Raw genomic sequence first — 57,645 nt, 5'->3', positions numbered from 1 at the left:
AAAAAAAAATACTTCTAAATAATCCAGCTTCAAAGAGGTATTCATAGGGAAATGAGAAAATAGGTCTGAACAGTAACTGCTTATCAAAACTTGTGGGTGAAGTGGGGAAGAGCCTGTCTGTATTATGCATTTTTGTGTAAATCCAGTATTTGGGGGTCTCAGTTTCCTGACCAAGGATAGAACCCACACCCCCTGCAGTGGAAGCGCAGAGTCTTAACCACTGGACTGCCAGGGAAGTCCCCGTATCTGAGACACTTTGGTCTGGGACTTCCAGCCTCTGGGACTATGAGAAAATAAATTTCTTAAAAATAATTTTTTAAGCCACCTAGTTTGTGATATTTCTTTACGGCAGCCCTAGCAAACTAGGACATATGCTTTTCTCTCTTTGCTTTTAATATATTTTTTTTATCGTGAAGTTCTGCAGTTACACTGTGGTATAATTAGGTATGTAATTGATTTTTAAATTCTGCCTGGAACTTATGAGTCACGGACCTGAGACTCTACCTTTTATTAGTTCTGGAAACTTCTCAGCCCCTGTCTGTGCAGAAGAGGGCTCGCAGAGGGGGGCTGAGACTGTTGTCCTTAAAAGTTCTGCTTGCAAGGGTGACCTGTGGCTGACCTCTGGGGACGTGGGTTTCCGGAGAGTTCCCGCCACCTCTGGAACTTGCTGTGACTAAAGTGTTTGTGCAAACAATATGGTTTATGCTGAACCTCTGATAGATAGAGGCTGCTGGCATGAGCAGCTCCCGATAAAAACCCCAGGCCCTGGGGTCTGTGTGCTGAACCACTGCAACTAAAAAGGCTGCTTTTATTCTGTGTTTCTTCTGGTCCAGTTCTCTCCCCGCTGACAACCAAACAGGAACCATACTTTGAGGCAGAAAGTCACTTTAACACTCTAAAATATTGGGTCTGATTTTTAAATGTTGAAACTCACTACTGATGATTCTGCACTAGGCAAATCTATGCAAACACACAGTCTCTGCGTGTCACACACACGCTACGCCCCTGCCCTAAATCCTTCGATCATCCACATCCTCCAACAATAGAGCACAGAATGGATTTAATTAAGTATGCAAATGTAAGCTAGAATTTTGAGGGTGGGGGAGAGAGGAAAGGATGTGGGTATTTAGGTTGCTTCTGACATTTTGCAACTACGGAGGAGGCTGCAGCGAACAACCTTTGCCGTGGTATCTTCAGGGTGCATCCTCGGCCGTCTGGGTTTCAAGGCAAGAAGGTGTGTGGTTTCTAAGACGCTGCCCGGTTCCCAGGTGTTTGTTCGTCTGCATCCTCCCGGCAAGTGTCAGGGCGCCGCCTTCCCCACAGCCTCACCGCCAGGATGAGTTGCCACTCCTTCTGGTTTCATCAGTATGAAACTGTATCTGAGTGTAGGGTTTTTTGTGGGTTTTTTTTGGTGTGGGTGTGGTCGGATAACACCTGCAATTGTAACCTTTGAAAAAAAGGAAACTTTGGGCGTTTTTGTTTCCGGGTGTTTGGCGGCGCTGGGTCTTGGGTGCTGCAGGGGCCCTTCCCTGGTTGCACGGCGGGCCTCTAACTGCAGCGGCTCCTCTGTCTGGGAGCCCGGGCTCTGCGCGCCGGTTCAGCGGTCGTGGCACACGGGCTTCGTTGCCCCTCAGCATGTGGGATCTTCCCGGACCAGGGATGGAACCTGTGTCCCCTGCACTGGCAGGCGGATTCCTTACCACTGGGCTGCCAGGGAAGCCCCTTGCCCACTTTTCTGTGGGCAGCTCTGCGGCGCTGAGTATGCTGGCACTGTTGTGCACCCAGCCCCGCCGTCGCCTCCAGGACTCTCCGTCTCCCCGAATAGAAGCCCTGTCCCCGTCCAACACTGACCTCTCACCCCTCCTCCCCGGCCCCTGACTGACGCTCCAGGGCCCTCCTGTGAGTGCAATCACCCAGATCTCTCCTCTGGTGACTGGCTTAGTTCGCTGAGTATGGTACCCTCAGGGTTCGGGCGAGCTGAAGCCTGTGTTAGGATTTTATTCATTTTTGAGGCTGAATACCTTACTGTGCCTTTAATTTGCATTCTTCAGTTGTGTGTGAGGTTGAACACTATTTCATATGTTTAAGGGCCACTTCTACATTTTCTGCGGGCATTTTCTGTTCATGTTTTTTCTCCATTTGTTTCTAGTGGGTTTTTGTTCTTCCTTCTGCCGTCAGTATTTAAGAACTTTTAATGTTGTCGTTTAGTCACTAAGTCGTGTCTGACTGTTTTGCGACCCTATGGACTGTAGCCCACCAATCTCCTCCATCCATTGGATTCTCCAGGCAGGAACACTGCGTGAGTTGCCATTTCCTCCTCCAGTGGATCTTCCCAACCCAGGGATCAAACCCATGTCTCCTGCATTGGCAGGTGGAGTCTCTAACACTGAACCACCAGGGAAGCCAGAATTTTACCCTTTTATCTGGACTTCCTCGGTGGCTCAGCTGGTAAAGAATCCGCCTGCAATGCGGGAGACCTGGGTTCTGATCCCTGGGTTGGGAAAAACCCCTGGAGAAGGGAAAGGCTACCCACTCCAGTATTCTGGCCTAGAGAAATCTATGGACTGTATAGTCTATGGGATGGTATTATAAATACTTTTTCTTACTTTGTCAGTTAGTTATCTTTTGACTCTGCTTGCGGTGTCTTTTTCTGTGCAGAATTTTAGCTTTTGTTTAGTCAGGTTTGTAATCCTTTTCTCTTACTGCCTCTGGCTATTGAGCCACAGTTAGAGATTCCTTCCCTGTGTCAGAGTTAAAGGCGTTCACTCCTGGTTGCTTCGGCACTGGGCTGGTTGGAGTCTACTGTTGGGTGTGGTGTGAGGCGTGGCTCTAACTCATCTTTTTCCAAATGGCTTCTGAGTTGTCCCAGCACTGTCTGTAAAAAGTGCGTCTTTTAAAAGAAGCCACTGGACTTCCAGCATGGCTGTGCTGTTTACATTCCCATCAGCAGTCCAGTTTTGCTGTAGCATCGGCAGCATTTGGTGTTATGACTTTATTTTTAGCCATTTTGATATGTGTGGTTTTAGTTTTTATTTTCCTCTTTATTCATTATATTGAACATCTTTTCCTGTGCTCATTTGCCATCTGTGTATCTTCTTTGGTGAGATGTCCACTTACGCCTTTTTCTGTTTTCCTTTTTTCTCAAATTTATTCATTTGGTCTCGGTTACTGTGTGCAGGTTTTCTCTAGTTGCGGCGAGCAGGGCCTACTCTCTAACCTGTGATGTGGCTTCTCTTGTTGCAGAGCACAGGCTCGAGGCGCGTGGGCTCAGTAGCTGTGGCCTGGGGGCCACGGTGACCCAAGGCATGTGGAATCTGCAACATGTGGAATTTCCCTGGGCCAGGGGTGGAACCCATGTCCCCTGTATTGGCAGTCAGAGTCTTATCCACTTGGGACCTCCCTGGACATTTCTTTGCAACTTCTTGTGAGTCTATAATTATTTCAAAATAAAATATTAAAAAAACACATATGTGCATACAGATAACATATACACAGAGTCCATCTTTGCTCCTATGAGTTGAGATGCTGTCTTTACCACATACTAAATTTTCGTATATGCATATGCTTACTTCCGGACTTTCTATTCCATTCCCCAAGTCTGTTCATCTACTGTTGCTCCAGTTCCCAGTTACAGCAGCTTTACAGCAGGTGTTAAGATCTGGTAGAGAGTGCTGCCTTATAGCTTTCTTTATCCCTCTCAAATGTTTTCCTGGCTCTATTTGTATATGTTTTTTTTTTTTTTCCTATACAAACTTCAACTTGTCTAGCTCTGTAAACAGCCTTGTTGGCATTTTATTGAGATACCATTAAATTTATATTATAACTTCACTGAGAGGGCTTAAATCTTTATGTTGACTCATTTTATTCAAGAACAGGGGATGTCTGGGACTTCCGTGGTGGGGCAGTGGTTATGACTCTGGTACTTATATTGGAGGGAGTGTGGATTAGATCCCTGGTTGGGGAACTAAGATCATGCATGCTGTATGATACGGCCAAAAATTTAAAAAAAAACCCCAAAACCAAAAATTCTTTCCATTAGCTTAAGTCCTTCAGTTTTAAAGAAAACATTTTAACATTTTCTTTATAAAGGTTTTGCACGTTTTGTTGATTTTTTCCCCAAGAATAAATCGTTAATCTTTGTTGCTACTGTAATTAGTGTTTTCTGTACCATTATGTCCTCTAACTAGGCTTCCCTGGTGGTTCAGAGGATAAAGAATTTGCCTGCAACATGGGAGACGGGGGTTCCATCTGGTTAGTATTTTAGCTATCAGTTCAGTTCAGTTGCTCATTCGCATCTGACTCTTTGTGACCCCATGGACTACAGCACACCAGGCTTCCCTGTCCATCACCAATTCCTGGATCCTGCTCAAACTCCTGTGCATCGATTTGGTGATGCCATCCAACCATCTCATCCTCTGTCATCTCCTTCTCCTCCTGCCTTCAATCTTTCCCAGCATCAGGGCCTTTTAAAATGAGTCAGTTTTAGCATCAGGTGGTCAAAGTATTGTAGCGTCAGCTTCAGCATCAGTCCTTCCAATGAATATTCAGGACTGATTTCCTCTAGGATTGACTGGTTTGATCTCCTTGCAGTCTAAGGGACTCTCAAGAGTCTTCTCCAACACCACTGTTCAAAAGCATCAATTCTTCAGCACTCAGCTTTCTTCACAGTCCGACTCTCACATCCATACATGACCACTGGAAAAACCATAGCTTTGACTAAACGTACCTTTGTCGGCAAAGTAATGTCTCTGCCTTTTAGTATGCTGTCTAGGTTGGTCATAGCGTCTTTTAAATTCATGGTTGCAGTCACCATCTGCAGTGATTTTGGAGCCCAAGAAAAGAAAATCTGTTACTGTTTTCATTGTTTCCTCATCTATTTGCCATGAAGTGATGGGACCAGATGCCATGATCTTAGTTTTTTGAATGTTGAGTTTTAAGCCAGCCTTTTCACTTTCCTCTTTCACTTCATCAGGAGGCTCTTTAGTTCCTCTTTGCTTTCTGCCATAAGGGTGGTGTCATCTGCATGTCTGAGGTTGTTGGTATTTTTCCTGGCAATCTTGATTCTAGTTTGTGATTCATCCAGCCCAGCATTTTGCAAGATGTACTCTGCATAGAAGTTAAATAAGCAGGGTGCCGATATACAGTCTTGACGTACTCCTTTCACAGTTTGGAACCAGTCTGTTGTTCCATGTTTGGTTCTAACTGTTGCTTCTTGACCTGCATATAGATTTCTCAGGAGGCAGGTAAGGTGATCTTGTATTCCACTCTCTTTAGAATTTTCTGCAGTTTGTTGTGATCCACACCATTAAAGGCCATGAAGGCTATTGGTTTCCATATGTTAATTCTACATTCTGCTACCTTGCTGAAATATTTTATTATTTGAGTTAGTTTTATCATTGGTTCTTTATGAGTGTTCTAGAAATATGAGCCTATCATTCATAAATATAGTTTAAATTCTTTTCTCTCAGATGCTAAAGAATCTGCCTGCAGTGCGGGAGACCTGGGTTCAATCCCTGGATCAGGAAGATTCCGCTGGAGAAGGGAATGCTACTGGTCCCAGTATTCTTGCCTGGAGAATCCCATGGACAGAGGAGCCTGGCGAGTTGCAGTCCATGGGGTTGCAAAGGGTCAGACATGACTGAGTGACACTTTCACTTTCACATGCTTCTATTTAATTTCTCTTGTCTAATTGCATTGGCTAATACCTCTAGAACAACATTGAATAGTAGCAGAGATACTGGACACACTTGCTTCATTCCTAATCTTAGAGGAAAATCTTTTTAATGTTGACCCGACTCTGCATCCCTGGAATGAATCTCACTCAGTTATGGTGCATTTTCTTTCTTTATGTGGCATCGAATCCTGTTTGCTGCTGCTTTACCTAGTGCTTCTGCATCACTGTTTGTGAGTGATACTGGCTTATCATTTTCTTTTTTATACTGTATTTATAAGATTTAAATGTATCACTCCTGCTGCTGCTAAGTCACATCAGTCATGTCTGACTCTCTGCGACCCCATAGACGGCAGCCCACCAGGCTCCCCCGTCCCTGGGATTCTCCAGGCAAGAACACTGGAGTGGGCTGTCATTTCCTTCTCCAATGCATGAAAGTGAAAAGTGAAAGTGAAGTCGCTCAGTCGTGTCTGACTCTCAGTGACCCCATGGACTGCAGCCTACCAGGCTCCTCCATCCATGGGATTCTCCAGGCAAGAGTACTGGAGTGGGGTGCCACTGCCCTCTCCGAATGAATCACTAAAGGGATTTATATGTCTGCCTTCTTTTTCAATGATCTGAAAAATTTATGAAACATTGGAATTATTTGGTCTTTGGAAATTTGGTAGAAATTTCCTGTGAAACTGTCTGGGCCTGATGGCTTTCTTTATGGGGAAGTTCCTTGACAGCTTTCGTAGTTTCTTCTCTGGAAATTACTCTGTTATGTTTTTTATCTCTGGTTAGGTCAGTTTTGGTAACGGGCAATTCTTTAGGGGAATGCACTCATGCTGTTGTGCTAAGTCATGTCTGACTCTTTGCAACCCCATGGACTGCAGCCCACCAGGCTCCTCTGTCCATGGAATTTTCCAGGCAAGATTACTGGAGTGGGTTTCCATTTCCTACTCCAGGGCATCTTCCTGACCTGGGGACCAAACATTTCTTTAGGAATTTATCCTTTTTATCAAGTGTATTAGTTTCCAAGGACTTCTGTAACAAAGTACCACAAACTGGGTGGCTTAGAATAACAGAATCTTATTGTCTGGGTTCTGGAGGGTAGAAGTGTGAAGCAGGGATGGCATCAGGGCCAGGCTCCTGCTGAGACCTGCAGGGGACTTCCTTGCCTCTTCCTGATTTCTGCTGGTTGCTGACTATCCTTGGCTTGTGGGTACCTCACTCCGGTCTCTGCCTCCATCCTCACGTGGTGTCTTCCCTCTCTGTGGGATGGTATCCAAATCCCTTCCTGTTATTTTTTTAAAAAATTTATTTATTTACTTGTCTTGCAGCACATCTTAGTTGTGGCACGCGGGGTCCTTTTTTTGCGGCATGAAGGCTCTCTAGTTGTGGTGTGCAGGCTTAGTTGCCCCTTGGCATGTGGGATTTTAGTTTCCCAGCCATGGATCAAACCTGTATCCCCTGCATTAGAAGGCAGATTCTTAGCCACTGGACCACCAGGGAAGTCCCAGATTCCCCATCTGGGGATATTAGGAGGACAGCAGTCACATTGGACAAGGGGCTCACTCTACTTCAATGAGTTAAGGTGAGTAAAGGTGACCTCACCTTAACTAATTACCTTGGCAACAACTCCACTTCCAAATCAGGTCACATTCTGAGGCACTGAGGATGGTATCTCATACCAAAAATAGTAACTGTGGTTTTTTTGGGGGGACGGGGACACAGTTTAACCTGAAACATCGGGGTTTTAAATTTTATTTGCATGGATGTCTACAAAGTGGTCCCATGATTTTAAACATTTCTTCTGCTCCAATGGTTAGTTTCTTTTGCTCCAATGGTTAATTTCTTCTTGTCATTTCTTATTTTGTATTTGATCTTTTCCCTTTTTTGTGTTCAAGTTAGTTAGTAGTTTGCCTATTTTGTTAATTTAAAAAAATCAGGGCTTTGATTTATTAATCTGCCAGTGTTTTTCTGTTCTCTGACTCATTAATTTGAAATTTTATCTTCATTGTTTCATTCCTTGAGCTTTCTTTTGGTTTAGTCTATGGCTTTTTTTTCTAGATATCTGAGCTGGGAATTCTGTTCCTTCTATCTTTCACGTTTATTGATAAAAGTGTTTGGAGTTATGAATTTCCCCCTTGATCACCACTTCAAATATATCCCCTGGAACCATAGATGTAGCATTTTCCCTATTGTTGTTTTTAAAATAAAGTATGCAATTTCAATGTGTATTTCTACTTTCATTTAAGAATTATTTGGTTCCAAAGAGAAAATGTCCAAGAGGAAGGGCCTTTTCCCCCCTCATGTTGTTGTTAAATTCCAGTTTTATATTATGAGCTGATTTTTTATTGTAATACCTCTACTTTATGGAGCTTACTGATGTTTTATGACCCCATCTAGGACCAATTTCTGTGACTGTTCCATGAGTGCCTGAGAAGGTTCTCCCTAGGCCTATGGTGTGTGTGTGTGTGTGTGTGTGTGTGTACGCATGTGCATTTATGTGTATTTGTGTATGTATGTGTTTATGCGTGTATGTATGTGTGTCTGTGAGTGTCTGTGTGTATGCATGTGTGTGCAGGTATGTGCATGTGTGTATGCATGTGCATGTGTGCATGTATCTGTGTGTCTGTGTGCATGTGCATATGTGTATGTATGTGTAGATGTGTGTATGTGTGTGTTTGCGCGTGTATGTATGTGCGTGTGTGCCTGCGCATGTGTGTATGCATGTGTGTATGTGCACACATGTATGTATGTGCACATGTGCATGTGTGTCTGCATGTATGTGAATGTGTATGTGTGTGTCTCTCTGTGTGTGTGCGTATGTGTGTGTGTATGTATGTGTGCATGTGCATGTGTGTGTGTGTGTGGATGTAAGATCTGTCCATAGCCCTGCCCTGTTGGCCAGATGTGAAGCCGTCTGTCTCCTGTGACTGTGTGTGTCTCTGTGTGTATGTGTGTGTGTGCATGTGTATGTGCGTGTGTGTGTGCATGTTTGTGTGTGTGTGCATGTGAGGCCTGTCCATAGCCTTTCCCTGTTGGCCGGATGTGACACCTCTGTCTCCTGTGCAGGTGTGGCCCTCAGGCATCCCGCCCGGAGCACCTGTGAGGAGGGCAGTTTCCGGGTCCCCAGTGCAGAGCCGGGGGCGGCTGTGTCTGAGCCACGGCCATCCCCCCGCCCGCCCACCGGGTGTCGTCAGAGCTCCCCACGTGGCCCCTGATGCCCAGCTTCACCCCCAGGCGCCAGGGGTGGGTGGAGTCGCCTGGGTGTGTCTCCTGGTTAGAGTCACGCCTTCTTTCCTTGTCCCCGTGTCTGTCTGGCCCTGCGAGGATGCGGTGAAGTCGAGTTCTCCTTGTGTCTCTACGACTCCTTGAATTCCTGAGATTTTCCCTCAGGCAGCTGGCTGCTGTGTCCTTTTCTGCCTGACTGTTCCGTTTTGTCTGGAATTGCGTCTTCTTGCATTAAAGGCCTTCTCTGTCCTGTTTGATGCTTTCTGTCTGACGTTCGCTATGTCCACCTCTTTCCTTACAGCTTCTGTGTCTGTTACACATTTTTAGGTGGGTCCCTCCTGTGGTGTGGTGAGCAGGCTGTTGCTTGTGAGCCAAATTGAATATTTTTCTTTTAACGGACGCACCGAACCTGTTAACGCTTATTAATGTGGCCTGCGTGTTTGGTGTTAGCTGTCGCATTTTATGATTATGTGCATGTCATAATGTTTGCTCTCTGGCGTGCGTTCTTTGCTCTTTTTGTTGCTGTTTTGTGTGGCTTTGTATTTGTATTGTCACGGTGACCGCTGGGCTCCTACTTTCTAAGTGCCATAGTGTCCTGTTTTCTTATTTACATCCTCACTGTTGGTTTGTCAGTTTCTGGTGATGACTCCCGCCCCCCTGCTGTCTGTGCAACACAGACGGACACATTCTCTTTTTCTTTCTCTCCTCCTGCGAAGGCCTGCTTCCAAGCGTGGCCTTATCCTTATCATGACACACACATAATATTACTGAATTAGTCTTCCTCCCTCCTCCCCTCCACCACATTGGTCCAGTTGAAGTCTTCTGAGTCATCCTTTGGGTTGGATCAAGTTAATCATCTGGAAGTTTCCTCAAGAAGGGCTCCTGGTTCAGAATTTCTTAAGTTCTAATATGTTTGAAACCGTTTGCTATGGCCTTGATACTTGAAGGATGCCTTGACTGGATATGGATACACTTTTGTATCTAAACTTATCTATCTCATCCTGAGCTTAAGTAAGCATGGGATCCTGGATGGCTAAGCATGAGATCTCTGGGTTTGAGGAAGGCCTTGGTCTCACTTGCAGAATATCTCCACATCTGTTCCCTGTGACGAGTCCCCACCCAGGGCAGCAGGCGAGGGTAGGATGGACCCTGTCATGCAGGAGGAGCTTTGCCCATTGGAGAGGGACCCAAAATTATGATTCTTGTGGCTCATATATGAGCCACTATACAGATTACTCCCTCCCCAGCCCGGCGTTCACCTCCCCAGGAGCCCAGGAGAAGAAGCTTCTCTTTCTAATGCAGAGAACAGAAGGGACGGTCCCTCATTTGTCACCTTGGGGATGTAATGGGATAGCTCTCAGTTTTATCCCATTTTGAAATCTAAAGACGTGGCAAAGGGAGATAGACCTGGGATCCTCTCTCCTAGGTATGTCACTGTCTGAAACTTCAAGGCTGGTCTGCCCCCCAGGCAACCTGTAACCCAAGTCACCAGCACTTCCGGCTCAGAAATCCACAGCATTGCAGAAACAGGAAGTGTTTTCTCTGCATGTGCAGACTCTTTGGTTCAGACTTTCACTGGTGTTTTGGGAATATTGCCTCACTGCTGCTTTGCTGTTATTTTTGATGCCAGCAGAGTTCTTTTGCTCTTGTGAGTTGTCTTGGGTTCTTCTTGGAACTGTAGGTGTTTCTCCAGGAAGTGTCTCAGAGTCAATCATTGCAGGCCAATCCTCCGTGATATCCACGGGAATGGACTCTCACTCTACGGACTCTGGTCTCTACTTCTGGACCATTTTCTTGGGCTGTGGTTGTGAATATTGTTCCTGCCGGTCTCCCTCCTTAGAGGCTGCACTTACACCTTGGAATTCCTTCTTTGCTGGTGTTTCTCACTCGCCTCTTTCTCGCCGGCCTCCTTTTCTCGTCTGACCTCCACCAACCTTTTCACTTCTCCCCACTTTTGTCCATGTGTTTTTAGACTTTAAATTTCTGACTCAAGATGGTTTCCATATCCCCAAATGCTTTTTTGAGCATATTGGTGGCTCTCGTAGTAAAGAACCTGCCTGCCAATACAGGAGAAGTAAGGACTGGGGTTTGGTCTCTGGGTCGGAAAGATCCCCTGGAGGAGGAAACGGCAACCTACTCCAGTATTCTGGCCTGGAGAATCCCACGGACAGAGGAGCCTGGCAGGCTACAGTCCGTGGGGTTGCAAAGAGTTGGACACAACTGAGCGACTAGACATGCACGTGATTCAGTTTGGAGCGTTGCCTCACAGTATTTTAATGCTTCTTGTTTTTTCCTAAGAAGTTTTTCTTTTTTTTTTTTTTAATTAGCCAAATTGTGTCAGTGTTTATGGTCTGATTTTTGTAGTAAGGTGGCTCAGATGGTAAAGAATCTGCCTACAATGCAGGAGACCTGTGTTCGATCCCTGGGTCTGGAAGATCTGCTGGAGAAGGAAATGGCTACCCACTTCAGTATCCTTGACCAGAGAATCCCATGGACAGAGGAGCCTGGCGGGCTACAGTCCATGGGGTCACAAAGAGTCGGACATGACTGAGCAACTTCATTTGCACTTCCACGTCAGAATAGAGGTAATTTTGACCTGTTCATTTTGTGGATTTGGAGGAAGACTGCTGACAGGATTGCTGGTTCTAGCCCCTCTTCCATCTGTGCAGCAAAGAGCAAAGTCCGGGTTCCTTAATAGATTTATTTCTGGTGGTGGTGGGAGTGGGACAGGCGGGGTGTCCTCTGGACTTTGGTTCAGCCTTTCTAGGGGGACCTGGAAGCTCCGTGTTGTACTCCTTTCTGCCTTTGCCACGTGACTCCTACAGGGCAGGTCTTCCTTCTGTTTTGCTTCTCCTGACGTGTTGCTTCTCAAAGATCCCACTTTACACGGTGTCTCTGCGGTCGGCGCCCTGACGTGTAGGATGTGTGTCGCTGTGCACGCACGTGGGGCCGCCCGGCTGCCCTGTTTCTTGTGGTTCTGGTTCTGCGCTGACTGCTTGGCCAGCCGCCATCTGCAGCCCCCTCCCCAGTCATCCTGGACGGCTCTCACTCACTGCAGAGCAGGGGAAGACTGCTTGCTGGCGTCTCTTGCTTTTTCTCCTTTTCTTTCTGCACTTGCAGTTGTTTTGAAGTCGGGGCTGTCTGGTCTTCTAGTCGTGCTGAGGGCGCGGCTTCCGAGCGGTTGTGTTTCTTCTCGTTCTTCGTTGTTTCTGGCAGCTCTTCAGGGGATGTAGACCCAGGCTGCTTCCATCCTCTTTGGTTCCCCAAATCCTGTTAGGGGAGCTTCAGAGCACATTTCTTATGCGAGTGATTTAAAGATCCCGTTCATGTGTTTAAGACTCAGTGGGTTTTATTTTCTAATGATTCATCTTGTTTGAAAATTTCTTTCTGCTGACTTGTGGGCCTTCTCTTATTGGTTTTCAGAAGGTCTTTACGTACTGGGAGTAGTGTGACGTGTCTGCATGACTTACCCAGTTTCCTAGATTTCCTGTTGATTTTGCTGATGGAGAGATGTTGGCAGTGCTGAGTGCAGGGTGAGAGGCGAGCGAAAGTTTGGTTCGGCCTTTCTAAGGGGACCTGGAGTCTCCGTGTTGCACTCCTTTCTGCCTTTGCCACGTAACTTCCTTCCATACGTGCAGGGCGAAAGTCTCCTCGACTTTCACTTGGGGATAGGAGGTGTGAGAGCAGGACCTGCATGTATGGAAGGAAGGAGTCAGGATTCAGAGAAGAGGATATTGGAGCAGAGGTGCTGAGGAGGAAGGAGGAAGAAGGCGGCAGAGAGGGTCCCAGGACTGCGGAGGAAGAAGATAGAGTGTGCGGTGGGGGTCCGGCTGGGCTGGTGACAAATGGGGATGTGAGGGCATTATCTGCACAGCCTTGCAGAGTGGGAGACCATTTGCATAAATATTGTTTGCAAAAAGCAATTAACGGTTCATTTACATGCAGCGAACTAGCAATTTGCACTTTTTTTTTCAGGAACAATTTCTTTGCCTCTGTGCACAAATTTGATGCACTGCAATTGGCCTTTGATCGTAGGGCATGGCAGTTTTTTATGTTTGGCTCTTCTCTTGGTTTCCTGGGCTATAAACATTTTCTTTTAAAAAAGGAAGTGCCAAATAAAGGGCGGAAGTTCTCCAAACATGTGCTCCCTGCACTGGTCTCTTTACCCTCTCCTGCGCCGCCGCCGTCTCATCCCCCCAACCCCCAGATGTTCTGCAACTGGAGACTGTTTCCATGTTCTGTCTGTGGCCGCAGCCTTTTCACAATGGTGAGCGGGGACATCTGCTCTGTGGGTGGCAGACAAAGCCAGCCCTGGGTGTGGGACAACCTAGACATCAAACAAGCTTTGCTCAGGGCACGGACGGGGCCCTCGGTTCCATAAAGGCTCCCCCCCCCCGCCACCCCCCGGTGCAAGCCGTTTCCTCGATCTCTTGTAGCACGGATGCTTGTGTGTAACGAGGCTTTCTCACCGGGCAGTGATTGGCTTCTCTTGTACCCTGCCCACCGCCCCCCGACCTGGGGTCAAGCTCAGTGATCAAGGGTCTGCCTAAACTAGGATCAGTGACAGTGGGATCTTGGTTCAAAGGGACAGGGCATGTCCTGGTATCTGGTGGTTCTGGGAGGGGTATGCAGCACTCACGCCCGGTCTGGAGCCAATCACCTCAGCTGGGCATGATCTGCCCTTCCACTCTTACCAGAGACTGAAGGTAAGTCTCAGCCTTTAGCCTTCCTTTTGTAAAAGAGAAAAAAATTACCCCGAACACGTTTAGATATGGCAAGGAAGACTTTATTCAAGACTATTGCAATAGGAGAGAGAGACTGGGCTCAACTCTGAAAACACAGGGTCTGGTGGGCAGGGTGAGGGGACGGATGGAAAGTGACCCAGAGGGACGTGGGGCGTATCCCAGGTGGGAGAGGCGGGGCTCGGCTGGGGGTCAGGAGTTGGGGATTCTGTTTATTTGTTTACTTGGCTGTTGTTTAGTCGCTATGCGTGTCCAACTCTTTCAATGCCGTGGACTGCAGCCTGCCAGGCTTCCCTGTCCCTCACCATCTCCCAGAGTGTGCTCAGATTCATGCCCATTGAGTCTGGCTGTGCCGGGTCCTAGTTCCCTGACCAGGCGTGGGACCTGGGCCCCCTGCATTGGGAGTGCGAAGTCTTAGCCACCGGGGAAGTCCCAGGGGTGGGGGATTCTTGATCAACTGGACTCAGCAGGCCAAGGACAAGGCCTGTCTCTAAAGAGTGTTCAGAAGAGACTGAGGTTTCGTCATAAGAGGGCCTTGTCACCCCCAAGGATGTGGCAGGCAAAACATCAGGGGCCTCATGGGGAGAAGCCACAGCTAAGGTGAGCTCACGGTCACATATCACCCAGTTTCCAAGGGATGTGCGCCTTTGTGAGAACAAAAGGCAGCAGAGTCAGTGGAGCCGGCAGAGAGGATCTGAAACGCAGGACTGGAGTCCTGAGAAGGGAGACAGAGGGTGTGTCGGAGAAACTGAGAGGCCTGGGATTTAAATAGTCATTAGGAACAAGCCAACATGTGTCTGTGGCTGGGTTGCATGAAGCCCGGAGATGCTTCGGGGAGGCAGTGGGCTGGGATGGGGACCTGAAGGTTCTACCACGATGGAGGTGAAGGGACAGTCGGGACACAAGACGAGCTGAGATGGGCCTGCAGGTTTGAACGCCCCGGCACCCACCTTCTGGGGTTCTAGACAACTGGGGGGTAAACTGAGCTCGCCGGAAGAGACCACGAGGTGCTGAGCAGGATCAGTGCAAACAGCTCCCCCCACCCCCCACACACCAAACTTGCTTCTGGACGCATTCAAGTGCAAAGTGATGATACACAGAAAATCCTAAAGGCTTCCAAGTTGGGTGAGGAGGAGGAGGCAGGGGATGTTACTGACAAAGAGCAGGGATGACACTGACACCTGTCTTCTCCACGTTGGAAGTGACAAGACAGAAAAGTCTTCCCTGTTCTCGGAGGAAATGCCTGGATAGTCCATTGTTTATGTGGAAGAAAGACATTTGGCTCCCATCACCCATCGTTCTGAAAGAGCTGCTGGAGAAGTGTTTCAGCAGGAAGAAAGGGAAGGCAGGTGCTGCCGGCGATGGTTGTTGTTTTACTGTTAGAATCCTGCTCAGAGCTGCACCCAGATGACCTAATTTGATCCTCACGGTGAGGCTGTGGGTCAGGGGGCTGCTGTTCACGTTTCACAGGGGAGGATGAAGATGCAAAAAAAAAAAAAAGAAAAAAGGTAGCACATTGTGAAGTTCAAATCAATAGGTATCACCTGTAAAAATGTTAACACTCTGAAGCTAAAATTCCCTGTGGGGTCAACAGGGGAGGCTTGGGGGAGACGTGAGACATGGAGAGAAATAAACTTACACTGCAAGCCTTGCCTTGTTCTGAGGGTATCTAAGCCCAGATCACTGCCAGAAAATGGTAAGTTTAAGTCTACAGGCAGTCAAGAGAAGATTGAAAATAGAATGTAAATATTTCAAAGCCAGCTAAGGAAAAAATGGAATAAGAAAAACTTTTTTCTGTAAAATAAGGTAAGAAAGGGGAAAACAAATAAAATAGAAAATATAAAGTAAGGCTTTATTCTATCACAAATCACAATAAATGTCAATGGGTTAAGTAAATGTGTTAAAAGATTAGGACTTTCAAATGGAATTAAAACAAATAACAAAAAAGGCTGAAAAAAAAAAACCCTATCAAAAATACCAAAAAATTTAAGTAATGCAGTATTTATATCATGGAAAATAAAATTCAGGGCAAAATATTTAAGAGGGACAAAGGAGGGTATTTCTAATTGGCAAATAGAAAAGCTCACAAAGAATACAGGAAAGCCATAAGCTGCAATACAATGAGACATACACAAAGCAAAAAGGAATCTGTAAATCCAGAATCCTGGTGGGAGGCCTTCCCCTCCAGCTGTGTGTCCAGCTTCCCGCCACCAGCCCCCCCCAACCCTGTTCCCCCAGGCCAGAGGAGGTGGTGAGGCCTGACGGGGGCGTTCCTTCCAGAGTCTTCCATCGGTGACTCTCCGACTCTGAAGAGCTGGCAGTGCGCCTTGACCCCTGTGTGTCCCCGGCTCTCTCCCTCAGGCCCCTCCCAGGTCCGGATCCTTCTGGGCCCTCCTCGGGTCAGCCTCTTCCTCTGGTCAGCGAGGTGATGCCCTGGGGAGCTGCGGTATCTGCATTACAGAGTCAGAAGTTGGTCCCCATCCTCCAGGTCTGGGGCCCGGGACGGGGAGCCGGTGCTTGACTCGGGGCCAGTATGGAGCAGGTGCCCAGGCACGGTCCATGGAGAAGAGCTCATGGATGTCCTCCTGAGAACAGCCCTGGGTCGTGGCCCTGTCCCCGCACACGCCTGGCCTGCGGTGGGGAGATATTAGCCCAACCTGTAGATGAAGAAGCAAAGGTTCAGAGAGGCAAGGTTTGCAGCCGATTGGCCACAGGCCTGGGAGGAGGCCAGGAGGAGGCCTAGCGCTGCTCCTCCACTCCGCTCTGCGGACACAGCCCTGCCTCGAGGACGCTGGGGGAGCTGCCAGCCGCCCTCAGGCCCCGAAAGCAGCCTCCGCATCTGACTCTGGGGTGACTGCCGTGAAGTCACACAGTGCTCCTTCAGACCCCAGCGGCATCAGGTACCCGTGGGCCAGAGGGGACGGACGGATGTGGGCCTGGGCCGCCAGCAGGCTCCGCGCCCCCCGAGGCGACGGCGGGCTGGCCTGCCGCCTCCTGCTCCGGGCGCACCCGTCTCACCTGTGCGTCAGATAAACAGCCAGACTCCGCACGTGCAGAACGCACAGCACCGCACACGTTACTTTGCAATTTGCTTTTCGGATTTCGCTCTGTGCTGGTTCATCCTTCCCGCCGAAGCCCGGAGCCCTGGCTCCTTCCGTCTCGTGTGTGTATTTTTCCATCGAGGAGGCACAGGCGTGTATTCAGCCTGGCCCTCGTTAGTAAACATTCTGCTTGTTTCTGCGTTTGGGAGGCACAGAGCGTTGTGATAAACATTCATGGACATATGTCCTTACAGGAGGAAGATCCGGCGGCGGCGGGGTGGGGGGTGCGGAGGACGGAGCAGACAGAGCTTCTCAGATGTGCCCCAGCCCCAGACCCAGCCGGTCTCCCTCCGCAGCCGGAACCCCGCTTCCCAGCCTGGACACACCCGCCCCCCGCCCCCACTACGGACCTTTTGCTTCGGAGTGATTTCCGTTTTAATTTGCGTCTCATCGCTGCCCGAGAGTGCAGGCAGCTTTCCATATCCAGGCTTGTGTTTCCACTTGCATGAACCCTCTGTTTATCCTTTATCTCCTCAGTCTGCGGGAGCTCTTTGCACAGGCGGGGAATTAAACCTTCGGATTACATGGGCTGTGCGTGTTTTCTGTTGCAAATGGAGAGACAGCTGTGCAAGCTACAGGCCCCGGTGTTTGTCTTCAGACTCAGTTCTCGTGTATTTTAAACACACAAATGTAACATTTCTCTATGTAATATGTAGTATACTCATGTAATAGGCTTCCTTGCGGCTCAGATGGTAAAGAATGCTTGCGATGCAGGAGACCTGGGTTCGATCCCTGGATCGGAAAGATCCCCTGGAGAAGGAAATAGCAACCCACTCCAGTATTGTGGCCTGGAGAATCCCATGGACAGAGGAGCCTGGTGGGCTACAGTCCACGGGGTCACAAAGAGTCAGACACGACTGGGGCGACTAACACACACACATTCACACAGACACACACAGACACAGACACACACAGACACACACACACAGACACACACACACAGACACAGACACACACAGACACACATCCACACACACACAGACACGCAGACACACAGATACACACAGACACACACACAGACACACACACAGACACACACAGACACACACACAGACACACACACATACACAGACACACACACACAGATACACACAGACACACACAGACACACACAGACACACACACACACACAGACACACACACAGACACACACAGACACACACACACAGATACACACACACACAGACACACACATACAGAAACACACACAGACACACACACACAGACACACACAGAGATACACACAGACACACACACACACACACACATACACACAGACACACACACACACAGACACACACACAGATACACACAGATACACAGACACAGACACACACAGACACAGACACACACACAGATACACAGACACAGACACACACAGACACACACAGACACACACAGACACACAGACACACACACATACACACAGATACACACACACAGACACACACACATACACACACAGACACACATACACACACACACATACACACACAGACACACACAGACACAGACACACAGACACACACACAGATATACACACACATACACACAGATACACACACATACAGAGACACACATACACACAGACACACACACACAGACACAGACACAGGTACACAGACACACACATACACACAGATACACAGACACACACAGACACACAGACACACATACACACAGACACACATACACACACATACACACATACACATACACACAGACACACACAGACACACAGATACACACACAGACACACACATACACACAGACACACACAGACACACATACACAGACAGACAGACACACACACATACACACAGACACACACATACACACAGATACACACACAGACACACACACAGACACACACAGACACACACACATACACACAGACACACACAGACACACACATACACACACACACACATACACACAATGTAGTATTTTTAAATTGCTATGTGTTTTACTTTGCCATAGAGGATTTAACGTTTGTATAATGGTTGAATGTTCTCTTTTTTTTGTTACTGGACTTCTGTCTTGGCTGAAAGTGTCACCCTTTCCTGGAATTATGCAAACAGTCTTACATTTTTTTCTTATTGGATGTTTCTTGTTTTGCTTTGCATTCTGGTCCTTTAAAACATACTGAGCTTATTTTTGTGTTGGGATGAGGCTAGGGTTACGCGTACTTTCCTTCACACGTCTGATCGGCTGTGCCAACATCTCTGTGCAGTGAGCGCCGCCCCCTCCAGACGGATGGGCCACTTTTTCCTCTGCCAGCTTCCCGTGCACTTGAACTGTGTCTGGCCCCTCTGGCCCGTTGCCCTGTGTTGTTCTATACCTGCTTCATGGCAATACTTAACACTTTGCATACGTTCTGACAATCACGGAAAATCCGTTCTTTATAACTAAACTTTAAAGTAAAAAACTAGGAATTGGGTTGGAGTGGCAACACCCCTGCAGGTTTCTCTGGGAAGGACTGGCCTTCAGTGGCGGGGAGATGGTCACCCAGAAGCGTGGTATTTCCCTCTGGGCCACCAGCCTCGCTTTCTGTCCTTCAGCGGCGTGGATGTCCCTTCGTCTCGGCCACGTGCCCCCTCCAGTCTCCTCGTGGTCAGGGACTTTGTGGCCGGGGTTCCATTCCCAGTGGTCGGCTGGTTCCCGGGGTCCTGGGATGGGCCACACGGAGGCCCCGCAGGACCGAGGTGTCCGCTCCCTCACCTGCTTGTGACCACCAGCCACCTCCCTGCAGGCCACTCTGGGGGCAGCTGAAGTTGGGGGGCAAGCTCCTGCAGTGCCTCCTGGGGGGGTGTCCATGTCCAGTGACCGGCCAGTCTGGGGGTGAAAGGTCCAGTCCCAGCTCCAGTTTGGGACCCTTCTGGGGGGCTGCTATGGTGGGGTCAGCTGGCTCTCGTTGCCTCTGAGTTGCTGAGCGACTTCAGGTCTCGTCCTGCTGCCCCTGGTCCCTCACAGCTCTTTTCCAGGAGGCCCCTCCCCTGCTCCACAAAGCACAAAGCCCCGAGTCTGTTTCCCGTGTGGTCCCTGGAGTCAGTTGCAGACACAGCATGGAGGTGGGACCGGCGACCTTGGCGCTGATGCTGGTGGCGAAGTCATGCTGGGGACGCTGCGGCCCCGGCGCCCGGGGTGTGACCCCGGGGTGGGGGGTGCCGTGGTTGTTGCGCCCCACGCTGGCACCTGGTGGCAGCAACACAATCACAACGCCGCGGGATCAGACAGCTGGTGCCGCTGCTGGAGAAGGCTGCCTGGCAGCTGAGCCACCTGCGGTCCGGTTGAAGGCCAGTGTGAGAGTCCATGATGAGGGCGGAAACAGTGGGGGACCAGACCCAGGGCTTGGCTTCAAGGAGGCGGGGTTCTCGACCTCGGCAGGCCTGCCCCGCGGCGGCGCCCGAGCCCCCTGGGGGAGCTGCTTCAGAAGCTGGGCTCAGTCCACCGGCTTCCCTGAGCACTACCCTCTCCCTGCGCCTGGCGAGGGGTCACCTCCGCCCGGGACAGCAGCTCCCCAGGACTGGTCAGTACTGGTGGACAGGGGAGGCCCTGGGCCCCAGGGGCAGCTGAGGCCAGCCTGGGAGCTCAGCCCCATCCTGGTCTGTCCTGACCTTCCCCCCGTGGGTCCCCGAGCCCTTCCCCGACCCCCAGAGTCTGCTTCCCAGGGAGCCTCCTGGGACAAACACTCAGGAGTCCCGGCTCCCACCGTTCTCTTGAGCCCCCGGGCCCACGGAGGATGACAGTGGACTTGTGCAAACGCAACCACATAGAAATCTGAACCACGGCCCCGCCTGGATGTGGCGTCTCTGCTGGAGCAGAGTAATGGGCCCACAGCACCGGGCACCCGGCCACTCGTGTGGCCGATACGCTCCTTTCTACCTGAGGCGACAGCTTGCATTTGTGTGGGAGGAAACACAGGGCTCACTACAGTCTTGCCCCAGGGCTGCATTAACTCTCCTGTCTTCTGTCATTGCATCGCCGAAGGGCCTGAACCATCTGGACAGACTTCACACTCTCCCGAGGTCCCCCGTGACCGTGATCATCCGATGGAAGGAGCTGGCAGGGGCGGGCGTGCGAGGCCTTGGGGAGACGCCGGAGCCATGCAGGACTTAGGGCCCGCCGCTCTGGCGTGCGTGTAGGGTCCCGTGGTCTACGGCATGCCAGGGCGCCCTCTGTGATGCCAGAGCAGACCGCCCGGCCCAGCGCCTGCCGCCGCTGAGGAGGAGGAAGGACCAGGCTCAGAGGCCTCTTTGGGCGTGAAGCTCACATGTGGGGGCCCTGCTCCAACTCATTTACTGAGTCCTGTGGAAGGAAGGCTGAGGCTTTGGCTGTTCCCGGAGCAGGAGAGATCCTACAGAAATTCGAAGCTGGGATGTGGGCAGCCCAGTGCTCGGGCCATACTAACGGGCCGGTCTTGTGCCTATGGAGTTAGAGGTATTTATGTGGGAACGGATGCTATGCGGAGTTTATAAGCCCAGCAGGATCACCAGTGCAGACCCTCAGGTTTTGCAGCAAGGCAGAAGGGACCACCATTTATGCAATAGCTCCAGACCAGCCACTGGCCCTGGTGGAGACAGAAGGCCTGACACGGGGCCTCAGCTGACCACACGGCCAGGCCTGCCCCGCACGGGCTGCCTCACAAGGTCGTGCCCTCCAGCGGCAGTCCGCCTGAACACGGAAGTAGCTCACTTCAATCGAGGGGTCGTGGTGAAAGTCACAGGTGAGCTGCAGGGGCGGGGTTCCATTGGCATCTACCTGGAAAAACTCAGGAGAGGAGGGTGTGTGGGCCAGACGCGCTCTGCCTGTGAGTCTGGGCCTGGCGGAGAGAGAAGGGAAAGCTCCGCAGCAGGTAGAGCTTTCAAGAAGCCCAGGGTCGCTGTGCTGTCTGTGGGTCGGGGCTGCTCAGGGTGTGGACTACGGCGCATGCCATGGTCTGGGGCGCACACCTGCTTCAGGACAGGCGGACCTGCTCAGGGGCCACAAGCGTGACTCTCTCTAGAAATTGCCGTCTGCCTCAGGAAGCTGCCTCAGCAGAGAGAATTCGTGCCCGCCACGGCCACATCCCGTGGCCTCGGCTTGGGACATGTCCGCCGGCGCTCAGAGCCTCCCGTGGGACTGGCTAAGGCCTCCTTGCAGCTGCATCCCAGCCCCTCTGCCGGGTTCTGCCGCCTCACCTCTTCACGGGTGCTGCCGCGTGTGGATTTCAGAGTCTTCAGCGTCTGTTTCCCGGGGAAGCGGACCCCAGCTTCTGGTTTAGACGATGGCGGCTGTTGAGTTTTGTGTGTTTGTCTCACGTCCGTCCATTCCTCTCACAGAATCCTCCTGTAAATCCTAGCGTTTTCTTAGCAGGGTATCTGGAGCGCTGTAGGCATACAGTTACGTGTGCGTGCATGCTAAGCTGCTTCAGTCATGTCTGACTCTTTTGCGACCCCATGGACTGTAGCCTGCCAGGCTTCTGTCTGTCCACGGGATTCTCCAGGCAAGAATACTGGGGTGGGTTGCCATGCCCTCCTCCCAGGGATCTTCTTCACCCAGGGATGGAACCCGGGTCTTTTAGGTCTCCTGCATTGGGAGGGGGGTTCTTTACCACTAGTGCCACCTGGGAAGCCCCATATAGTCATATTCTCCAATAAATATAATTCTGTCTGTTTCCATAGATACATAGCTCATTCTTTTCTTTGACTTGTTTAATTGGGTAGAGTTGCCAAGCAGATTGTAATAGGTGTGAGAGTGCAACTTCCTGTCTTGTTTCTGATTTGAATGGGTGCAGATTTTTGCTGTTGCTTTTTTATACACACTGTTTCTAAAAACTGGTTGATTGATCACTTAGGTTGTGTTGGGTCTTGGTTGTGGCACTCCGATTCTTCGTGGCGGTGCACGGGCTTAGCTGCGGCTTGTGGGATCTTAGCTTCTCGATCAGGGTGCGATGCACACTCCGCATTGCAAGACGGACTCAACCACTGAAGCACTAGAGAAGTTCCCTGCTGTTGTTTTAAGGTAGCTTTTTTTTTTAAATCATATTCAGGTACTTTTCTTCTTATCACACAGACTTTAGAAAAAAGAACAGGTATTCAGTTATATGAATGACTTTGGGTATCCCTGGATGAAAAATTTGCAATTTTCTCCTTTGCTTGTTGATGTAATAAATTATTGATAAATTACCTAAAGCTAACCTGTTCTTACATTTTTAATAACTTCTGCTTGATAATGTTTTATTTTCTTATTACATTGGATTGTATTCAAGATGCCAACATTTCCTTTGCAATTCTTTATATCAGTATTTGTAAATGCAACTTCTCATTATTTTCTTTCCTTTACTATTCTAAGAGGATTCTAGCATTAGTGCAACACTGACTTCTAAAATATGAATTTTGGAGTTTTCCACATTTTCTATAGATTGAAAGTATTTTAATGATGAGGGAATTCCATGACTTTTGAGGGGTAAGTGGAACTCATCTCTAAAAATGCTGGAGTCTTGGACCTTTTGCAGTGGTAGATATTGGACCTCCCCGGGGGTCCAGCGGAAGCCTCTGCCTTCCAGTGAGGGGGATGTGGGTTCAATCCCTGGTTGAGGAGCTCAGATCCCACGTGCCTCTTGGCCAAAAAACCAAAACGTAAAACAGAAGCAATATTATAACAAATTCAATAAAGACTTTAAAAGATGGTAGATATTTAATAATCATTTGGATTTATTCTGTGGTTGTCCCATTGGGTCACTTGCCTCTTAGCTGTCATGGTCTCCTTTGTTTTGGCCAAGCTTTTAAAGTGTAAGACCCCCTCATGTGTGTTTTTTAAAAATAGATATGCTATTCCAGAGATGTCTCTCTTTTTGAATTTTAAGAAAGCGTGTGTTTGTTTTGGCCGTGCCGGGTCTCAGTTGCCGGGTGTGGCTTTTCTCTAGCTGCAGCGAGCGGGGGCCCCTCTCCGGCTCTGGTGCACGGACTCTCTCACTGCGGTTCCTCCTCCTGTGGGGGAGCCCGGGCTCCAGGGCTCAGGCTCGGTAGTTGTGATGCAGGGGCTTCGTGGCTCTGCGATTTCTGGGATCTTCCTGGACCAGGGATTGGACCCACATCCCCTGCACTGGCAGGCAGATTCTTATCCACTGGACAACCAGGATAGTCCCCTGAGGTGTTTAAATTAGCCAATCCACTGGATAATGGGCTTCTCTGGTGGCTCAGACGGTAAAGCGTCTGTCTGCAACGCAGGAGACCCAGGTTCGATCCCTGGGTTGGGAAGATCCCCTGGAGAAGGAAATGGCAGCCCACTCCAGTGTTCCTGCCTGGAAAATCCCATGGACGGAGGAGCCTGGTGGGCTACAGTCCATGGGGTCACAAAGAGTCCGACACAACTGAGCGACTTCCCTTTTCACTTTCACTGGATAATGAATGCATGGATTTCAACTCCTCTCCAAGATGGGGGGGTGGGGTGTCACTGAATCTCCTGAGTGGGATCCATTGGTTGAACCAGGGAACTCAAGAGCAGCAGAAACCCTGTGTGTTTCCTCCAAGAGAAGGGCTGCTGTCCCGGACCTGAGGCTGGTCTTTGGTGTGTACTTTCAAGTGACTGCCAAGCAGATGTGCAATTCACAGACTTACAAATGGCACCAGCATAGGAGATGCTCAGCTTCATAATGATAAGGGAAACCCAAGTTTATACTTCAATGAGATCCCCCCCCATATAAGACTGATAGAATTTTAAAACAACCAATTTTTCTCAGTTTTGGAGTGGGTGTCTGAAATATGGATATAAAGGTAAATTTGTATCACATTTTAAGAGAGCAGTTTGCTAATTTCTGCCAACCCTCAAAACACGCAAACCCATGACCCAGCAATTCCTCTTCTAATAATTTCTCTTCTAGGAAATACTTGTAGCAGTGCACAAGCCTATGTGCACAAGGAAACTCACTCAACAGTATTTGAAATAGCAAAAACGAAAAGCATTAATCAGTTACCCAAAGAGGAACAGTTATGCAAATTGTGGAATCATCATAATTATCGACTGTTACACAGTTATTAAGAAGAATGAAGTAAATCTCTATGTGTGGGCAGGGAATAATGTCCATGACATATTGCTGAATTAAAGAATCAACCTGCAGAATGGTGTGTATAGTATAAAGCATATGTGTAAATTGTGGTCATGTGTGCTTATGTGCTTAGCAGTGTGCCCAGAAAAGCAGAAGCCGGACTGTGAAGACTGGTCATCCTGGTAGTGTGGCAGGGTGGGGGTGGGGTGGGAGGACAAGAAGGAGACACTGTCTTCTTATTTTATACGTTTCTATGTGGCTTGACTTTTAAAATGAGCCTATATTACTTTGGCAATAAAACAAAATGATTTTTTCATGCTTGCAACAAAAACGCTGATGTAATTTTAAACCACTTGGCAGTTTCTTTTAGGAGGAGGCTTTCTCTGCTCTGGGAATTGGACTAAACGTGCCTCGGTCTCAAAAGGAACTAGAAAAGGCGTTAATTCTATTAATTAATGCACCAGCAGATTCCATCTCAGCAAAGGCTGTCTTAATGAGGTGCTGGGGCATCCATTGTTTATCTCACCAGCACCAGCGCGGAGCTCTGCTTGTCAGGCCATGTGAGAGATGGCCCTTGCGAGGGGGCTGTGGTGGAGAAGCAAAGCAGCTCACAGACCCGCTCCTGGCTCCCGGCTCCCGGCTCCGTGGATGACCTCTGTGTCGTTCTCATGACCCCAGCTTCTCCTCTCTCTGTCTCATTTCCCCCACACTTCCTGCAAGCCCGGACACCCCCCCCCCCCCCAAAAGAGTTGTTGCAGCCTGGACCGCAAACCTCATTCCCACCCCTCCCTGCGTCCCTCTGAGTGCCTCTCTCCCGGCCTTCGCCCCTTAACGCTGATGTGGGTGCTGGGAACTAGGGAACCGTTCCATGTGAAGCCCCCACATGTAACTCCTGGTCCCAGAGTCGGCTCTCCGTAAGCCGACATAGCGGTCCTCCTGCTTCCTGGTTTTCGTTCCGCTTCCGCGTCGGTGCCCGGGTTCCCTGGTTCTCGCACACCCGCGGTCCCGCTTGCGGCCTTCCCGCCGGCAGCTGTCCGCGGTGCTGACCACAGGCGCGGCCGGCGCTCGGCCGCTGCGCACGCGTCCCGGGCGGGGCGCGCAGGACCCGCCGGCGCAGCCACTGCGCAGCCTCCCGCGCGGCTCCGGCCGGGCCTGCGCGCGGCGCCGGGAGACTCAGGCGGCCCCGGCTCCCGGCCGGCGCCCCTCTCCCCGCGTCCCCAGCCGGCCTCGCCGTGTCCTCCGGCCGCTTCCTCGGCCCGCCGGCCTCGGCATGGCGCTCAACAATTTCCTCTTCGCGCAGTGCGTCTGCTACTTCCTGGCCTTTCTGTTCAGCTTCGTGGTGGTGGTGCCGCTGTCTGAGAACGGCCACGACTTCCGCGGCCGCTGCCTGCTCTTCACCGAGGGCATGTGGCTGAGCGCCAACCTGACGGTGCAGGAGCGCGAGCGCTTCACCGTGCAGGAGTGGGGGCCGCCGGCCGCCTGCCGCTTCAGCCTGCTCGCCAGCCTGCTTTCCCTGCTGCTCGCCGCCGCTCACGCCTGGCGCACGCTCTTCTTCCTCTGCAAGGGACACGAGGGGTAAGTGGTGGTGGGGGGGGGGGTCTCAAGGCTGCCTTTCACCGACAGACGCAGCCCACACCCCTGGCACGGCGGCCCGTGTGTGCCCACCGCTCCCCCAGGAGGAGTGCGAGCCCCTCCATCTCCCCATGGTTCCAGAGGCCTTGAAGTATCAGGCGTGGCTCATCACTTCCAGGGAAACTGCCCTTTGTCTCCACGCAGAACCCAGGGGCCATGGCCGTCTCCGTACAAGGCCAGTGCTTCTCTGGACAAGTGCGCGTCACCATCCACGTCCCCGGGGCGCAAATGTTGCATCGTCATCTCTGAGCAGACTTGGGCCTCCCTCGCTGGCTCTGCGGGGCCCACACCCGTCAGCACCGCGGACAGCTCCCCGTCGAGTTGGGTGGATGGGGAAGAACGGGCAGGCAGAAGGCCCACCAGACTAACAGGGGACCCTCCCCGCGTCCCCATCTTCCTGCGAAGGGAGGCGGTGGATGAGGGAAGCTGGAGGAAAGCCCCTCGAGGCTCCCCGCCGACACTCACACCTTGGCTGGGGGATGTGGGGAGGGAGCGGCTGGCGTGTGAGGTCCCCGTTTGCCTCCCTTCCTCCTGGCCTCCGTCTTCCTCTTCACCTTTTCCTGTCTTGGCTCGATTCTGTGAGAGAGGATGATGTGGCTCCCTGGGGTGGGGTCCTCAGCGGTCACACCCCCTGGGCCTCCACCCCATGGGACCCGCTGTGGGCCCCCCACGCCCAGGCCGTGGATCGCCGCACCCTGGAGTGGCCAGAGCTCCTGCACAGGCCGATCCTACCTGTTGCCAGCCCTCATGTCCAGGTGGAAGTCCAAGCCTTCTCCCAAACTCTGCCCCACTCACCCCATCCATCATCTTCTGGCAGTTCTGAGTGGCTTTTCACTTCTTTTGGGGGGAGGTAGGAGATAAGCAGAGGCCCCTGAGAGCTCTCAGTTTTGGCTTTGGGGTGGAGAGAGGGGTGGAGAGATAATGGGAGGCTGCAAGCTGAAGAGGAAAGGGACCAGTGAGGCTGGGGGATCCCAACCCGGGAAGGTGTGAAATCCCAGCAACCCATGTGCATGAGCTTCTGGGGCTGCTGTAACAAAGCACCGCAAACTGGGGGCTTAAAACGATTTATTCTCCCACAGTCCTGGAGGCCAAAAGCCCAAAACTGAGGAGTTGGCAGAGTTGGTTCCGTCTGGGAAGAGAATCCTTTCCAGGCCTCTTCCGGGCTCCCGGTGGCCGCCTGCCACCCTGATGTCCCTTGGTTTGGGCCTTTGTGACTCCAGTCTCCACGGGGCCTCTTCTCTGTCTGTTTCCTTCTTCTCAGGAGGACCCGAGTCACGGGACCTAGGGCCCACCCTAAATCCAGGATGACCTCATCCTGAGATCTGGAGCTTAGTGATGCCCACAAAGACCCTACTTCCCAGGGAGGTCTCACTCAGATACTGCAGTGCCGACGTGGGCCGGTGTAGAGGATGTGGTTCAACCCAGTGGACTCAGGTTCTGGGGTCTGCAGAAGGCACGGGTCAGCTGTGGGGGGGTGCTCTCTGTGTGCTGCAGGGTGGGGGCTCTGTGGGGTGAGCCCAGGTCAGTCCTGCAGGGCACCTGCCCCGCTCATCCCTCCCTCAAGCTTCACGACAGCTGTGTCCTGAGGAGACATGTGAGGCCTCACCTGCACCCGTGTTGCCAAGCGCGGTGTCGGCGGTCAGCATCTCTGGTCCAGGTCAGGGCTGGAAGAACTCTGATTACGAGACGGGGTCTGAGGAAGAGGACGGGTGGCCAGCAGGTGGGGCAGGCAGAGGTCCCTTCAGTCTGCGAAGCTGAGGGCAGTGGGCACTGGCCAGGTGGGGGCCGTGGCTTGACCATCAGCTCACGCCCATGGTTCCTGCTCATTTCGACAAGATAAGTGGCCTCAGGGTGTTCAGCGCCTACTTGCTGAGGACACTTAAGTGGCTCTCTAGGTGGTGCTCAGCCCCTGTGGCTCTGAGAGATGTGAGATTTCAGAGGGACCACCAGAGGCTGGTGGAGAAGGGCATGGCAACCCACTCCAGTATTCTTGCCTGGAGGATTCCATGGACAGAGGAGCCTGGCGGGCTGTAGTCCATGGGGTTGCAAAAGAGTCGGACATGACTGAGCAACTCACACACACACACACACACACACACACACACACACACACACATCCACCCCAGAGGCTGGGAGCAGGCAGGGTGCAGAGAGCCCAGAGCCTGCAAGAAAGGAGTCCTGGTCATGCACGCCGCCCACTTCACATAAGCTGGGCAGGAACCGGGGTCAGCTTCTATCCTTCATCGTCTCATAGAAGGTGTCCATCAGCTCTGTGAAACCATCAGCATCCCCATTCTTTTTTCAAATTATTTTTTCTGGGAGTATAGTTTCTTTACAATGGTGTGTTAGTTTCTGCTACCCAGCAAAGTGAATCATGTATACATATGTGAAGGTTGCTTAGTCACGTCTGGCTCTTTGGGACCCCATGGACTGTAGCCCACCAGGTTCCTCTGTCCATGGAATTCTCCAGGCAAGAATCCTAGAGTGGGTTGCCATTTCCTTCTCCAGGGGATCTTCCCCACCCAGGGATTGAATCTGGGTCTCCTAAATTGCAGGCAGATTCTTTACCGTCTGAACCACCAGGGAACTGAATCAGTCATACGCATATATCCCTTCTTTTTCTTTTTTAGAATTTTTACCATCCCTGTTTTAAAGACAGAAAACTGAGGCTTGGGAGAGTACGTGCCTCCCGCGCTCCTTCCTTGCACCCGCCCCCCGAGGACAGAGGGAGCCTCTGCTCCACTGATTTGTCCTGGTTGGAGGAACATGTTGGGTCCTCTGTCGCTTTGCATCAGTTCCAGGGGCTCACCTGTCCTGCCACCAGTGGCCTCCACCACGGCGGCCAAGGCTGAGCCAGCCTTCTCTTCTCCAGGCACATCTGTTGCGGAATGTCCTTCTCGGCCCTCAGGAATTACGGCCACGTGCTTGTCCAGCTGTGTCCCCCTGCCCCACCCTGTCCATCCCAGGACCCTGTTGGCAGTCGGTCAGCTGTGATGCCATCTGTCATTCTTCCATTAGTTCTGGTTGCAGGACCTGGTCAAAGCTCTTGTGGATGCCCAGGTCATGGCTGTCCATCCGAGGGGACCCTGGGCTGGCTGTACCCAAGGTGGGCACACGCCTTGCTCACCTCTGTGTGCTCAGGGCTGAGCATCGGGCATGGTGCCCAGGAGTCACCAAAGTAGTGATTGTTGAATGAAGGACAGAAAGATTGCTGCATCCTGAGGTTTGCTGCTTCACAGCCACTCACGGGCCCAGTTGCCTTTGCAGATTCGCGGTCTGGCCAAGGGGTCAGCCCTCTGGGATCGCTGGGTCAGCCAGGTCTGGACCTGCCATGGGCATAATGGTCAGCTGCGGGCAGCCAGTTCTGGCACAGCTGGTCAAGCTGTCCAGACCAGGGGAGCAGGTCTGGGGTGGGTCAGGGAGAGCCAGGAGGCTGGGAGGGGCAGTAGAGAGAGCCGTGTGGTGGACAAGGCTCTCAGGGGCATTGGTGGCCCCTGGAGTCCAGCACACAGAGGACCCACTGCCCTGGTCAGACTCAGGCTTTCAGAAGGTCCTACCTGCTTAGGGTTTAGCGTGCACCTTAATCTCTTAAGAGACCAGCCTCAGAGACCACCAAGGACGCCCACCAAGACTGAGGGTGGAATCCTACGCTTTGCTCTGTGTGAGGGACTCACGGTTGGGTCTTAAGCTCATGGTCTCGACACGGTGTCCGTGGTGCCAGCTCCCTCCTCGTGCAGACTGTGTCTGCAAAGTGGGCGCCCCTGACTTGTGCCCGGGGGGTGTGAAGGGTCAGGGGCGGAGGCTGCTTTTGTACAGGGGGAGTCACCCTGGTTGCTGCCTGGAGGGAGGGGTCCGTGGATCCGTGGCACCTGTGTCTTCCTGGGGCATCGCCATGTCAGGCCTCTGGCTGAGCTGAGGGTGAGTCTCAGGCCCGGGGGCCTGGGGCAGCCTTGCGCGTCCAGGTGGCCGTGGTGTGTGATTGACGGCTGGGGAGTGCTGGGTTAACACAACCCATCTGCCTGCCCACACGCGTCCCTCAGCCTGCACATTGCTCCCAGGGCTTCCCAGGATAGCTGTCACCATGGAGACGGCACATCCAGGCTGGGCGCCCTGGGAGGTGGCAGGAGGAAGGCAGAGTTAACCCCGTGAGTGCCAGGCTCCCATTCCTGTACTGGGAGCTCTGGAGGGCCGGGTGAGGCTCCCACACACCCGATTCTCCAAAAGTCTGTGAAGCCTGGGGCAGATGCCGAGGAAACTGGCAGGAAGTGAGGGAAGAGTCAGAGGCGGCTGTCAGCCGGCGGGACCCCAGCACGGGCCCTGCCCTGTCTCGTGGGATGAAAGTGAAGGTTGCTCACTCATATCCAAGTCTTTGTGACCCCATGGACTATAAAGTCCATGGAATTCTCCAGGCCAGGATCCTGGAGTGGGTAGCCGTTCCCTTCTCCAGGGGGTCTTCCCAGCCCAGGGATCGAACCCGTGTCTCCTGCATTGCAGGCGGATTCTTTACCAGCTGAGACATAAGGGAAGCCCGTCTTGTGGGATGGAGACCCCCAAACTGTGCCCCTTTTACAGGAATGCGGCTGGAGTGTCTGGGGCTTTGTCTCTCAGAGACTGTTGTAAGTCACCCTCAGAGGTGGGAAGGGGCAGCTTTCTGACGGGCCGGCTGTGTCTCAGGCCCGCTGTCCAGGGCTCCCTGAAGGTGTCTGTCCGCACAGAGGGCAAGGAGCCCTCCCGGGCTTGTGGGATTCAGTACAGATTGCGGGGGTGGACGATGGATGGATCGTGTCCAACACCCCTTGGCCTCAGCCAACAGTCACCGCGTGCGGGGACAGTAACTTTGATGTTTTCTTGGCTGAGGTCCCAGACGATACCTTGTTTGATGAATGTTCTCTGTGAAGCCATATTTGGCCAATCATTCTGCTCAGATTTGATGTCCTGAAAGCAGTGATGTTCACGCGAAACCTGCGGCAGGTGGGAGGTGGGGCCGGGCTGCTGTCCCCCTGAGGGAGTTCCCTCTGCTGCCTGGCCCTTCTCGGTGGGACAGCCCTGTCCCCCCGCCCCCTGCAGCCTCAGCTGGGCCACCTGCTCTCCTGCAGGGCTCTGGGTCTCCAGGGGGTGGTTTGGAGAAGACAGGATGCCCGTGAGTGGCTTGGAGAGTCTGGAGGGTGGTTATTCCTACCATGCCCCCTCGCGTGCCCCATGGGAGGGCAAATACTGGAGCCGTCTGAAAGCATCCCGGTGGGGACCTGCCCATGTGGATCCTGGAGAGGCCCTGGCTCCCCCGCTCCCCGGCAGTGCAGTCTCGCCCTGAGTGAGCTCCGCCCCCTCAGCCCTGCCCCCCAGGTCCCCCAGGTGCCTGCCCTGGTCACCCCTTGGCCTTTCAGGTTCCAGTGGGGAAATCAGAGCAGGGTCACGTGGCCCCCAGTGTAGGCGCCGGTCAGCCGCGCTGATGGCCGTGCGGGTAAGCGGCCTTGGTGGGTGCCCGCGAGGGTGAGCCGCCGGGAAAGGCGGTCTGGCCTGCCAGTGTGCGTGCTGGCCTTGATGCTTTGGAACAAGGTGGACTTGCATTTAAACAGAGGCCCCGTCTCTGCTATAAGATGGTCCCCACTCCTGGGCTTTGGGAGGATGGGCTGGGCAGCGGGGCTGTGGGATGACGGACGCTCTGGGAAGGGCAGGGATGCTGCTCGGCCCCACCCCGTCCTCTGGGGCCCACAGCCCAGCTGGGAACCTGAGGGCCGGGGGCTGCCCTACCCCGCCGCCTGGCCCTGCAGGGCCCCTGGGGCGCCAGGCAGGCATGATGACCGCCCTGCCTGCCCTCGCTGCAGCTCCTTTCTCTACGCCTTCCTGAACCTGCTGGTCAGCGCCTTCGTGGTCTTCCTGGTCTTCATCGCCAGCACCATCGTGAGCGTGGGCTTCACCATGTGGTGTGACGCCATCACCGAGAAGGGCTCCGTGCCCCACAGGTATGCCCCGGGCCCCGCCCCGACTCCCCACCAGCCTCTTCCTGCAAGAGCCCCCCCGTGCCCCCGTGGTGCCCCCATGGTGCCCCCTGCGGCCTGCGCACCTCTGGCTAGCCCCGCCGCTGGTCTGCACTCCCTTCCCAATTCAGGGAGCCTGCCACAGCTTCACGTCAGAGCAGGTTCCCCAAGGACCCTGGGGGTGGAGGTCCTGGAGGTCAGAGGTTCCAGCTTCCCCATCAAAGCCAGCACATGGTCAGAGGATGGGACCCCACAGGGTGGGCTCCAGGTCCTAGGAAGAAGATGAAGATGAAGTGAGCGGGGTGCCGAGGGGCAGGACTGGGAGTTTCTGGTCAGAGGGGGTTGGGGACAGAGGCCCCGGGCCGGGAAGGAAGCTCTGGACCCTGAGTGAGGGGCCGTCTCTGGCTTGGGGGCAGCCCCAGGTGGAGCATGGTGACTGCCGGACCCTGGCCTGGGGCTGCCCCCTGCCTGGCCCTCAGGGCAGTATCCAGTATCCAGTATCCAGGAAAGTATCCACTTTCCAGGACTCTGGAAAGGCAGGGACCTCACCTCTTCCAGAGGCTCCAGATTCTTTCTCTAAGAAAAATCTGATCTGGAACTTGAACATACAAATAACGAAAGAGCTGAAGTGAGAGGCAGGGGTGGGGGCACCTACCTGCTACCTTGCCCCTTCACCCTGGGGGTCCCTGTTGCCTCTGCAGAAGCCTGGGGCGCACAACAGAGGATGGTTTGCACACCCTGGGTGGGTGACCCCCTCAGGGTCCACAGCAGGCGAGCCCTTCTGAGTGTGGGGGTCTTGCCCATGCTGAGCTGCGTGGGCTCTCCCCACTGAGCCCCCAGACACTTGACTGCTCACCACCCCCTGCCCCCCATCCCGAGCCCTCAGAGCGTGGGCAGGCCGCTGGGTATGGCCTTGGGCTCCTCTGGAAAGGCACCCAGAGTTTCTTTACCCTCATGAACTCCATTTCCAGCCCTTCAGCCTCATCCCCCAACTCCTTCTGGGGCGTGCCTGGGCCTCTGGGCCTCCCTCTCTCTGGGCACCAGGCTCCCATTAATGTGTCCTGACGTTTGAGAGGCTACAGGTCCCTGAGCCCAGGCCTCATCCACTCCAGGCTTCGGAGGCCCAGCCCGGCCCAGCCTGTCCGCAGACAAGGAGTTTGTGGAGGTCCCTAGGACTGCACGGTGTCCTGCTGGTTGCTGCTGGGTTTGCTGGCCTGTGCTGCCAGCCCCAGGTGGTTAGAGGGGTGCCCCCTGGATGCCCAGGAAACTCGAGCAGGGCTGCCGTGCAGCTCAGTCTGGGGACTGAGGGGTCAGAAGCTGCAGCCCACACCCCTGCTTCTGCAGCCCCTGGCCCTGCAGTGCCATGTGGCCATGGGGGCCAGGGCCGGGGGCTTCAGGGGAGTGATGGCCGGGGCTGGTAGCCCCCACCGTCCAGGGCCAGATGGGGTCAGATCTGCAGGGTCCCTGCCCCACGGATGGGCCCTGTCTGCCCCACCTTGGGGACAGCGCCTCGCCATCTGGGGGTGATGCTCTGCTGCCCCCCGGCTTGGTACCCCCAGCGGTCACCGTCCACCCCCGCGTCTTGCCGTTTTAGCTGTGAAGAGCTCCAGGGCATCGACTTGGAGCTGAACGTGGACAACTCTGCCTTCTATGATCAGTTTGCGATTGCCCAGGTAGGCGGGGTGGCCGGGTGGGCGGGGCTGCTCGGGTGGGCGGGGCTTCCCGGGTAGCAGGGAGGGGACCACTCACTGCTGATCATTCACTGAGTGCACAGCCCTGCCGCCCAGCCCCGCCCCCACTCCCCCACATCCAGGAGGAAACAGACTCTTGGTTAAGGATGCTGTCATGGCAGAGGAGACACAGTGAGCACAGTGCTGGGGGAGCAGTCAGGAAGGCTTCCTGTAGGAGGGCTGGATCTCGGAGGCAGAGCATTTTTGTGCGGGTGGGGAGGGGTGGGGTGTGGGGCATCCTGGGAGGAGGGAACAGCCTGAACTAAGGGCAGAAGCGGGAGGCCTGGCGGGTGAGGGGTGGCTCTGTGCTGCTCATCTGAGCCTGCAGGCTGGGGCAGGAGTCTGGATCCTGATTCTGGTGCCACGTGGGCCCTCAGACAGATGCTTGAGGGCCCACGGTGAGTCCCCAGTGAAGCAGCCGGGGCAGGGTCCGAGGGAGGGGGTCTCTGGAGGGGATCTGGAGGGGGCCTTCGCATTTGGAGGAGCCCCCAGCCACTGTTGGGGAGACGCTGCTCTGCCAGTCCTGCCCTTGGATCAGGTTCATCCCCTTCCCTCCAGGAGACCATGGGCCAGTCTAGGGACCCCGTCTGCTGGACACAAGTGTGTTAGGACATGTGGTCAGAGAGGGTCTGTCCCTCAAAATCTGCGCCTGACCCTGACGAAGACCCTGATGGCAGGGATGGCGGGGTGCCTGGGCAGGCGGGTTCTTTCGGCTCTGGGCAGGTCCCGCCAGCCTCAAGGTCCACTTCTGGTTCTGCACTGGCCAGTGGCCGGCCTGAGGATTCTTTCCATAGTGAGGTGCCCTCTGGGGTGGGGGCTGGGGGGCTGGACATCGGTGGGTCCAGCTGAGATGAGCTGAGCCTGCCGGAGACACCTTCATGTAAATTTTGTGGGAAGCGATCCTGCCCGAGTTTGTCTGGGTTAGATAAGGAGGGTGTGGGCTGAGTGATGACAGACACCTTCCACTGAGCCAGTTTAATTGCGCCTGGAGCCTGGTTCTGATTAAATTGTTTCCCCTCCAACTGTTTGGAAACAGCAGATAAAGGTCAATTTGTTCCAGCGATTAGAAGAGGCTCCCTTACAGATGAAACGAGCTCTCCTTGGAGCCCAGTACCCACCCCCCGCCCTGGGCCCTGGACGTTAGGGTGGGCAGTGTTCCCGAGGCAGGGGCATGGCTTGGGGCCAAGAAGGCTGTCGGATGCTGGGGGTGACGCCCCCATCCTTTCTGGCCCTGGGCAGCAGGCGGGTGCCCCTGGACCTGGCTGGCCTCCTGACGCGCTCTCCGCCCCTACAGTTTGGCCTCTGGGCCTCGTGGCTGGCCTGGCTGGCCATCACCATCTTGGCCTTCCTGAAAGTCTACCACAACTACCGCCAGGAGGACCTGCTGGACAACCTGGTCCACGAGAAGGAGCTGCTGCTGGCCCGGCCCGCCCCCCGCGCCGCCTTCCAGGACGAGAAGAGCGCCGTCATCTAGGCCCGGCCGGCCCCCTCGCCAGGGCTGGGGGCGCGTGCTGCTCTGGGCCGCGGCCCTGGCTCTGCCCAGCCCCCACGCCTCGCATGCCTCCTCTCGGCTCTGTGTGCCGTGCTGAGCGACCCCCTCCCCGGGCACCCGGTTCCCATCCCGAACGGGCCTGGCAGCCTGCGGGAGTGGGGCCGCCCTCAGCCCTGGGCCGGGGGAGCCTCCCCCAGGCTCCATGCAGGGGCCTCCGCCCGTCCCGGGGGTGAGCCTGGGGGAGGCCCCCGGCCAGTGGGCTTGCTGTGGTCGCGCTCCCCTGCGGGCCTCGGCTGGACGCCATCTGTGTGACTTCCTGCCAGCTTCTGCGGCCAGCAGTGGCCACATGTCTCCCGTCACCTGCTCTCTGAAGCGTGCGGGGGACGAGGAGCCCGCCCCCTGCGAGCCAAGCACTGCGTGTGGGAAGGAGCCCCTCGCCCCGGCGCCCCCCGGGGCTGAGTCCCCCTCTGCTCCGGCTCCAGAGCCCCTGGGAAAGCAGAGGGTGGTGGGTGGGTCTGGAGTCAGGCCGCAGCGGTGGTGCGGGCTTCCTGGGGGCCTCACTTGGGGTGGCCCCAGGGGCCCCCCTGTGGGCTGGGCCTGTGCTTGTGGGGTGGAGACGGGTGTGGGGGTGACCCGTCTTGCAGGGGAGAGGGGCCCGGTGCCACCGCGGGTGTGTGTGTGCCTGTGAGGCGTGTGAGGGTGTGGACGTGTGTGTGATGTGAGTGCACGTGGTCAGTGTGTGCGAGCGTGCGTGTGTGCACATGAGCTTGCGTGACGAGGTGTGAGCGTCTGTGAACGTGTTTTGTATACACATGCGTGTGCCCGTGCACAAGTGTGTGTGCAAGCGTGCGTGTGTGGGTGGAGATCAGAGCGGGCAGCTGTGTGCACCCTCATCCCCAGGGCCCCCCGTACCCCAGAGGAGGGGTCGCTTTCCCATCTCAGGGGGCCCCGAGGGCACAGTCCTGTCCCGTGGCGGCAGGCGGAGGAGCTGGTGGGGGGTACCCAGGACCCGGGATTTGGTGCTGAGCCGCCTGGGGGCTGCCTGGCTGTGGACGCCCCTCAGGGCCCCCGGCTCAGGAGACAGGTCTGGCCTGCGTGCTCATTTGCAGTGGCTCGATCTCCCTAAAAGGAGGGGCCCGGGGCGTCCAGGGGCCACAGATCTGGGCCTGTGTCTAGGGGCCCCGTGTGGCAGGCAGTCTGGGCCCGGGAAGGGAGGTGCAGGTCACTTGTCATGATGTGCTCGGCTGGCACCTTTCAGGAGTGGGGCTCGGGGCGGACGTGACAGAGGCCCCTGGCCTGGCGGGGGGTTCTGGCCAGAGCAGCAGGGTACTTGGGGAAGGGTTTTGACAGAACCTGAGGCCCCCAAGGGGGTCTGCCTGCCCAGTCCACTGGCCCCTGAGAGCTCCTGTTCTGTTCTCCGCAGAAGGGGATGGCTCTGCCTTGTCCCCCAGCAGGCAGCAGCCATCTGGGCCCTAGAGGGCGGAGCAGGCCCTGGATGTGGGTTTCTGGACTGGAGGCTCTGCTGCGGGTGTGGGTGAGCCTGGGCACTTGTGGATGGCCTGGAGCTGGTCTGGGCAGCCCCTTGGTGAGACCAGCAGAGACCTGTGTCCACTTACAGGGCCACCTGCAGGGCGGAACTGTCACTGATACATAGGCTGTCCCGGGCCAGAGGCACTGGCATCCCCAGACTTCCCCATCCTGGGGGCTCCCGGGAAAGGCACAGCCGGCCTCGGGAAGGGGGTCCTGGGACAGGAGCCGGTGGCCTAGCAGTGGGCCAGGGAGGCCCCCTGAGGCTGGACAGGAGGGGCCGGCTGTGCCCTGGGGCCCCCTGAGGAGGGTCTGCCCCATTGCTTCCTCAATGCCTGCTTCTCCCCATTGCTGTTTGGTAATGGACGTCCTATTTTAATTCTACTCCAGCTTAACTGAAAGTGAAGGTTCTTGAACGCAAATGTATTTATTTCTCAAGTCAAAATAAAAACAAAAATACCTGAGCCTCTAATGTGAATGGTTAGGCATCTCTTTATCCATCAGTTTGCCTTTGTTTCTGTTGTTCTGTCTGCTTTCAATTTAAGACTGGAAACACTGCCTTCTGTGTTTGCTCCCGGAGTTTCCCAGACTTACTGGGAACTGGGAGTGCCCCCGCCCCCCGCGGCTGCAGTCACCATCTGCGTGTCTCCTCGTGGGTTCTGTTCTGTCTGCTCCCCGTCGCCGCTTCTCGGGTGTGAGGGCGAATTTCGTGTCTCAGGATTCTCCAGGTTGTTGGGTGTGCCTTGAGCGATACTTTTCCAAAAGCAGCGGGGGTCCAGGTCTTGCGGACCCTCCGGAGCTGAGCGGGTCTTTGCAGAAGCCCTGAGCTGAGAGCAGTGGGCCGTGAGGAGGGGTGTCGGGGAGCCCGGTCCCTGCCGGGTGCTCCCCTCACGACGGGCTCAGGGCTGGGGGAGCTGAGACCTGTGGGCTCGGGTCTGCCACTTAGCCTGCCCCGTCCTCTTCAGGGGGTGGGGTGGGCGCAGGGGACGGCTGGCGTCTGTGAGGGTGGCAGCTGTGATGCTGGAGGGTCCCCAAGGGCTGCTGCCCCCGGAGGCGGGCCTCTGTCCGCTGGGCTCCCGGCTCAGGGCTCCCTGAGTTCTGAAGCCCGAAGGGACCCTGGAGACAGGTGCCCCGGCCCCTGCAGCCCCAGGGTGCCGGCCCGCACAGCACCCCGACCTCTGCAGCAGCTGCCAAAGTGAATCCACAGCAAATCGGTCCCAACTTCCCTCCTTGGGGCCAGTGTCTCCAGGAGGAAAGAGGCGGCAGTGTTTGAATACAAGACCGGCGTCTCCCCACCTAGCCCGTGGGGGCAGACGGCAGGAGTCCAGGTGGCGTGCGGACTCCCGTCTTCGGCTGTGGGGGCTTCTCCCCCGGTGCGGCCTCTCTGCTTTGCTCAGGCCCCCCTCCCTCCCTGCGTCTGAGAGGACCCGGGTCGGTCTCCGCAGGGCCCCCTCGGTCTGGCTGCATGGGCTACACGGTCATGGTGCTCCCGGGCTCCACACAGCCCACGTGGGGCCGTCGGGACCCAGGCCCAGACGGCCGCGTCCTGAGGGCGGCGACCCTGCTGCTCAGCGCTCCCCGTCCCCTCTCTGCTGCCCCCAGGCCGGCAGCCTCAGAGGTGCCAGGTGGCATGCATGCTCTGGACAAGCGGGGCTCCCCAGGCCTGGGGCCCAGCGCTGGTGGCAGATAAGCTCAGAGTGCCAGGCCCCCCCCTCACGTGACTGTAGGCGATAGCATGTCCCCGAGCCACCTCTCCCAGCAGGGTTTTGGGGTCTGGGCTTCAGGCCCCCAAGCAGCAAAGCCCAGTTTCCTTTCTTCCTATGGGTGCCCTGGAAAGAGGGAGGGTGCCTCCGGCCTGAAGGGGCTATATGCAGATGCCTTCAGGCCCAGCCCAAGGTCACCGAGGGTTCCTGCTGGGGTGAGGGGGCGCCTGAAGGGTAGCCCTGCGGGCTGGAACCAGTGGGTGCCTGGGTTTCAGTGGTGACATTCTTGTTCGGAGAAGAACTCCCAGTGGACGCCACTGGGCGCCAGGGGGGCGGGCGTTGCCGTCAGAGCTGCAGCAGGCAGCGCCAGCAGGCCAGGGCCGCCAGCCGCAGGCGCAGGAGGGCAGCAAGGAGCCGGGCCCGCAGGCCCTCCAGGGCCCCGGCCACAGGCCCGGCCTGGCCGCAGCACACGCCCAGCGCCAGCACCAGCAGGATGCAGGCGGTCAGCCGCAGGAGCAGGGAGCCACCACGGGGCCGGGGTCGGCGGGGCGCTGGGGGCCGAGGGGGCAGGTTAGCCTGGCTGGCAGGCCTGACTCCCCGGCCCCGGCGGGGACCCCGCGGGTGCCCTCCTCCCTGCGGGGACTGGTGGGGACACTGCAGGGGTCCCCCAGGGGCTGGCACCTCAGTGACCCCCAAGGTTCCCGGGGGGCCTGGGTCTCCCTGTCCCTCTCTGGCCAGTGGGCTCCTTGCAACGGGGGCCTGCTGCGGGCACCCTGCCCTGCGCCCTCCCATGGGGGTCAGTGAGGGACAGAGGGCAGCTCTGGGGGGTTGCTGCCCACCCGCATCCGTCAGGGACCCCAGCTGAGGGCGGGGCCCCGCGGGGGTGGGGGGTGCTGGAGGGTGTGGGGCGGGGCCTCTGGGGGTGGGGGTTGAGAGCTCTGAACTTACCCTTGGCAGCGGCGGTGGGCTCCCTGCAGGCGATGTCTGGGGAGGAGAGTGAGAGTGGGCTTGGGCGGGGAGGGGCCTCCCCTACCCCCTCCACCAGCCAGGTGCCCCCAGGCTTCCCCCGTCACCCGCCCTCCTGAGGACCCTGAGTTGGACCAGATCAGACAGAGCTCCCCGCTTTGCCGATGGAGACCAGCTCCCGCAGGTCCTGACCCAGCTGGGCGGTCCACCCCCTGGCTGGCCACTCTGCCAGCACCCCCAGGGTCCCGCCCAGCCTCATAGGCTTCAGGTTCCGGCTTCCAGATTCTGGGCGCTTCCTGGGGGTCCCAGGGGAGGGTGGGGTGTGGCGTCTGCAGGGACAGGAAAGGTGGAGACTGCAGGGCTCCTGGGGCGAGGGCAGCCGGACGCCCGGCCACCTGTCCATCCTACTTGGCTCACTGGGAGCCCCAGGCCAGTGCCGACCGGGTCCTGACTCCTTGTCTGAGGTTCTCTGCGTTCGGGTGTCGAGAGCTCCTGGGTGTGGGGCTGATCTGGGCGGGAGGGGCAGCTGAGGGTCGGGGCGTGGGCCCTGCTGGAGGCCTCTCCCGCTGGTTACCCCCAGCCTTCACAGGAGACGCTGACGCGTGTCGGGGCGGCGAGCTGCATTCACAGCTCGGCAGGACTCAGGGAGCCCCGTCCTCAGGGGCCGTGGCGGCAGAATCTAAGATGCCCCCACCATCCCCCCCAGATCCCTGCCTTTGTGTGGTCCCCCCTGTTGGGCGCGGGGGCCTGTGACGTGCTTCCACCAGCAGGACACGGCAGAGGGGCCAGGGTCTCGCGGCTCTGACTGGAATCCCCAAGGGGACTGAGTCAAGGGATGGGGTCTCGGGTGGGCCTGGCCCCATCAGATGAGCTCTCGGAGCAGAGGGGCTGGAGGTCAGGGAGTGGCTCTGCTGCTGCCCTTGGAGGTACCGCTTGGAGGATGTGAGTTCTGTAATAGCCCCGTGCGCTTGCACTGGGGCCCTGGGCCCCGGGTGAGGCCCGGCGCTGGCTGGCTCCCCCATGGCCACCTCCCTGAGGGAGGGCTGGTGTGGCTGTGCCCAGCACCCTGACCCACAGGGCCGCCGAGATGATCAGCGTGGGGGATCTGAAGCAGCTAAGTCTGCAGTATTCGTCACCAGGCATCGCTAGCTGATACAGGGCTCTGGCCCACGGCAGGGCTGGGGCAGGAGTGAGCTGGGCAGGGGTGTGGAGCGGGCTCTGGGGGAGGATCCGGGGCGCCGGGCGGGAGTGGGGGGGACAGGGAGGTGGGCACTGAAGGCGGGGGGGCAGGGAGGAGCTTCGGGACACGGGAGGGAAGAGCGGGTGGGTGTGGGGAGCCCTGCCCTCTGGCCTTTCCTCAAGGAGACAGGGATGGCCGGGGGGCTCTGGTTCTAGCTTTCCTGTCGGTTGTTGTCTTCCTGACTGTCACTCGGAAGACTGAGCCCACGGGCCTGGGTTTTACTGTGAGGACAGGGCCGTCACTGCAGTCCCTGCAGATGGCCCTCCACGAGGTCCCGGGCGATGGCCCCCCTCCCGCCCGGCCGCGGCCCGCTCGCCTCCCCTCTTACAGTGGACGGCCACCTCCAGGGGCTCTCGGAACCGCACGTGTCTCGTGGGCCTCCGAGGCTCATCCCCACGGCCGCAGTGCTCCTGCGGGCTTCGTCTCAGGATCGAGGCGGGGCCCTTTCTGCCCTCCTGGGGGGTGGGAGGTAGAGGGAAGCGAGCGGAAGTGAGACCCTCCCGTCTGGCCTCCTGGAGGCTGGAGAAGACAGGCAGCCTCGCCAGCGTGCCTGCTGCCTCCTCTGGGTTTCTGCAGGGGGACCCCCGGGCGGGCGGGGGACCAGGCCTACTGGGTCTCCCAACACAGCGCTCTCCCTCCTGGGGTTCCTGGGGCTGAGCCCAGCTCAGGGAAAGGGCAGAGACCCCCTCCCTCTCTGCTTCCCCTTCCCGCCTCCCGCGGAGGCCCAGCTTTTGGACCAGGTGCACGAGGCCCTGGGACCCCCAAGACCAGCGCCCGCCCCGGGCCTTGCCTCACCCTCGCCGCCCTGGGCATCGGCGAGCCTGGAGCCGCTTCCTCATTCTTTCTGGTCTGATGTTGCGTCTCTGGCCGGGAGTTAGGGCTCAAGGCATGCGCTGCAGTCTTCATTTATTGGGACATGGTCCTGAGATAAGCACAGACATTATTTATTACCCAGGGAACACGCGCAGGAATAAAATAAAAGAGGGAGAGATTCTTCCCAGGAAGCTGAGCTGGCATCCCCCCACCCCTCAGCTGCGCCCACAAGCAGACACGGCCTCCCTTCGACCTGCCCCTGGTGCGGAGGAACCCTGCTTGCTCAGAACCGCGTGGTCAGCGGCCTCGCCTGCTGCCCATCTTCTTAATCATCAGCTTTAATGGCTGCGTAATATTCCGCAGGGCTGACCCTGTGATTTATGAGCAGGCTTCTTCGTTAGTGCGGACATTCGGGAGGTTTGCATTTTACTGTTGCCACTTGCAGTTTTTTTGAGGCCACAGATAAGACTTCAGTAAACATCACTGCTGCTTCCTTCCTGGGGATGCTCCCGGCTGAAAGCTGGCGTCCAGGGCTAGGCTTTGGCAGGGCTTTGTGGGCGCTGGGAGAGGCTCTCTGGGGTTCACAGGGGCTGGAGCTGCTGGGCCCACCCCTCAGGCCTGCCCAGACTCTCCGTCTTTCCCTCTGTCTTTCTGTCCCTCCCTCTTTCTCTCCCTGGTTTTTAGATTGCTTATGTACTAGGTGTAAGGTGGTACTGCCCCCTCTGGGAGCCTCTGGGCTCGGCCAGTCTGGTGTGAATTTTCTTTCACGTCCTTTGAAGGGTCCTTGACTTTTGAGGCCTCCCCCAGTCCTGCACGGGTGAAGCCAGGCAGCTGTTGCCCCAGATCTGCCTTAAACCTGTGCAGCAAAGTGGACGCCGGGGGGTGTGACCCAGTCCTCTCTGCCCCGTCCCCATGGATAACAAGAGCGTGGTGGCTTCTCCCCTCCCATCCCCAGCCCCAGGCTCTGCCAGGGCCCTGCTCTGGGGTCCTGGGCTGCCTTCCTGCTCCCTCTCTAGGGGGGGCAGATGTTTGCGCTTTATGAGGGATGTCCTGGCTTCCATCCAACCTCCAAGGACCCTGCCCCCAAGGGTGGAGGTGGGGCTGAGTGAGGTGGAAGCTGCCAGGTCGGGAAGCAGTGCCAGGGGGGCCTGGTTTGGGGGAGGGCGCTCTCCATCTGGGAGATAACAGTCTGGCCATTCAGTTATTTCAAAAAGGAGCAATTTTCTCCTATCTCAGCATCAGGCTTTTTATTGCAAATAGGGTCACAGGGGTGGAGGGGTGGGGAGGGAGGCCTGCTCTCACGGAGACCCTGGGGGCCCAGCCTCAGCCCTGGGGGAGCCAGGGCTCTGCCCCGAGGCCAGGGATGGTGGGACAACATGTGAATGTGTGCACACCCGTGTGAGCACTTTTGTGAGTGTGCACGTGTGGATGTCCATAGAGGTACATGTGTGTGCACATGTGTAAGTGCACGTGTGCGCATGTGAGTGCACAGATGTACCTGCATGTGTTGGGCAAGAGTGCGTGTACAGCTGTGCATGACCGTGTTCACGCACCGTTCACGGACCGTGTGCATGTGAGCACACACATGTATGTGGAGCCCGTGTAAGGATGAGTGTCGGGGTACGTGCCTTCTGTCCGTGCACACACGTGCCAGGGCGCATGTGTGTGTGTGAATGTGCCTATACACGTGCATGTGCCCGCTACTGGCTGTGAACGAGCAGTGCGGTGAGTGTCCCTGGCAGCTCTGAGCCTGCAGGGCGGGCAGCCCCACTCAGCCCCGTCCTGCGCTGCCTGTGACCTTGTGTGACCTTGGCAAGCCCCTTAACCTCTCGGAGCCTCCGGTTCCTCAGCTGGAAATGCCTCCGCAGCTCCTGCCGGGGCGCAGGGGTGACCGGGACCTGCCTGTGCCCGCGGCCGTCAGCCTGGGTCAGCTCTCAGGGAGAGGGTGGGACGCGCCCAGCACAGAGCCCATGTGCATGGGGAGCTTCCCGCGGGGGTCCCCTGCCTGCCATCTCTCAGGAGCCCCGGGCCTCTCTTGCTCCCGATGGCCTTCGGCCGCACCCGCAGCCTCGCCCAGGCTCCAGCTTCTGTTAAAGGGTGCCCCGGGTCCACCCCAGAGGAAGCAGGGCCTCTCGGCCCCCAGGACTGGCCTGAGTGCTGGGCCCCACCGTTCTTAGGCTCAGTGGCCTCACTCAAGGGGCTGGGCCTTAGTTTCCCCCCAGGAACTTGGAGGAAGGCGTGGCTCTGGTCTGCCCAGTGGGTGAGGCTGCTCTGGACCCTGCCGCCCGCCTGCACGCAGGCCCCGTCTCTGCCCCGGGGTGGACAGTGTGGGCGCCCTGTGTGGGGGCGGGCAGGCCTCGGGGCCTCCGGCAGGGACGGCATGTAACATGAGTGCCCTTCTCCGAGGCCGCCTTGTGACAGATGGGCGATAAGGGTGGAAAATAGCTCTGGGCCTGCAGAGTGTCACCCGCTCCCCCACCCCCTGTCAGGGCGGGCACGGCCTGCTAGGCCACTGCCTTGGGGGGACCCTGTCCTTCCCTGGGCTGGGGACCCACCCTGGGTGCCCCCAGAGCTCCTGGTCCAGTCCTGGGGGCCCTGAGGGGGTGAAGCGGGGCTCTTCTGCCTGCTTCCCAGGAGAAGGGGTCTGGCCAGGGCTGTGCCCCCCAGGACCCCCGCCCCCCGATGGCCTGTGGGGTCTGGCCCAGCACCCTCTCTCCCTCCTCACTGTGACCTGACGCCTTCAGGAGCTGGCAACAGTATCCACAGCAGTCCCCCCACCTGCCTGCTCCCCAGCCTCCGGGGGTGCAGGGTGGGCTGGCCTGGCCAGCTCCCACCTGGTTCAAGGCCTCGGACAACGCCAAGCCCTGGGCCCCGACCCCCTGACATCTGCCCCGGCCCCACTGGGCTGCTGCTTCCTGCAGGCCAGGCGGTCCGCACCCCGTGTCCACCCCCCACCTGCCCCCGGCCTGTCGGCCTCTGTCCTCATCGGGGGCCCTTCCTCAGCTCGGACCCCACCGCTGCTCCGTCACCCCCCAAGCCTCCCTGTGCCCGGCTGCCCGCGGGGCCCTGGGTTCAGGAGAAGGCCAAGCTGGCTGAGTCCTGTAGCCCTCAGGGGCCCTGAGCCCGAGCCGGCAGCGCCTCGGCCAGCCTTCCCGCTGTCCTGTTACTCGGCACACCACCGCCAGGGGCGTCCCACTGGCGGAGGAGGGAGAGCCAGGCCAGCCAGGACCCCGCCCCGGAGGCTGAGCTCATGTGTCCCCCAACTCACACACTGTGTACAAGTACACACAACTCACACCACACCACACACATGTACACACACATGTACACACCTACACACACACACCTACACACACACTGTGTACACGTACACACACCACACAACTCACACCACACCACACACATGTACACACACACACACACACCACACACATACACACACACCTACACACTCACATACTATGTACATGTACACACAGCACACAATTCACGTACATACCACACACATGTACACATACACACCCCTACACACTCACACACTATATACATGTATACACACCACACACATGTACACACACATGCACACATACCTACACCCACATACTACGTACACATATACACACCACACAACTCACACACACACCACACACATGTACACACACACCTGTACACGTATACACACCACACAACTCACACACACACCACGTATGTACACACCACACACATGTACACACAACACACATGTACACAAACACACCTACACACTCACATACTATGTACATGTACACACATCACACAACTCATATACACACCACACATGTACACATACACACATACATACACACTCACACACTCTGTACACGTACACACAACACACATGGACACATACACCTACATTCACACACTATGTACATGTACACACACCACACAACTCACACCACACCACACACATGTACACACACACGTACACACACACCTACACACTCACATACTATGTACATGTACACACACCACACAATTCACGTATGCACCACACACATGTACACATATGCACACCTACACACCCACACACAATGTACATGTACATACACCACACAACTCACACACATACCACACACATGTACATACACACACATACATACACACTCACACACTATGTACACGTACACACACCACACAACTCACATACACACCACACACATGTACACTATACACATACCTAGACACTCACACACATACACAGCACACACACACACAACACACATCACACACACATACACACACCCCTATGTACTCACACACCATACATACCACACACACAGACACTCAGACACACTCACATGTACCACACACACCATACCCATCTGTACACATGTACACACACACATGTACACCACACAAATGCACGTAACATACAGCACACAGGCATCACACACATGTCTCCACACTTGCTTACATGCACGCTCTCACGCCTGCTGCCTGGCTCACCTGGGCCCCTGGCTGCTGCGCCCCGGGCGAGCTTGCCCACCTGCGCCCACAGTCCAGTGGTGAGCAGAGCCTCTGGCAGAGAGGGAACCGGAGCCGGGACCGCTCACGGGCGGCCGAGAAGCTTCTCTTACACTATGGGGCTGCGGCTTCAGCGGCCCTCTGAATGGCCCTGCTGGAGGAGGCTGTCGCTGTGGGGCCGGTGGCCTGGTGGCGTTTGACCCCCGCCCAGAGCGGCGGGCTGAATTCAGGGGCCTGACCCCACGGGCTCTGCCTTTTCCGAGCTGGGGAAGGAGACAGAAGGCTGTGGACGCCCCCGCGCCGGCTCGCCGCGGGCGGGTGGGAGTAGGGAGGCCGGCCAGCCAGAGGCCCTGGCAGCTCTCAGCCTGGCAGCTCCCCAGGTAGCACCGTTTCCAAATTGAGCTGGGGGAGGACTCCGGGGAGCCCCGGGCTGGCCTCACTCACTGGGGCTGCCTGCTGCCTCTGGCCCTGCTCAGAGCAGGGAGTCGGGGAGTGGGAGCTGGCCGGGGGTCCCTGAGGCCCCTCCACACTGGGACACTCAGCCTGCACATCTCTGGGGTGCATTTAGGATGTGGGGCAGCAGCAGGCCCTGGTGACGTCTGTGTGCCCCAGGCAGGGGGCAGCCAACCTTGGCCTCGAACGCCCCAGGTGATGGGGCCCGTGGACCCCCGTCCAGACCCTGGCCACATTCACCCCGAGTCCACCCCTGGGTTCTGCCCACTGTCCAGAGTGCCGTCAGGCTGGAGAGCGAACGCCTCCATGGTGCCTGCACACAGCAGGCGCCAAATAAGTGCTGTGTCCTAAGCTCCCCAGGCACACGGTGGGCGGGATGGGGACTCCCTCTGGTTGAGTCAGCTCAGAAAAGAGCCGTGGGGACACCTGAAAGCTGTGGCCTGGGCTCCAGTGACCCCAGGAACATGTCTGTTCACTCCAAGCTCGGGCCTCAGCAAGTCCCCCGAGGCCCTCTGCGGAGGGCTGGCAGGGGTCAGGGTCCCACCCCGCCATCCAGGCCACGGTCCCTGCCGAATGCCCGGAGCCGTCCTGCACCTCGGAAGGCCTGACCCGGGGTGTGGGCGGCTTTGCCCACGCACGGCCTGGCCTCAGGCAGGAGCATGGATGGAGGGCCGGGGGGGCCCTTAGCTCAGGCCTGGGCCCTGGGGAGGCGCTCAGAGCACCAGGGGCACTCGCCACCCCCGCTGGGCAGACCAAGCACCAGGTCCAGAGGGGCCAGGGCTCCTGGCGTCACGGGCGCCTGGCTCACCCGGGGCTGTGCCCACTGCAGCCCCACAGCCCTGGAGGAGGAGACGGGCGGCCCCCAGCCCCAGGGCGGGCCCCCAGTGTGCGCTCTGCCTGCCCGCCCGCCCGCAGCAGGATCCCCGCCTGCATCTGTCTTGGGGCCTCTCCGCCCTGAGCCTCACTCCTAACTGGGGAATGAGCATCCCCTGCTCCCCGGAGCGGCTCTCACCTGGCTCCTGCCCGGCTCTGCGAGGGGCGGTGTGGACCGGCCTCCGTGGCTGCCCCAGCGGGAGTCGTCCAGCACGGTCCTGGCCCAGTCTTGGTGGCGGCGCCGCTCCTGTGCCCTGGAGAGGTGGGCGCTGGGACGCTCAGGTAGCGGGGCCACGCCTGCCCGGCCTACCCTGGCTCCGGTCTGGAGCTGCTGCCCGCCTGCTCGCGGGGCCGATCTCCGGCCAATCTACGTCCCCGCCCCAGGCCCCTCTGCCGGGCTGCAGAGCTCTGTCAGCTGGCAAAGGCTGAGCTATAATTACTCTCCTCTTTGGCAGAAATAGCAGCGACCCCGAGGACAGGCCGCTGGCCCCAGAGCGGGGAGGGGGTGGCCGTTTCCCAGGCCCTGAGAGCACAGGCCGGGCCTGCAGACAAGACGAGGGGTCAGCGCCCTCTCGCTGCCCTCCAGGCCTGCATGTGTCCTCCCGGGCCGGTTCTGGAGACAAGCAGTTCTTGGAAAACCCAAGGGCAGCATCAGAGGCAGAGTGCTGTGGGGAGAGGAGATGGGGGCCCGATGTCGGGGCCGGGCGGGGTGGTCACAGTGTCCAGCCACTGACTGACCTGGCCTGGAGCGAAGCCCGGAACGGACAGGGGCCCGCCCTGCCCCCTGCTCCTGCACCCCACACATCCCGCCTTGGGGGTCTCTGGAGGAAAGGGCAGAGCACAGATCCCAGGCTGCAGGTTCAGGGCCCCACGTCTGAGGCCCAGCATTGCCTGGGGCAGAGGGGCCGCGGGGCTGAGGGCCCGGCTTTCCCAGGGTCTGTCCTGGGCCGGGAGCTGGGGGTTCAGCTCTCTGTTGTGTCCTATTGCCTGGCAGGCGCTGAGCCGCCCCAGACCTGTGGAAGAGGAAAATGCAGGTCAGAGAGAGAAGGTGACTTGCCCGAAGTCACACAGCCTTGAGGGGCCGGCCTGGCCCAGTCTTGGCGCCCGCTCTCCCCCAGCCCCCACCCCAGACCAGCTCCTGATGTGCTGGCTCACGTGGCAGCCCCCACGGAACGAGGTCTCAGAGGCGTGGAGAGACCCGACTGCTGGGAGGATGGTGTAGGTGTGGCCAGCGGCCGCTGTCACACACGCGTCTGCACACACGTTGCCTTGACACAACTCACATTTTCCGGTCCATGGCCCCGGCCATCTTCAGAGCACCCCCTCGAGCCGCTCCAACCCCCCACCGACCCCCTTTCAACAATAAAGATCCTGTGGCTACATTGCCCTGCCCCCCTTAGTCCAGGATCATCTCCCCATTTTAAAGTCGTGCAACTTTAATTCTGTCCTCAATGTAATTCCCTTTGGCTGTGTGATCTAACGTGACAGATTCAGGGGGTTTGCACGTGGACATTTTTGGGGGGCATTATTTTGACCCTCGGCAGATGGCATGCTGCAGGTTTTGGGGGTGCTATGGGATTAAGAGATGAGAGCCAGTTAATTTGAGATGTGTGTGGGGCTCCTGGGGTGGGGGAGTTGGATGTACATGTCTGGTGCAAGGTGACTCTAGTGGGAGGTGTGACTTTAGGGTCACCCTCTTGGTAGCTTGAAAAACTGGTCCCCCAAAACACAGCTGTATCACTGGTCTGAAGCCTGTGAATGTCAATAAAGTTGGGGCCACCATGTGTGTCCCCATCAGGGGGGACATTTAACACAGAAGAGGAAGCAGTGATGTGATCACAGATGCAGAGGTTGGAGGAAGGGGCCACGAGCCCAGAACTCTCGCAGCCACCCAGAGGCTGAGAGGCGTGGGTGGGGCCTCCCCTCGAGCCCCCAGAGGCCATGTGCCCCTGCCAACAGCGTGACTTAGGGCCCCTCCGCACCCTGAGAGGATAGGTTTCTGTTGCTTAAGTCGAAGGGTTTGTGGCAGTTTGTTACAAAAGCTACAGCCAATGAACCAGCCATCTCAGAGATGGTACAGAAAGCCACAGGGCTGGGGGAACAACCCTGGGGGGCTCTGAGCACAAGCTCCGAGCCCTGCTGTGTGATGAGGTCATGCTGGCGTGGTGGGCAGAGGCCGGGCAGGGAGGTGGTGAGTCCCCTGTGACTGGAGGCAAGCAAGGGAGGCTTCCTGCCTTCGGGATCTCTCCAGGGTAGTGTGCGTGGTGGGGGTGTGCAGACAGAGGGGAGCTGGAGGTCAGGCAGGCTGGGTCTGGCCCCTGTGGGCGCCCAGGAGAGGCGCTGCTCCTCTGGTGTGGGTGCAGGTTGCGGGTCCACCCGAGGCCACAGCCCTGGACCTGCCCCATCAATGCCCTTCATGGGAGCCACAGCCTGTCATCCTCAGCTTCTGGCGGTCAGGGCCGCATCTGCTCACTGACCAGGACCTCTGTTCACAAGATGGGGTGCCCAGGCGGTGTCCCCCCAGAGCCTGGTGGGGCCCTGGTCCCTGTGCCGGGCCCTGGCGTCCTCAGCAGCTGTGGTAATGGGAACCTCTGGGCCCCATTGTTCGCTAACAGAGAGGCCCCTTCTCCCTTCTCCTAAATTATTCATGACCTCCAGGAGGCCGTAAAAGTCCTCCGCTCTCTACAGGAGCCGTAATTACAATGATAAATTTTATTTATAAAGCCCGTCCCTCCCAAGGGCCAGCTGCCTGGGGGGCCGTACATAAGCCATAACCGAGACGGGGGCCGCGGAAAGCTGCCTGTCACAGCTGTTTTTCCTGGCAGCGTCTGGGCGACGGGGCGATGGTGGTGGTGGGGGGTGGGAGAGGGGAGCTCGGGCTGGTGGCCTGCGCTGCTGAGGGGGTCCGTTTGGGCTTTAGTGGGGCCATCAGGTGACCCTGGCTTGGGCCCCTGGCCAGAGCCACCCGTGGTGGCTGATCCCGGTTTCGTGGGTGTCACTCCCTTTCTTGGGCTTCCCTGGCTCAGTCAGTAAAGTATCTGCCTGCAGTGTGGGAGACACGGGTTCCATCCCCGGGTCGGGAAGATCCCCTGGAGAAGGAAATGGCAACCCCTTCCAGTATTCTTGCCTGGAGAATCTCATGGACAGAAGGAGCCTGGTGGGCTACAGTCCATGGGATTGCAAAGAGTCGGACATGACTGAGCAACTCACACTTCCTCCTTTTCTTGGTCTCGGGGACCTGGCTCCAGCTGGCCCCAGGGTTGAGTGTACACACCCATCACACACGCCCTGGATTCACACACCAGGATCGTGCATCCACCCTACACCCAAGCGTGGGCACGTGCTCCGTCCTCAAAAGTGAGTGTGTTCGCTGGGGGAGGACGTGTGTGAGCTCAGGGCACGGCTCCGAGCCTCTCAGGCCCCTCGTGGATGGACCCCCGGGTAGGCCTAGTGTTGGCCCAACCAGGACGTGGTCTCCGCGGGGACATGCCCACACAGGGCCCCAGGGGGCAGCTCAGAGCCGGGGTTTGGAGCAGGGCCGCGGGTGTCCTGGCGCCTCTGTGCACGGCTGTCTGGACCTTCGCGGGAGCATGAGGAAGGACTTGGTGCCAGCCAGTGGGGAGGCCCCCCGCCCTGACTGCACGGCCCTGGGCCAGCGTCTGCCCGTCGAGAGCAGCGAACGTCGGCCTGCAGTAGCGCTGCCCGTGGGGCGGTCTAGGTTCCGGGGGGCTCCGAAGGCCACGCTCTGCAGATGGCAGGCGGGCGCGGGGCCCTGGTCCGCAGCGGTGCGGGCCCAGAGGTGGGTGGTCAGTGGGGCCCTGGAGGCCCATGGGTCTGCGTGGCCCAGGCTTGCGGGCCTGGGGTGCTGGCCTGGGCTTTGCCCCAAGCCGCGGGCCCCGGGCGGGGAGCGCTTGTCCTTCAGACGGTCCTCTCCACCCCCAGCAGAGACAGTCCTCCCCGAACGTCTGACCTGACAAGTCCGCAGGTCTCCAGAGAAACGCTGTGCTGAGAGGAGCCAGGGCCAGACCTGCTGGGGGATGCGGGGGGTCTGGGTGGGCGTGGGTGTCGGGGACCCAGGTCCCTCAGGATTCGCGTGAGGGCTCCCAGAGGCCAGGGGGCGAATGGAATCGAGCTTGAGCCCCTCACAGTGGGTCCAGTGACGTGCAGACTGGCCCTCCGCCTTGGCCCGGCCCCCACCGTCCCCCTCGGCCATGTGACCTCAGCGGCTGCGGGGTCCCCTCACCTGGGGGGGAAGAACCACAGGGATAAGAGAGACCAAACCCAGCCAGCCAAAGAAACAAGAGGATGCTCCTGAAACCACCAACCCTAGAGCGTCATTCCACACTCCCTGAGCGGTTGACAGCGATCAGAGCCATCCCTGAAGACTCCAGGGATACAGGGCTGGGGGTCCCGCCCTGTCCCCCTCAGCCGCATGTGGCCCCTGCTTTTTCCGGCAGGAAATGGCGGGGCAGCCTGAGCGGCAGCTGCCCTGCCCGGGGGGCCCGTGGGCCGGCGTGGGCCCCCCTCCTCCGCAGGCGCTGAGCTGCTGGTTTGGGCGACACGTCCTCTCTCAGCGTCAGACTCACAGGCTCGCCCCCGGCAGGACAGCAGGACACACGGCCTTGCTTCCAGGTTTCGCCGCCTGTCTCGCTCTCCAGCTCCCATCCAGTCCACCCGGACCCCCGGTCTGCAGACAGTCCCGCGCCTTCGCCATATCCAACCTGTCACTCTGACCAGGCCTGGAGGAGCAGCTGGTCCACACCAACACCTTGCTTTCAGCTCTTGTGGACGGTCTTGGGGGGGGTGGGTGGGGGGGTGCATCTCTGTGCTTCGCTAATGAAGGTGGAAAGCTCCAGCCTGGGTCCCGAGAGCCGGCTGAGGATATCAGTGTGAGGTGGCTGACATTCTGCTGTCCCCGGGGAGCGGTGAGGGGGGCAGTTAATGACGGGGCTGGGGAAGCTTCCAGTGGCCAGGGCTGGAGTCCCCTGGGTGGGGAGAGGTGGCCAGAGGCCTCTGATGATGGAAATGTCTGGGAGGGTTGGTCAGGGTCCGGGAGAGGCAGAGGGAGGCTGGGGACCAGGGCGCGGGGGACCAGTGGGCTGGGCACCCTGTGTGGGGGTCTGAGCTGAGGAGATGGGCTGGCGGGGGCTGACGCATGTCACAGGGGGTGGGGAGGGGGCTTCAAGGCTGTGCCTGCCTCCCAGCCTCACCCCTGCCCTGTCCTCACTCTGAGTGTGGGGCTCAGGGGAACCACTCCATCCTGGGCTCCGTGGCCGTGGGAGCTGCTCCCCCCACCCCCCTTCCTGCCCTGATGTCAGGCCCCAACCTGGCATCAGAGCAGGGCCAGCTGTGTGGGCGGGCATGGGCTGAGCCCTTGGGGAGATGCCCCTGACTCTGGGGCAACAGGGCTGGCACCAACTGACCGTGTCCCACGTCTGGGAGTCCCAGGCTTGGTCACGACGGGTCCACAGCACTGGCTCACTCGAGCCCGGACCCTGAGAAGGCCAAAACCCTGCATGTCCTGGCCCACACGATTCCCATGTGCTATTTGTTTATCTGGCTGTGTCGAGTCTTAGTTTCGGCACACAGAATCTTTTTTTAATTTTAGTTGCAGCATGCAGGATCTTTTTGTTCTGGCATGTGCGATCTAGTTCCCCGACCAGGGATTGAACTCGGGTCCCCTGCGTTGGGAGCTCAGTCTTAGCCACTGGACCACCAGGGAAGTATCTGCATTTCAGACATCTTCTGGGACTTTTTGGGCTTTTCTGATTTACTCAGTAAAACCAGCTACAAAGTTTTGGTGAGAAAGCAATTGGCCCGTGGACGATCACAGGCAGGAGCCAGGCCCAAGTGGGGACACTGGTGACCGGCTCATGGGAGGACGTGCGGGACCCACACAGGGCAGGGCGGGGGGCAGGGAAGGGGTGTGGACAGGGGGCAGGGGCATGGGGCGGGGCCAGGTCAGGGGCGGGGCCAGTCGGGGGGCGGGGCCAGGTCGGGGTGGGGGGGGCAGGTTAGGGGGCAGAGGGACGGGGGCGGGGCGGGGGGCGGGGGGCGTGGCATTTGCAGCCGGGGCTGCGGCAGCTTCTGTCCGCAGTGACCACGAGCCTTCCAGAGGCTCCCAGCTTGTATGGCAGGATCAGGTGCTGGAGGAGCAGCCTGGGAGACGCAGGGTCAGATCCAGGAGCAGGTGGGAGAGTCAAGTGAGGAGAAAGGCCCTGGTGGTGTCCACACAGCTAAGGTCTGCACGGACGTGTGGGGCCCTTGTGAGACTGGAAAGGACTGCTGGGGTCGTGCCCTTGACCTCAATGCAAGTCAAGTGAAGTGAAACTCTCTCAGGCGTGTCTGACTCTTTGCGACCCCATGGACTATACAGTCCGTGGAATTCTCCAGGCCAGAATACTGGGGTGGGTAGCCTTTCCCTTCTCCAGGGGATCTTCTCAACCCAGGGATTGAACCCAGGTCTCCTGCATTGGCAGGCAGATTCTTTACCAGCTGAGCCATCAGGGAAGCCCAAAAGTGATTACAAAGGTGATTCTTCCATGTGCTACCAAAGCGCACCCAGGAAGCGCCCTTGGTCTACGGGGGACGAGGCCAGGGAGTCCGCATGGCCGGCAGGAGGCGAGGAGCCCAGCTGACCCCAGGGCTCCTGCTCCGCCCCTGGTGGGGCAAGGGCGGCTGGCTGGTGCTCTGTCTGAGCCACAGACACGCGGCCATCCCGTGGCGGCCGGAGGCGTGGAGGGGGGCTAATTCAGCGTTGGCCTCTCTGCTCCCCAGACTGGCAGACCCTTCCCCACGGTCACTCTGAAGGAGGCCCGAGTGCTCTGGCCACGCGGGGTTGGCTGCAAACAGCGGGAGCCCCGCGCTCGCTGGGGAAGAGCCGGACTGCGAAGCTGGGAGGCGGGTTGTTACCCACCGTCTCGTGGAATGATGGAGTCGTTATGAGAAAATACCTTTGCAGAGCGTTAGGATTAGAGGTGAATTGATTCCGCGGTAAAGCAGTCTTCTTCTCCTTTCGGGGGCTTATTTGGAGCTCGCGTGCCGGCTTCCTGTGTGAAACTGTTTATGAAGCTGCCCTGTCTGCAGTGTGCGTGATCCACCCTCACCGGGTAGAGTGGAGTTACAGGCAGCTTCCTGCTGGAGGCGTTGGAGCGCCAAAGGCTGGGAGCCGAGGGCGGGGCCCCGGGTGTCCCCTCTGCACCTGCCTGTCTGCTTGTCTGCTTGGCAGCTCTGTGCCCCGTGCTGACCCTGTGCCGGGCCCCGCATGGACGGCTCAGGGAGCCCAGGCAGGGTCCTGGGAGCCGAGACAGGGGCTGGGAGACCGCAGGGTCCTCCCTGCCAACGTGGGCCGGGGGTGGCGGCCGGGCGGGGGTTCTGAGGGGTGATGGGGAGCTGGGGCTGCGTCTGAGGTTGGCAGAGGCCGCAAGTGGAGCGGGCAGTGCTGGGAGGGGTGAGAGGTCGGGCATGCCTGAGGATGCCTGTGCTGGGAGGGGCCAGGGCAGGAGCTGCAGGGCGGGAAGGGCTGGGAGGGCACTCAGGGGTGGGAGTGACGGCCTGGGAGAGGCTGCCGGACGGCTCCCAGGGCTCCCGCGGCAGCACCCCGACTGTGACCCCTGGAGTGAACCATGGCAGCTGTGTGCACGGCCACGACGGAGGCCTGCCCCAGGGCCACCCCAGGCAGGGGTCCAGCTGTCAGCTTCCAAGGACTGGACCCCGTCCCACAAGTGGGGGGACCCAGGCTGGATGCAGAGGAGACGCTCCCGTGGCCACACGCAGCCCTGGCAATTTGGCTGGAAATCGCGGGAAACAGCTCCGATTCCTGCCATCTAGGCAGGCCCAGGTCTGCACTTCCAGGACGTTGGTGGTGATGCTGGTGCTGCTGTGCCCGACGGGACTCTCCGGCCGGACTGCTGGTCGAGCCGCTGACCGCTAGGGCTGCCGTGCGGGGCCTGCGGGCTGTAGCGCTGCCTCCCCCTGACCCACTGCCACGGCCGTGGGGTTGGGGGCCTGTGGTCCTCTCCACCCCTGGGGCTGGTGGCCTGTGGTCCTGTCCATCCCTGGGGTTGGGGTCTTGTGGTCCTGTCCATCCCTGGAGTGTGGAGCTTGATGAGCCCTGACTCTCGCTGGCCTTTCCTCCTGCAGCTGTAAAGGCCCCAGGACACAGCGAGGCCCCTGGACACAGTGAGGCAGGCTGCCCCCCACCCCACAGGACCCAACTGCCTGTTAGGGCCCAGGGCCCAAGCAGGGGTCCAGGGGGACTCCAGAAACCCTCTCCCCGGCTGCTCCAGGGTGTCGGCACTCTGGAGCTTCTCAGCGTTTACCTGGGGAGACCTGTACCCTGCCGGCTGAGCTGTGGTTACATTTCTGCTCCGAGGGGGACTGGCCACACTGCCCACCCCTCCAGCCCCAAATCAAAGGATGGTGGTTTTAATCTGGGCAGAAGGTTTAGGAGCCGGCGTGATGGATTTCCCAGATGTTGTCTGCAAGCCTGCGGGCCTCATCCAAGGGGTTTCCCTCAGCCTCCCGCCCTGCACCCCTGCCGTCCGGCTGGCTGGGAGGAGCCCTGAAAGTGGGAATATTTGGAGCCCGTGTGACTTGGGGAGCATGCTGGAGACAGCCGGGGTGGCGAGCGAGGCCTCGTGCCCCTCCCTGGACTCGGGGGCGTTGCCCACCCTGTTCCCTCCTCAGCCCCCGAGGCCCCTCCCTGCCCTGCATGCTCGGGGAGGCCCTCCCCAGCACCCTAGGCCTGGTGTCCCCGGCTGCTCGCTCTGAACCCCACCTTCCAGCCTTTCCCACATCCTCCTGGCTTAGCGCCCCCACTCCAAGGTCCTGCCCCAAGGGACCTGGGTGGGGCCCCTGGGGGGCTCTGGCCCCTCTTAGGAGCTTGCTTGGCGGGGGCTCCAGGGCTCAAGCCCTCCGCCTGTGTCTGCACTCCCCTGCCCCCCCGTGGCTCCGAGGAGGTCTGCGTGTATGTGGGCTGCTGTCGGGCAGGGTGGACAAGCGCCTTTGTTCAGAGCCGCGGCCCGAGCTGAGAAGGGCAGGCCTGCCACACGGTTAGCCCCTGGTTCCTCCCTGCCACCCGGCCTGGTTCCCGTAGCCCCGGCCCCACTTCCGAGGGCCGCCCCACACCCCAGCAAACACAGGAGAAGCCGAACAGGCCCCCAGTAAAAAAGGGGGGCCCAGGGTCACCCCGGCTCATTGCCCCCTCAGACTCGGGAAGCTGGCCGGCTCCCAGGCCCACCTCCAGCCCACCCTGAAGGGCAGGCCTGCTCAGGCATCCTAGGTGGATGGGTGGGCTCCCAGAGATGGCCATGTGGGCAGGGTTCTTCTGCCCAGGCTGGGGGTTCACAGATGACCCAGAGGGAGAGAATGTGGGTGTCCCCACTGCGGGAACCCCTGGGGCCATGGGTGACACCCACCTGTGCACACTTGCTCTCACACCCACTCACACCGGCCGTGATGCCTGTCCAAGCACCACCTTCACGGTCACAAGGATCCCTCTGAGGGCGGGGACCCAGGCCGGGGCGGGAGGCAAGGCTGCCAAGTCTGTGCCGTGAGTCAGCCAGGGGGCCGGCGTGGTCGGGCTGTGTGTCTGGGGGTCCTGCCTGCCTGCCCCCCTCACCTGTAGGACCAGCAGCGAAGAGCATCTTTGCCGTCTCCGGGGGAGGAGACGGTGGTACTTCTGCAAGCTCTGGAGGGCCCTGCGGGGCGCCCTGCTGGGCCGTCATGATTGTCCTTGTCCTCGGAGCTGGCCTTCCGCCCTCGGGGAAGCTGGTGAGGGACATCGTGTGGACCCCAGGCAGAGCTTGCCGCCTGAGTGGTAGGGTGCAGAAAGGCAAGCGCCCCCCCGGGAGACAGGTGTCACCTGCGTGTCCTAGGCGTGTCTCCAGCTGGGAGAGACACAGAGGGCCAGGTCCCCCATGGCCTGCATTGCGCGGTGACAACCCCTCCTCTCTCTCCCCCAGCTGAC

The 57,645-nt window shown here is 57.6% G+C and overlaps 2 protein-coding genes and 1 long non-coding RNA gene across 6 annotated transcripts; 2 read left to right on the top strand and 1 right to left on the bottom strand.

The window, feature by feature from the left end:
• Nucleotides 1-13,063: 13,063 nt before the first annotated feature.
• Nucleotides 13,064-17,258, top strand: LOC122419585. Its single transcript, XR_006262930.1, has 2 exons — nucleotides 13,064-13,157; nucleotides 16,928-17,258. It is a non-coding gene; the product is annotated as an uncharacterized LOC122419585 (long non-coding RNA).
• Nucleotides 17,259-25,901: 8,643 nt separating this feature from the next.
• Nucleotides 25,902-37,593, top strand: TMEM179 (transmembrane protein 179). Its single transcript, XM_043434269.1, has 4 exons — nucleotides 25,902-26,337; nucleotides 32,220-32,357; nucleotides 33,967-34,045; nucleotides 35,397-37,593. Exons 1-4 carry the CDS (start codon nucleotides 26,033-26,035, stop codon nucleotides 35,574-35,576), a joined length of 702 nt encoding a protein of 233 aa, XP_043290204.1. The 5' UTR covers nucleotides 25,902-26,032; the 3' UTR covers nucleotides 35,577-37,593.
• Nucleotides 37,530-48,140, bottom strand: C17H14orf180 (chromosome 17 C14orf180 homolog). 4 transcript variants are annotated; one of them, XM_043434273.1, is made up of 6 exons: nucleotides 47,815-48,140; nucleotides 46,372-46,612; nucleotides 41,826-41,952; nucleotides 41,359-41,485; nucleotides 39,773-39,808; nucleotides 37,530-39,375 (listed from the first exon to the last, which is right to left on the bottom strand). In XM_043434273.1, exons 3-6 carry the CDS (start codon nucleotides 41,934-41,936, stop codon nucleotides 39,170-39,172), a joined length of 480 nt encoding a protein of 159 aa, XP_043290208.1. In that variant the 5' UTR covers nucleotides 41,937-41,952; nucleotides 46,372-46,612; nucleotides 47,815-48,140; the 3' UTR covers nucleotides 37,530-39,169. The 4 variants fall into 4 exon arrangements, with proteins under 4 accessions (XP_043290208.1, XP_043290209.1, XP_043290206.1 ...); XM_043434274.1 differs by having other exon boundaries at nucleotides 37,530-37,948; nucleotides 46,332-46,612; nucleotides 47,815-48,139; XM_043434271.1 differs by having other exon boundaries at nucleotides 46,332-46,612; nucleotides 47,815-48,132.
• Nucleotides 48,141-57,645: the final 9,505 nt, after the last annotated feature.

The sequence above is a fragment of the Cervus canadensis genome, chromosome 17 (genome assembly GCF_019320065.1).
Source record: "Cervus canadensis isolate Bull #8, Minnesota chromosome 17, ASM1932006v1, whole genome shotgun sequence".
Classification (NCBI taxonomy): Eukaryota; Metazoa; Chordata; class Mammalia; order Artiodactyla; family Cervidae; genus Cervus; species Cervus canadensis.
Note: the sequence above shows the minus strand (reverse complement) of the source record. Positions and strands in the feature narration are given on the sequence as shown.

Coding starts and splice junctions, on each gene's coding strand:
- TMEM179 (XM_043434269.1), top strand. CDS start 26,033: ATGGCGCTCAACAATTTCCTCTTCGCGCAGTGCGTCTGCTACTTCCTG. Junction 32,358..33,966: donor AAGGGCTCCGTGCCCCACAG/GTATGCCCCGGG, acceptor TTGCCGTTTTAG/CTGTGAAGAGCTCCAGGGCA. Junction 34,046..35,396: donor ATCAGTTTGCGATTGCCCAG/GTAGGCGGGGTG, acceptor CCGCCCCTACAG/TTTGGCCTCTGGGCCTCGTG.
- C17H14orf180 (XM_043434273.1), bottom strand. CDS start 41,936: ATGAAGACTGCAGCGCATGCCTTGAGCCCTAACTCCCGGCCAGAGACG. Junction 39,809..41,358: donor CCTGGAGGTGGCCGTCCACT/GTAAGAGGGGAG, acceptor TCTCCTCCCCAG/ACATCGCCTGCAGGGAGCCC. Junction 39,376..39,772: donor GCCCACCGCCGCTGCCAAGG/GTAAGTTCAGAG, acceptor CTCGGCCCCCAG/CGCCCCGCCGACCCCGGCCC.